Source organism: Malus domestica, chromosome 10 (assembly GCF_042453785.1).
Source record: "Malus domestica chromosome 10, GDT2T_hap1".
NCBI classification, from domain to species: Eukaryota; Viridiplantae; Streptophyta; class Magnoliopsida; order Rosales; family Rosaceae; genus Malus; species Malus domestica.
The window spans coordinates 10,610,205-10,682,293 of record NC_091670.1 but is presented as its reverse complement, the minus strand read 5'-3'; the positions used below and the strand labels follow the sequence as shown (position 1 = coordinate 10,682,293).

General features: G+C 39.6%; 2 protein-coding genes and 1 long non-coding RNA gene across 4 annotated transcripts; 1 reads left to right on the top strand and 2 right to left on the bottom strand.

Annotated features, from left to right (window-relative positions):
- The first annotated feature begins 37,122 nt into the window (after positions 1-37,122).
- LOC103454251 (SWI/SNF complex subunit SWI3D) lies at positions 37,123-42,611 on the top strand. The gene is made up of 7 exons (XM_008393842.4): positions 37,123-37,720; positions 38,118-38,644; positions 39,215-39,874; positions 40,368-40,534; positions 40,612-41,273; positions 41,490-41,680; positions 41,767-42,611. Exons 1-7 carry the CDS (start codon positions 37,279-37,281, stop codon positions 42,115-42,117), a joined length of 3,000 nt encoding a protein of 999 aa, XP_008392064.2. The 5' UTR covers positions 37,123-37,278; the 3' UTR covers positions 42,118-42,611.
- Positions 42,612-43,417: 806 nt separating this feature from the next.
- LOC103454250 (ras-related protein Rab7) lies at positions 43,418-46,725 on the bottom strand. The gene is made up of 7 exons (XM_008393841.4): positions 46,478-46,725; positions 46,164-46,190; positions 45,932-46,031; positions 44,766-44,912; positions 44,529-44,609; positions 44,250-44,395; positions 43,418-43,774 (listed from the first exon to the last, which is right to left on the bottom strand). The coding sequence occupies exons 1-7, from the start codon at positions 46,528-46,530 to the stop codon at positions 43,708-43,710; spliced, it is 621 nt and encodes a 206-aa protein (XP_008392063.2). The 5' UTR covers positions 46,531-46,725; the 3' UTR covers positions 43,418-43,707.
- Positions 46,726-67,930: 21,205 nt separating this feature from the next.
- On the bottom strand, positions 67,931-69,269 carry LOC139188858 (uncharacterized). Of its 2 annotated transcripts, none has more exons than XR_011572219.1 (3): positions 69,047-69,269; positions 68,486-68,601; positions 67,931-68,158 (listed from the first exon to the last, which is right to left on the bottom strand). It is a non-coding gene; the product is annotated as an uncharacterized lncRNA (long non-coding RNA). The 2 variants fall into 2 exon arrangements; XR_011572218.1 differs by having other exon boundaries at positions 68,486-68,604; positions 69,047-69,169.
- Between the last annotated feature and the right edge of the window lie 2,820 nt (positions 69,270-72,089).

Genomic DNA, 72,089 nt, shown 5'->3' with positions numbered 1-72,089 from the left:
ACTAGGAAACATTACAACAGAATTCGACACTAAAATTTGAAATAGTGATAATAAGCTTGGCTAAATTTATGATACATTTCTACACCTGAACTTCAGACAAATAACCTCATTGCTCAAAACGCCACTTGACAGTCCTTTAAATGCAAACACATTACACGTTGAGATTCCTTTAAATGCAAATTCCTTACACTGATTATAGGAAGCAAAACAATCAGAAACTATACTTTCCAGCAGAGACATATCGATCCGCGTAATCAGTTGGGAACGGCAGATCCTCATCATCCCTTTCAATTTTCCTGCATTCTTTCAAGGGCTCTTTCTCCTTAGCCTTGGCAAGTTGGTGCAGCGATTGGTCATGAATGGTCACATTCTTGGCGTCCACATGCTTAACAATGCCAAGAGTCGTACACCTAGTTCCACCTCTAATATCCACCACCACCATATTCTTATCGTAAAGTTCAGCGGGCTTGGTCCAATGCTCAGGGTTTATAACATGATCATACACTATAGACAAAAACCTATAGAACCAGAAAGCCTCCTGCTTGTGCTGTATGAACCTAGGCTGGGAAGCAGGCCTTGAGGATGACACACTTCATATCGGTACCACTAAAGTTCTGGTCTTTCAACTCCTACTACCATAGCTCACTAAACCCTTCTGGGAAAAACCTCATAAGGGTAATTTTTCCCATCAGAACCTAACCCACTTGGTGTTACTGCTATTATTCCATTGACAAGTTTGAGATTCTGAGCTCCGTAAAGCATAGAAATCGCCATTATACGGTAATAGAACGAAAACCCACAAATTTAAACAGGTAAATTTACACTTTTTCTCACTGATTACTGGAAACTAAGGTGAAAAATGGCAATGAGGATTGAAATTGATAGTGAAATGGGAACGCAAGCAGCAAACAGTATGAATTCCTGGTAATTGGAATAGTGAGAATTCATATATGTCAAATTTGAGAAAGGAAATGATTGGGAAATTGGAAGGGCTTACCAACCCACATATGTGTGTTGTGCGGAGACGAAGATTACAGGCAAAGAGTGTACTTGTGTCAGTGTGTGACTTGGTTGAATGCGCACCACACGTTGCGGCTCTACTGGTGGTGCACATCCCTCTCAGGTAAAACGGCCAAAACGCCGACAGAGGGTGGAGCAGAAGAGAAACAGATGGGTAGGTAGTGGCTGCTGTCTTCCTTCATCTTTGTAATTCGTCTAACGGAGTGGGAGAGAAGAGCGAGACAGAGTGAGAGAGAGGGCGAGATGAGTGAGAGGGAAGAGAAAGACCGAGTGAGAGCAATTATAAGTAATTTGGGAAAAATTTTAAAAAGCGCCTATATCCAAAATTTCAACAACTTGCGCGACGCATTGGTTGGTGCCTCGTGCAAAGATTGTTTGCGCGAGGCATCAAACAATGCGTCGCGCAAAGTGTTTTTGTGCGATGCACTAGCTAATGTGTAGTGCAAATGATGTTTGCGCCACGTATTGGTTGATGCGTCACACAAGTTATTTTTACAAAAAAAAAATTATTATAAAATTTATTGAAAATTTGACTTTATTCCCTTCAAATTCAATTTTTGTTTACATAACCCACAATAATATATTTTTCTAAACAAATTTGATCCAAACTACAATAATAAATTTAAAACTACTTAATATATATATATATATATATATCATTCAATTTCTTAAGTGTTATACGTACAAAATAAAAAAATTTAAAGCTACTTAATAAATATATATATCATTCAACTTGATGGGATGCGCATTCTAAGAAACTAGTTTCAAAGATCCAATCGTCAAACTTGTTTGTATATATTTCAAGATCGCATAAGCCAAAAATCGACAAAAATCGACAAAAAACAAACTTTCAGAGTTCAAGTTACAGGAACTTTTCGATGGTTATAAACGAAAATCACAATTTAATGATAATTTTAACTCCAATTTTGATGATTTTTTATAGCTACACTTGTTGATCCTATATGAATACAATGAACTAATTCGATCGTCATTTTAAAATATTTACACAAGTGGACACCACAAAATCTTATGTTCTACTTAATGAAAGTAAAAATAAACTTCAAGTCTTTAGGAATGTATTGAAATTGATGGGATACGCATTATACGAAACTACTTTCAACGATCCAACCTTCAAACTCGTTTGTATATACTTCGAGATCGCATATGCCAAAAATCGCAAAAAACAAACATTCAGAGATCAAGTAACGAGACAAAACTTTTCGACGGTTATACACGAAAAATCATGATTTAACGGTTATTTTAACTCTGATTTTGATGATTTTTTTACAGCTACACTTCTTGACCCTATATGAATACAACCAACTAATTTGATCGTCAATTTAAAATATTTACACAAGTGGATACCACAAATTCTTATGTTATATTTAATGAAATTATAAATAAATTCTAAGTGTTAGTGAATCTATCAATTTGATGGGAAACGCATTGTACGAAACTAGTTTCAACGATCCAATCATCAAATTTGTTTGTATATGCTTCGAGATCGCATACGCCAAAAATAAAAAAAAACAAACATTCAAAGATTATGTAACCAGTCAAACCTTTTTTACGGCTATAAATGAAAAATCACGATTTAACGGTTATTTTAACTCTGATTTTGATGATTTTTTACGGCTATACTCCTTAAACCTATATGAATAGAATGAACTAATTTGATCGTCAATTTAAAACATTTACACAAGTGGATACTACAAAAGAAAAAAGCAATGCAAGAACCCCTAAAAAAAAAAAACTTTGCAAGACGCAGTTGCACCTGCATCGTGCAAAGTTTTTTTTTTTTTTTTTAACGATCCAACTGTCAAACTTGTTTGTATATACTTCGAGATCGCATACGCCAAAAATCGCAAAAAACAAACATTCAGAGATCAAGAAACGGGACAAAACTTTTCGATGGTTATAAACGAAAAATCACAATTTAACGGTAGTTTTAACTCCGATTTTGATGATTTTTTATAGCTACACTCCTTGATCCTATATGAATACAATGAACTAATTCGATCGTCATTTTAAAATATTTACACAATTGGATAGCACAAAAACATTTGTTCTACTTAATGAAAGTATAAATAAACTTCAAGTCTTTAGGAATGTATTGAAATTGATGGGATACGCATTATACGAAACTACTGACAACGATCAAACCTTCAAACTCGTTTGTATATACTTCAAGATCGCATACGCCAAAAATCGTAAAAAACAAACATTCAGAGATCAAGTAACAGGACAAAACTTTTCAACGGTTATAAACGAAAAATTATGATTTAATGGTTATTTTAACTCCGATTTTGATGATTTTTTACAGCTACACTTCTTGACCCTATGAATACAACAAACTGATTCGATCGTCAATTTAAAATATTTACAGAAGTGGATACCACAAAATCTTATGTTATACTTAATGAAAGTATAAATAAACTCTAAGTGTTAGTGAATTTATCGATTTGATGGGAAACGCATTGTACGAAACTAGTTTCAACGATCCAACCGTCAAATTTGTTTGTATATGCTTCGAGATCGCATATGCCAAAAATTAAAAAAAAAAAAAAACATTCAAAGATTATGTAACTGGTCAAACATTTTTTACGGCTATAAACGAAAAATCATGATTTAACGGTTATTTTAACTTTAATTTTGATGATTTTTTACAGCTACATTGTTTAAACCTATATGAATACAATGAACTAATTCGATCGTCAATTTAAACATTTACACAAGTGGATACCACAAAAGAAAAAAGCAATGCAAGAACCCCTATAAAAAAAAAAAACTTTGCATGACGCAGGTGAAAATGCATTGCACAAAACAGCTTTGCGCGACGCAATTGCACCTGCGTCGTGCAAAGTTTTTTTTTTGTTTTTGTTTTTTTTTTAACGATTCAACCGTCAAACTTGTTTGTATATACTTCGAGATCGTATACGCAAAAAATCACAAAAAACAAACATTCAAAGATCAAGTAGTGAGACAAAACTTTTCGATGGTTATAAACGAAAAATAACAATTTAACGGTAGTTTTAACTCCAATTTTGATAATTTTTTATAGCTACACTGCTTGATCCTATATGAATACAATGAACTAATTCGATCGTCATTTTAAAATATTTACACAAGTGGATACCACAAAATCTTATGTCTACTTAATGAAAGTATAAATAAACTTCAAGTCTTTATGAATGTCAACGATCCAACCGTCAAACTCGTTTGTATATACTTTGAGATCGCATACGCCAAAAATCACAAAAAAAAAAACATTTGGAGATCAAGTAACGGGACAAAACTTTTCAACGGTTATAAACAAAAAATCACGATTTAACGATTATTTTAACTCTGATTTTGATGATTTTTTACAACTACACTCTTTAAACCTATATGAATACAATGAACTAATTCGATCATCAATCTAAAACATTTACACAAGTGGATACCACAAAAGAAAAAAGCAATGCAAGAACCCAAAAAAAAAAAAAAAAAAAAAAAAAAACCTTTGCACTACAAAGTAAATAAATTAAAACCTACTTAGTAAATATATATATATACACACACCATTGAACTTCATGGGAAACACATTGTACGAAATTAGTTTTAACGATCTAACCGTCAAACTTGTTTGTATATACTTCGAGATCGCATACGTTAAAATTTGCAAAAAACAAACATTCAGAGATCAAGTAATAGGACAAAATTTTTCGATGGTTATAAACGAAAAATCACGATTTAACGGTAGTTTTAACTCCGATTTTGATGATTTTTTATAGCTACACCCGTTGATCCTATATGAATACAATGAACTAATTCGATCATCATTTTAAAATATTACACAAGTAGATACCACAAAATCTTATGTTCTACTTAATGAAAGTATAAATAACTTCAAGTCTTTATGAATGTATCGAAATTGATGGGATAAGCATTGTACGAAACTACTTTCAACGATTCAACCGTCAAACTCGTTTGTATATACTTCGAGATCGCATGCGCCAAAAATCGCAAAAAAATAAACATTCATAGATCAAGTAACGAGACAAAACTTTTCAACGGTTATAAACAAAAAATCACGATTTAACGATTATTTTAAAGGAAAACTAATGAAAATGACTTGAAAACTTTGAGTTTTAACGATAATGACAAAATAAAGGGTAAAGTGAATAGTATCATATTTGACTTTTTAGTGTAAAAATGTCGTTTTTCGTTAAAGTGAACAGTACCGCGAGCTTTTCGTTAAAACCCTCTTATTTTAACTCTGATTTTGATGATTTTTTACAGCTATACTCCTTGACCCTATATGAATACAATAAACTGAATTTAAAATATTTACACAAGTAGATACTACGAAATCTTATGTTATACTTAATGAAATTATAAATAAACTTTAAATGTTAGTGAATCTATCGTTTTGATGGGAAGCGCATTGTACGAAATCCAACCATCATACTTGTTTGTATATGCTTCGAGATCGCATACGCCAAAAATCGAAAAAAACAAACATTCAGAGATTATGTAATGGGACAAACATTTTCGACAGCTATAAACGAAACATCACAATTTAACGGTTATTTTAACTCTGATTTTGATGATTTTTTTACAGCTACACTTTTTAAACCTATATGAATACAATGAACTAATTCGATCATCAATTTAAAATATTTACACAAGTGGATACCACAAAAGAAAAAGGCAATGCAAGAACCCCAAAAGAAAAGCAAAAGGGCAAAAAAAAAAAAAACATGTTTGCGCGACGTAGGTACAACTACATCACGCAAAACAGCTTTGCGCGACGCAGTTACACCTACGTTGCGCAATGTGTTTTTTTTTTTTTTTTTTTTTTTTTGCCCTTTTGCGTATGAATACAAAATAAATAAATTAAAATTAAAATCTACTTAGTAAATATATATACCATTGAACTTGATGGGAAAGGCATTGTACAAAATTAGTTTCAATGATCCAACCGTCAAACTTATTTATATATACTTCAAGATCGCATACGTCAAAAATCGTAAAAAACAAACATTCAGAGAACAAGTAACGGGACAATTTTTCAACGGTTATAAACTAAAAATCACGATTTAATGGTTATTTTAACTCCAATTTTGATGAGGTGCCCCTATGTCGCTCAAAGTTAGGAAAAAGCTGTTTGCGCGATGTCAACCTTCATTGCGCAAAGTGTCGTCGCGCAAAGTCCGTTTACGCGACATTTTATGTTTTGTGTCATGCAAACATACTTTGCGCAACGAAATTTACTCCGTCGCGCAAGCATGTTTTTCTACTAGTGAGGGCCCCTAGTTACGTCCACCGTTAAGTGTGAAAATCATTTATCTCGTGGGAATTACCATGATATTTTATTCAGAATCATTGTCATCACCAACCTCAACAGAAAATTACCATGTTCTGCGTCGAGACATTACTCTCATCCCATATTATCTATAAGTAGTCTAAGTTTTCATAACATTAAATGTACGACTACAAGCATTTCTTTTGAATACAATTCAAACATGAAGTCCCTTTGTGTCTGATGCTGTGAAAGTTAAGCACTCAAACTAAACCCTCTTGTTGTCAAATTGTAGTAATAATGCAAGTAGGGATTGTTCTAAACCAGGGATTATGAGGGCTTGCTAAAACCTCTAAACTAACTAAAAAATATAAAAACAAAGTTAAAAACGTTTGAATAGACTTAAAGAACTCAAAACAAGTTCACAAGACTCAAAATAACTTAAAGACACTCAAAACTGCCTAAAAACACAAACTACGCAGTTTCTGACTCTAACACAACTTTGGACGAAATTTGGGTTTTGACTTGACTCAAAACACTCTAAAACACAAACAAAACAGATTTTAAACACTTTGAAACAAGAAAGTAAAAGGGGGATTTTAGTTTTGATGAATTTGAAACAAACAAACAAGTTATAAAACTAGGCAGATTGTAAAACGAATTTAAGAAATAAGATGATGGATGAATTAGTTAGAGGTTTGTTCTTCACACATAACACACTTGTATATGAATTGATTTCCAATTGCTTTTCAATAAACTATGATGCTCAACACCCCAGATTAACCGTGATGCACAAATTAACCCTTAGATTTTCCTTTACTCATTGAATTGGATGAATGCATGCGACAACCCAAATCATTCTCTAAAAGTCCCTTATATGAATGCATAATAGAGATACAATCAGAGATCATTACGTTCAATGAAAATCATAAGTGTTGACGAGGCAATTATAACTATGAATGCATGATACAATTGCCAATAATTCAATTAACACGATTGTGATAAACAACCTTCACTACTCATGAATATAAACTTGTAACGATTAGGTGAAACTCATTTATATTCTAGCATCTAATTTATGCATGAAAACTAAGTATGCATCCTTAATAAACATACAAGAATCAGTTATGAATAAAATAGATAATTGAATTGCAATCACAACTTATCAAATCACAATTGGAAGAAATCAATTCAAATCTCAAGCATGTTCATGGCTTCAAACTTCCCCCTAACTAAATAGGGGTTTAGCCACTCATAATTGCAACAAAATTAAAAAATAACAAAGTAGACATTGAAAGCAAGAATGAAGTACACCTAAAACGCTCCAAAGTTCCAAGCTTGAAACGCCAAGGACCTTTGTTTTCACCACCTTGTTGTAGCACAAGTGTCTAGGATGTGTATGGATATATGGATGGAATGGATTTGCACGGCTAAGAGATGAAAGTGTATGGATTGGTGAGATGTAGTATGGCTAGATGAATGGATGGAGGTCACTACAAGGAAATTGTGTTTGTGAATGAAGCTCTTTTGATGGATCAAGATTGTTCTTAGGAAGGGGAATGGTGGATGTATTTATAGGCTAAGGAGAGGACCACTTCAATTCCTTGCATGTGCAGTTTGTATGGGTGTGTGATGTCCATGTTTCCCTTTACATTTGCACACACATGACCTCCATCATTTCAGCCACAAATCAACCCATTTTCTGCCCATGTGTGTGTGTTTCCTTTGCCCATGTGTGTGTGTTTTTCCTTTGCATTTGCACACACATATTCTTCATTATTTCAGCCAACAATCCACCCATTTTCTGCCCATGTCAAACTGTCCATGCCATGCCTTTCTCTTTGTGTGTGTGCTGTCCATGTTTCTTCCATGTGCCTTGTTGATTATCTAGCTGTGCATTTCCACTTGCTCCAAAGCCAAATGAGTGCAATCATAACCCCATTTGCTGCTGAGTGTTGATGACAAAGCAAAACACAAAACAAGTGCCTTTACTTTCTCACTTTATTAGCCAAATCTGCTTAGCCCTTTTCTAAACCTTTCAGTGTTACAATGCCCATAACTTCTTCTAGAAAAATGATATTAACAATCTGTAAATTGCTCTAGAAAATAGACATCCGTAGCTTTCCAAGAATATAAGGCTCATTCTCTCATTCATTCTGAGCTGTTCGTAACATGCTTCCAAAGTCAGCTAATCTGCACAGGCAGTTTTGACGAATTTGTTACTTAATAACTCACTTGTGCTACTTTTCTTTTCTTTGCTTGATAAATCACACAAAACACAAAAACATAGTAAATAGCTCAAAAATATAAGGAACTAACTAAGAAAAGACAAGTGAATTTTATGTAAAATATATATAAATATGAGCTTATTAGTGCCACCTTATCTCTTTTCTCTCTTCTTTTGGTAAGCAGTTGTACTATCCTTAATGTTGTTGCTTAAACTATGTTACGTACCAAATTTTTTAAGCCAAGAACTTGATAGATGGGAATGATAGACTGAACTCTCCTATCATATTTACGTTGAAAATGCTCTTTTACTACAAAATAATGTAATGTCTTCTTGCCAACTTATATTGTTTAACAGTGAATCCATACGACAGATTCTAATAAGAATCGAACTAATCAATAGTCATAATTTGAGAACATACGCATGTTATATACGATATAATTTCCCAACAAAAGTACCAAATATTTCTCCATTAAATTTATATTTATCTGAAGATTTGAATCAACTTTATAGTGCTCATAACATCTTTCCTACTCCAAGGGCTGGTTTGGTATTGCGGTGCTTTGAAAAAAAAACTGCTTCTGATGTACTATAAGAATAAGCTCATTTTTGCTGTTTCACGTTTTCAGCTTTTTTTCACCCAAAAGTGTGAAAATAAACTGTTTTTAAGTGTCCAGACTGATCGCTTGCATTATGCAGATGACTCATACACTATTCGCCAGAAGCCGGACGAGTCACTACGAGAGTATACCGGTCGTTTCAGCCATGAGTATTCTCGCTGCGCTGAGGCAGATGACAAGACCGCCCTCAAGGCCTTCACGGCAGGCCTACGTGATTGTTTCTTTAAGTACATAATCAATGCCAACACTTGGAAGACTTACTCTGAGGTGATGGCACATGCTTACAACCATGCCTCCGCCGAGACAATGACATATCAAGGGAAACCCCCCACAGCCACCCCTTATCAGTAAGTAGGGAGTGGAAGCCAGATCCAACCAAATGAGAAGACCTCAACCTTCCAAACGGTAGCGGTGCCTCCCCCTGCCTTACTTAATACTTTGCCAAGTCAACAGACATATCAATCTCAGGGCAAAATGAAAGATGTTCATCCTCACCAGTCTCATTTTAGTAAAAGCAGTAAGGGACACTACCGTGATAACCAAAGGTATCGCCATGATAATCCTCGACCTCAGGCAATCAACACAGTAGGTCAAGCACGTGTCAGGACAGCCCCTACCCCGAGGTATGAGGTATACACACCTTTGAACGCCATATGTGTGGCCATTTACCCCAACATAGCACACCTGATACTGAAGCCAAAGCCGAGGCACCCGGATTACAAGCCGACGAAGAACACGGGCACGTTTTGCTGCTACCACGAGCATAACGGCGAGAAGTGTATCACCTTTCGTGATCATATTAAAGCTTTGGCACGTGAAGGAAAAATTGATCAATTCCTCCCTCACCCTCGAAGGGGTAACCGTAACCAACGCCAGGTGAATGTGATATATTCCATAAGTGGTGGCACACCCATATCTAAATCTTCCAACAGGACCATGAAAAATAGTGAACGAGCTTTAAGGTCTGGCCACCAAGTGTTTCACGTGGAAGACATCAGGGGAGGTAAGTATCAAAAGCCTAACTGGGATCCAATATGTTTCTACCCTGAGGAAGAAAGAGGTATCATCTACCCTCACAACGACCCACTGATTGTGGAAGCTCACATAGCCAACTTTGAAGTACGACGAATCCTGTTAGACACGGGGGCTTCGGTCAATATCATGTTTGCTGAAGCTTTCAGAGCACTTAATGTAGCTGAACACTTACTGGATCGCTCAATTTCCCCTCTGATAAGCTTCGCCGGTGATATCGTGCAACCTTTGAGGAGCATACACTTACCATTCACCATTGGTACAGGCCCTTACACAGCTACCATTACCACTAACTTCCTGGTGGTTGATTGCCCAACGTCATACAATGTCATCTTCGGACGCACAGGCATCAATGATCTCAAGGCCATGGTATCCACACATATGTTGTGGATGAAATTTCCAACCCCCTATGGCAATGTTTACATCAGAGGAGATCAACTTAGTGCACGATCATGTTACAACGCTTTGGTCAAGCAACAACACCTGCCTGTGCCCAAGAAAACCCTTTCTATACATGACCAAGTCATAAAGACCAGCCCAGACGAAGCCAACTTGGATCTTCACGGTGGCAACAGTCAACTCGACGATCCTCGAGATGACTTTTTCACCCAGCAAGCACAACCCGCTGAAGAGTTGGAGAAGGTCTCTATCTCAAAAGATTATCTGGATCGCATGGTGAAGATTGGCACCACCTTGTAAACACCTATTCAATTGGCATTGATCTCCTTTTTGCAAGAGAACACTGAGGTCTTCGCCTGGTCATATGAGGACATGCCAGGCATCTCTCCCAATATCATATGTCATCGCTTAAGTATTGACCCCAAAACCAAGCCAGTGAGATAGAAGCGAAGATTTTATGACGCTGAACAGTACGAGGTAATGAAGGCAGAAGTTGAAAAACTCAAAGGCATAGGCTTCGACCACGAAGTCAATTATCCAACGTGGGTAGCAAATGTTATCTTTGTTAAGAAAAATTTGACCAAGGAAAGTCTCTTGCTTCAAAAGGTCTTGTGGAGAATGTGTGTCGATTACACCGACCTAAACAAATGATGCCCAAATGATAGCTTTCCTCTTCCTCTCATAGACAGACTTATAGACTCTACGGCAGGGTGTGAACTTCTGAGCTTCATGGATGCTTACTCAGGATACAACCAAATCCTCATGAACCCTTTGGACTAAGAACACACAACCTTCACTACTAACAGGGGACTATATTGCTATAAAATCATGCCCTTCTGCCTAAAGAATGCAGGAGCAACTTATCCGAGACTGGTCAATTCAATGTTTGCTGAACAGATTGGGAAGAGCATGAAAGTTTACGTTTATGATATGCTAGTTAAGAGCAAACATGATGACCAACACATCAACCTATGTGAAAGTTTCACCATTCTGAAGAGGTATCGGATGAGGTTGAACCCCAATAAATGTGCCTTAGGCGTAAGTTCTGGCAAATTCTTAGGCTTCATGATAAGCCAATGAGGCTTTGAGGCTAATCCCAAGAATATCAAAGCAATCCTCAACATGAAGGAACCGGTAACTTCAAAAGACATCCGGAGCCTTACTGGCAAGGTGGCAGCCTTAACTAGGTTCATCTCTAAGGCCATAGACAGATGTGCTCATTTCTTTAAAGCACTTAAGGGAAGTAAGAAGTACATTACATGGACTGATGAATGTGCTGAGGCATTTAAGAACCTCAAAGACTACATGAGTAAAGCCCATCTCCTCTCCAAACCAAAGGTTGGTGACACTCTCATTATATATCTGTCGGTATCGGCTTCAGCAGTAAGTTCCGTTCTTATTCGAAATGATGGTGATGTCGAACAACCTGTCTACTACGCTAGCAAGGCCTTACAAGATGCAGAGACATGATACTCCAACATTGAGAAATTGGCTCTAACATTGGTCATGTCTGCTCGAAAACTTCACCCTTGCTTCCAAGCACACTCCATCATCGTGCTTACCAATCATCCTCTTCGACAAATACTCCAAAGTCCTGACGCTTCAGGGGGAATGATCAAATGGGCGATAGCATTGGGTGAGTTTGACATCTCCTACCAACCAAAGCCAGCTGAGAAGGGCCAAGCATTGGCAGACTTCATCGCCGACTTCACATATCATGTTGACAATGTTTCTACGCCTAAAGAAATGGTTTCATTACCCTCGAAAGCTCAGAAAATAGAGCCAACAGCCCCAGCATGAAGTCTATGTGTTGATGGCTCGTCCAACCAATAGGGTTGTGGAGCAGGACTAGTCCTTACAACCCCTGACAAAGTGGCGATGGAGTATGCTCTTTGTTTCAAATTCAAGGCGTCGAACAATGAAGTCGAATATGAAGCCCTCCTAGCAGGCTTACGTTTGGCCAAACACCTTGGGGTTAAACGAATTGATATCTTCAGTGACTCCCAATTAATGGTTAACCAGGTCACCAACAACTTTGACGCTAAGGATAGCTCCATGGCAGCATATCTGGCACAAACACAATTGTTGCTCCAGCACTTTCACTACTAGATCACCCAAATTCCTCGAGAAGCAAACAGTCATGCAGATTCTTTGGCTCGCCTAGCCTTAGTGGTGGAAGACAAGATTGGGAGAAAAATTCAAGTCGAATTGTTGGCAGCACCAAGCACCATGGCTGCGGAAGTGTGCAACTTACAATAGAGGGATAGTTGGATTACCCCGATTTATAGATTTCTTACTCATGGCACCCTTCCAAATGACAAAGTCCAAGCTAAGCAAATTCAATACAAGGCTACCCGTTACTTGATCATTAATGACCAACTCTACAAACGGGGTTTTAATCTACCATACCTAAGATGCTTTACGCCCATAGAGGCGAAAACTGTCTTTCGGGAAATACATGAAGGAGTCTGTAGAGATCATACTGGATCTCGATCCCTAGCACACAAGGCTTTTCGCCAAGGATATTACTGGCTAACAGGAGAAACCCCATTCTTACTTGCCTTTGGTAAAGAGGCAGTTGTCCCAGTTGAGCTTGAGTAACGTTCCGAGTCCAGAACTACGTGCAAAGCGAAAATAACAAACAACTTACCCTCAACTTAGATCTAGTCGAGAAACACAAAAACTAGGCTCACTTGAGGAATGTTGCCTACAAGCATCGCATCTCCAACTACTATGACTTAAGGGTCAAACCTCGTTCTTTCAAAGTGTGGGACTGGTATTGAAGAAAAGATTACTCTGCGACAGAGTCCCGAGTGAAGGAACACTTAGTCCAAACTGGGATGGACCATTTGAAGTTGTTGGCATCAGTCACCCTGGCTCTTACAAGCTTAGAAGCTCTGATGGCAAGACCCTTGGCCATCCATGGAACACAGATCACTTGAAGTACTATTACAAGTAAACTCACATTGTACAAGTGTTAAGCTTCAGTCGTTCGGCATCCTATGTAATGAAGACTATTTGGCATGAATTTAATAAAGAGGTGATTTAGACAACTCGGTCCTAATCCTCTTACATTCCTAGCAATGAAACACTCGAGTTCAAAGCTTCAACATGAATGCTTCCAACATGAAACAAAGTCTATGTCAACAAGACTATACAAATAAACGAATAGTTTCACAGTATATTCGTTCAATCATACATTCCAATTCATTCATACATAAGCTAACTGTGCCTAGACACCTTGCCCTTATTCTCACCAACCAGGTGATGAAATGTGAAGAAAGAACTCATCTTCATGCCACCAACCAGGTGATGAAATGTACAACCCGTACTCTAATATCATTTGGTAACTTGCCATTCATGCCACCAACCAGGTGATGAAATGTATAACCTGTACTCTAATGTCATTTGGCAACTTGCCACTCATGCAACTAACCAGGTGATGAAATGTACAACCCGTACTCTCCTTCATGCCACCAACTAGGTGATGAAATGTACAATCCGTACTCTAATATCATTTGGCAACTTGCCATTCATGCCACCAACCAGGTGAAGAAGGAACTCATCCTCGTGCCACCAATCAGGTGATGAAATGTGATGAAAGGAACTCACCTTCGTACCACCAACCAAGTGATGAAAGCAACTCACCATTCATTCCACCTACCAGAAGATGAGTGGTACAACTTGTACATTTGAACTCCTAGCATTCACAAATAATTAAAAACCCTCAAGCTTGACAACTCAACTAGGGGAGCACTTATGCCCAGCAAGAGTTATAGTCACCAACAAAGTCTTATTGCAAGCGAACAACAACTTCAGTGCATGGCATATGAAGATCAAGCTACTCAGCCTTCTTGCATCTGCTTCAGACATTTCCCCTCTGTAACAATGCAAATACTACAACTCGTAGAAAGCTTCACACACTCTTAATCAAGACAGTGTGAAGCAAAACCAATTTATGGTGCCAACAAGAGCTTCATTAATGAAGGGCAACCACAATTCTCAAAAGCTTCACACACTCTTGATCAAGACAGTGGGAAGCAAAACCAATTCATGGTGCCAACAAGAGCTTCATCAATGGAGGGCAACCATAATTCTCAAAAGCTTCACACACTCTTGATCAATACAGTGTGAAGCAAAACCAATTTATGGTGCCAACAAGAGCTTCATCAATGAAGGGCAACCACAATTCTCAAAAGCATCACACACTCTTGATCAAGACAGTGTGAAGCAAAACCAATTTATGATGCCAACAAGAGCTTCATCAAAGGAGTTCAACCATAATTCTCAAAAACTTCACACACTCTTGATCAAGGCAGTGTGAAGCAAAACCAATGAATGGTGCCAACAAGAGCTTCATCAATGGAGGGCAACCACAATTCTCCAAAGCTTCACACACTCTTGATTAAGACAATGTGAAGCAAAACTTATGGTGCCAACAAAAGCTTCATCAATGGAGGGCAACTACAATTCTCAAACCTTCGAAGTAAATTCAAGACTGTTTGAAGCATATTCAATTTATATGGTTCATCCAAACCTTCGACTACTACAAGGTGTGGCTTGCATCACAATCTCTTGCTCAACAGTGTGAAAACAAAATTTGTATATGTTGTCTCTCCCACATTTTCAAATTTCTAGTTTCCCAAAAAAAAAAAAGGGAAATTCAACAAAGCTTCATCAATGGAAGACAACTACAAATTCTCAAAAGCTTCACACTATCTTGATCAAGATACTGTGAAGCAAAATCAATTCGTGGTACCCAACAAAGCTTCACCACAAAAGCTTCATCAATGGAGGACAACTACAAATTCTCAAAACTTCACATTATCTTGAAAAAAGATAGTGTGAAGCAAAATCAATTCATGGTACCCAACAAAAGCTTCAACTCCAAAGCTTCATCTACAAAGCTTCACCTACAAAAGCTTCACCTACAAAAGCTTCACCCACAATAGCTTCACCTAGAAAAGCTTCACCAATAAAAGCTTCACCAACAAAAGCTTCACCCACAAAAGCTTTACCCACCACAAAAGCTTCACCCATAAAAACTTCACCAACAAAAGCTTCACCCACCACAAAAGTTTCACCCATAAAAACTTTACCAACAAAAGCTTCACCCACAAAAGCTTCACCCACCACAAAAGCTTCACCCATAAAAGCTTCACCAACAAAATCTTCACCCACCACAAAAGCTTCACCTACAAAGCTTCAACACAAAAGCTTCACCTATAAAAGCTTCACACTATCTTGATCAAGATAGTGTGAAGCAAGATCAATTCATGGTACCCAACAAAGCTTCAACCTCAAAGCTTCACCTACAAAGCTTCACCTATAAAGCTTAAAAAAAAAATATATATATATATATATATATATATATATATATATATATTTTCGAAAATTCAAAAATTCAAAAATTCAAAAATTCAAAAATTCAAAAATTCAAAAATTCAAAAATTCAAAAATTCAAAAATTCAAAAATTCGAAAATTCGAAAATTTAAAAAAAAAATTGCCTAGGCCTCATCTTCTTTGGGCCTAACAACTTTCATAACAAATATATATGAATGAGGAGTTTTGGGCTACCACTTAGAAAGGAAAATGGTGAAGTTTTGTTACTTTGGAAACTTGGCTACTGGCAAGACACCTCCTTCGTCAACTCCCTCAACCGGAGACTTGGGGGACTCCTACCATATGCTACTGCACCTTGATACTCGGAAGTCTCACGACCACTCAGTGACTTGGATTTTTTCAAGTCTCCAACCGAGAAGTTTGCCTCACTCGGGAAATTAAAGGAGCACTACCTCAACCTACATGCTTCACTCACAAAGCTTCAACAAAAAGAAAAATTCAAAAAACTTAGTGAAGAAGGCCTTGGTGTATTTAACACAATACGTTGAAATGAAGCAAAGCTTGTTTATTGATATCTCCAATAAGTTACAAATATGTACATATACATGAATCAAAATAAACAAACAAGAGAGAGCATTCACAAAGGTTACTTAGAAGAAGTCTCAGCAGTCAGCAGAGCCCCAGAAAGAGGAGGCACCAGAGGGTGATTATTCGGAGCCTCAGTACTAGAGAGAACCCCAGAAGGATAAGGCACCAAAGGTTGATCATTTGGAGCTTCATTACGCGGTACAGCCCCAGAAGACGAAGGTAATAAATGCCTTTGGAACAAACCCACAAACCTCTGATGATCAAGTAAAATTTAACCATCAGATTCCTGCAGCTGGTCGAGCTTCCTCTTAATGTTTGTAGCATAGTCATGTGCGAGCCTGTGCAACTGTTTATTCTCATGCTTGAGCCATCTGATTTCCTGTTTGAGACTTATCACTTCAGCTGCCAATGATTCAACTTGGCGGGTTCGAGCAAATAGGGGTTGGGCCATATTAGACACAGAACCTGCACACTGAACACTGAGAGCCAGAGAATCCTTAACAGCCAACTCATCAGATCGTTTGGAAAGTAGTCTGTTATCTTTGGGAATGAGAAGGTTCCTGGCCACCACCGTAGCAGTCATATCATTGGGCCATATTAGACACAGAACCTGCACACTGAACACTGAGAGCCAGAGAATCCTTAACATCCAACTCATTAGACCGTTTGGAAAGTAGTCTGTTATCTTTGGGAGTGAGAATGTTCCTGGCCACCACCGCAGCGGTCATATCATTCTTTATCACAGAGTCTCCAACGGTAAGATGACCAGTAGGGGATAAGAAGGATGGGCACCATATGTTGTCTTAAGAAGGCATGGCTACCTCTTCACCAAAGTTCAAGTCAAAACGATGGTCGGATGGGCCAGACATTCTCAAAAATGATAAAGGAGAAATGAGATGCAATAAATCTCTAAAGTAAGGGGAAAATTCCTACAAGCAATAACTCTCTGAATGTACTTCTTGCACACAATTGGTGCCCTTATAAAAGAAGGGGCAATAGGACCGTTGGTTCAAAAATCGAAGAGGCACCACTCTCCGGATTCCGAAGAGGCACCACTTTCCACACGCAACGTCAGCTCCTCAGGTACCACAGATAACTTTGCCAAAGATCTCTGATAAAGTTTAAACACATAAATTTTGAAGGTCCAGCTACCCTACTATTACCCACAAGGGTAAAGGAACAGCACCACTGCTTGATAACTAGAAAGTCCCAATGTGTGTCAACCTCCGTGCTTCGTGGCAAGGCAGATTGGCAAAAATGCCCAACCTTTACTCACATTCGAGAAAACACTCCCAACAAGATTGCTTGCTTAAAAATCAAAGAGACACAACTCTCCGAATCTTGAGAGCCAGACTCCCAACATGATTACTTGCTCAAAAATCGAAGAGGCACCGCCCTCCGAATCTCGAGAGCCAGACTCTCAACAGGATTACTTGCTCAAAAATCGAAGAGGCACATCTCTCCGAATCTCGAGAGCCAGACTCCCAACAGGATTACTTGCTCAAAAATCAAAGAGGCACCGCTCTCCGAATCTCAAAAGCCAGACTCCCAACATGATTGCTTTCTTAAAAATCGAAGAGGCACCATTCTCCGAATCTCGAGAGCCAGATCCCTGACAGGATTGCTTGTTCGAAAACCAAAGAGGCACCGCTCTCTGAACTTCGAGAGCTAAATTTCCTTGGATAAAGCTTGTCTGCAATATTCACACGCAACATCAGCTTTCCAGATACCACAGACCACTTTTTCAAAGTGCTCTAACAAAGTTAAAACACGTAAATCTTGCAGCTCCCACTACATTACTATGACCGAGAAGGGTAAAAGAATAGCGTTACCACTCGCTATTGGGACAATTCCTATATATGTCGACCTTCATCCTCCACAGCCAGGCAGACCTACAAATAAAAAAATGCTCAACTTTTCTTCACATCCGAGAGGGCACTCTCAGCAGAGTCTCTCGAAATACTTAGCTTATTTTCCCCTTAATAATATCTTTACAAATAAGCCACACCAGAGCAAAAGTATCTCATATCATCAGGGTTAAAAGCAAGAGTATCCCATATCATGCTTTTTTTCCTATCTTTTCCTTTGGCCTTGTTCTTACCTGCAAGACAAGGAGAAAGAAAGCAATCAGTCAGCACTTAGAATCAAGCTTCCAGTCAGGAACTGACTGCCTAGAACCCCTTGCCTAATTACTTACCTGGTATTGCTCTCGAGTACTCATTTTTAACATCTTATGCTGCTAGAGAAGATACCACATCTGCCTAAGGAACAGATAGGGCAAGTGAGAAGGATACAAGGAAGCATGTGGAAACAAGCATAAGAGGACACATGCCGATGGATCCACTACTTTGTCAACATAAAAAGTATCTCATATCATCAGGGTCGAACGTACTCTAGATTTGATGGACTTGTTTTAACCCTCAAATTCTTAAGTCGGCCTTATACTCTAGAGGAAACCAGAAAACCCTCCAGCCCAGTTCAAGAATAAGCCTGTGGAAAGTTACTTCTTCAAAAGCAAAAGTATCTTATATCATCTATTCTTCATTTGCTTCTCCTTATCCTTGTTGTTGTTTACGACACAAGGAGAATGAGAACAATCAACTGAAATCCGAAGTCGAACCTCCGATCCAGGTTGCTTACTTGGAAGTTTGATTGCTTACCTTGTCTGTTACCTCCTTCGGCAAATCTCCTAGCTCGACGACTTGGGGGACTCCTACTAAAGGGTTTGTATCGCACTTGACCAAGCCCGAAACTACAAGTAAGCTTCAAGTGAAATTGATATTGTTGATGCACAAAATCGGTGAGGACTTTGGTACAACAAAAAGTGTTAAGTTTGTGACCTTCACTAGATTGCTCCGGTCACTAGTGTGGATAAGTATGTAAATGGATAAGGACAGGGAAGCAAATACAAGATGTACGTGGTTCACCCAGATTGACACGGAGTAGAGGAGTTCTCATTAATTGTGAAGGGTTTACACAAGTACATAGGTTCAAGCTCTCCTTTAGTGAGTACTAATGAATGATTTAGTACAAATGACATTAAGAAATATTGTGAGAAAATGATCTCTATTTATAGAAGAGAGTTTCTAGTTTCATTCTGACATTGACACGTGTCGTGTTGTGATTGGCTTCTGATGTTGACACGTGTCGTGCTATGATTGGATTCTGATGTCGACACGTGTCGTGCTGTAATTAGCCTCCTGGTTTGAGGGAAACTCTTCTGGGTCCTTGACGGTATAACGTTGATCGGTGCTCAGTAGTTTCGGGATTGGTCAAGTATGGTACAAACAGTGTTCCCCTAAGTTCCTGAGTGAGGGAAGCTCCTCGGTTAGGGACTTGCAAGATCCAAGCCATTGAGTAATCACGAAACTTCTAAGTACCGAAGTGTGGTATCATTTTCACTTGCCTTATCTGTCTCATACGTAGCTGTGGCATCTTCTCTGGAAGTATTTTTCCTCCATCCAGGCGTGGTATCTTTAACCGAAAAAGATGCACAAGGTAATATATCAATTTCACTTGAAGCTTACTTGTAGTTTCGGGCTTGGTCAAGTGCGATACAAAACCCTATAGTAGGAGTCCCCCAAGTTGCCGAGCTAGGAGATTTGCCGAAAAAGGTAACAGACAAGGTAAGCAATCAGACTTCCAAGCAAGCAACCTGGATCGGAGGTTCGACTTCGGCTTCCGGTTGATTGTTCTCCTTCTCCTTGTGTTATAAACAGCAACAAGGATAAGGAGAAGCAAATGGAGAAGAGATGACATGAGATACTTTTGCTTTTGAAGAAGTAACTTTCCACAGGCTTATTCTTGAACTGGGATGGAGGGTTTTCTGGTTTCCTCTAGAGCATAAGGCCGACTCAAGAATTTAAGGGTCAAAACAAGTCCATCAAATTAAGAGTGCGTTCGACCTTGATGATATGGGATACTTTTGTTGTTGACGAAGTAATAGATGAATTAGCACGTGTTCCGTTGCGCTTGTCTCCACATGTTTCCTTGTATCCTTCTCACTTGCCCTATCTGTTCCTCAGGCAGATGTGGTATCTTTTCTGGAAGCATAAGATGTTGAAGATGAGTACTCGAGAGCAATGCCAGGTAAGTAATCAGGCAAGGGGTTCTAGGCAGTCAGTTCCTGACTAGAAGCTTAATTCCAAGTGCTGACTGATTGCTCTCTTTATCCTTGTCTTGCAGGTAAGAACAAGTGCAAAGGAAAAGACAAGGAAAAAGCATGATATGGGATACTCTTGCTTTTGACCCTGATGATATGAGATACTCTTGCTCTGGTGTGGCTGGTTTGCATAGCTATTATTGGGGGGGGAAGAAAGCTGAGTATTTCGAGAGGCTTCATTGGGAGTGCCCTCTCAGATATGAGGAAGGGTTAAGCATTTTTGCAGGTCTGCCTGTTCGTGGGGGATGGATGTCAACATATATAGGAGTCTCCCTAACAACAAGTAATAATGCTATTCCTTTACCCTTCTTGGTCGTAGCAAAGTAGTGGGAGCTGCAAACTTCACGTGTTTTAACTTTGTCAGAGCACTTTGAAAAAGTGGTATGTGGTATCTGGAAAGCTGATGTTGCGTGTGAAGATTGCAGACAAGCTTTATCCAAGGAAATCTGGCTCTCGAAGTTCAAAGAGCGTTGCCTCTTTGGTTTTCGAACAAGCAATCCTGTCGGGGATCTGGCTCTCGAGATTTGGAGAATGGTGCCTCTTCGATTTTTGAGAAAGCAATCATGTTGGGAGTCTGGCTCTCGAGATTTGGAGGGCGGTACCTCTTCGATTTTTGAGCAAGTAATAATGATATTCTTTTACCCTTCTTGGTCATAGCAATGTAGTAGGAGCTACAAGCTTTACATGTTTTAACTTTATCAGAGCGCTTTGAAAAAGTGGTCTATGGTATCTGGAAAGCTGATATTGCGTGTGATGATTGCAGACAAGCTTTATCCAAGGAAATCTGGCTCTCGAAGTTCGGAAAGCGGTGCCTCTTTGATTTTCAAACAAGCAATCCTGTCGGGGATCTGGCTTTCGAGTGTTGGAAATATGCCCTGAAAGTCAATCTTTGGAAGAAACCTTTCAGGACAAATAAATGGATGTATAGATGACTATTATACATCAAATGGCAAATATACTAATTAGGACTATCTCAATGAACGATATATGTCCTAAATAGTGAATCCATGGACAGTGGATCGATTGAAGAAGTAATCTAATGATGTTAGACTACAGAGACCTTCTTCACATAACCGTCATGTCCAAAAGGTTCCTGGTCATAGGATTGTCGGAGGGAAACTGACAATGCATAGACCGGTACATACTATGTCCGCTTCAATTGGAAGGATGGAAAGTCTCATCCCATTCGTGTAGTGACACTAAGACAAGTATGTAGGTGCTCATTAAGGGAATGAGTTCACTGAACACAATCGAACGAGAGTACTTGCATGGAGGTCTACTCACATGTCAAGCATGTAACTCTTATGGTTGGAATAATGTAAGTAGTCTTTTAACCTGAGGCATCGTCGTTGTCTTGTGGTTAAGTACTTGAACTTTGATTATGTTAAAGTCACCCCATTCGCGGGTGTCCACGGCATAGTTAGGGTTAAGCCACTTAGTCATGAAGGCAAGTGAATGCGCAACAAGGAATCTCTAATCTTCGTTAAGAGAGGAAGAATACTCTAAGATATGATTCGAGAATCTTCGGCCGAAGTATCGAGCGTAATAAAGGAAAGCGTTCCTGTACGACTCAATTGAATCATATAAGAAGGAATAATCACATTAGGGGTTTGACATAATATATCCATACCCTAGTGATGTGATTGAGAGTATTGTTTTAGAGAATGATCAAATTACATTGTAATTCCAACTGAATAGGTTCTCCGAACAAATTCTACATTAGCTTGGGTAGCCATGATATATGGTTAGATGTCACTCATGTCTTGTGAGTTCTTCTAGATGATTAAATGTAGTAGTCAAAGAAGAAGGTGAATTAAAAGTAAGTTTTAATTCACTAAGTGATTGGATTAAATATAATCAATTTGATTGATGCCAATCACCTCACTGCATTGCTAATTAGAACCTAAAACGATTGTTCACCAATACACTCTTGTAGTGAGTAATTAATGGATGATGGAAATAATTAATTGGATTAATTAAGTGTTGTGATTAATTAGAAAGTCTAAAGAAATCATAAAAGCGATATAAGATCGTTTTGGGCTTAAAGAAACGTTCGGGTTTAATTGGGCCCATTGGGCCTAAACCCATTGGGCTTTTATTCAAGCATTGGATGACTTGAAATAAATAAAAGCCCAAAGCCCAAACAACACTAAGGGGGCCAGCCATATAGAGTGAAAGAGGGAGAGAAAGGTCAAATGTTGACTTGTTTCTTTTTGGCTATATAAGGAACTTTATAGCATATATTTTCATTAGGGTTTTTGAAGTGTTGAAAGAACAAAAGGAGAAAAGAAAAATTATCTCTCTAACACTTACAAAGGCCGGCCACTATAAGGTGATTTTAACTAATCATCTTCTCACCCTTTTGGTTATTCCTTCATCCTTCTCACTACACTAGTGGGTGAGGATCTTTAGAGGTTTTCAACTTTGGAAACTTGAAGAGAACCTAGGAGCACTCATTCTAACAAAGTGGAGGAGGCAAGGAAGGAGGCTAGGCTCAAGGACTTCAAGGAGCAAAGGTCTTGGAGGTGGTCCATCCTTGGTCTAAGATCTAGATCAAGAGGTATAATACTACTCCTAAACTTTGTCCTTAAGTAAATTTGTTTTTGATGCATCTTACATAAACCTATGAACCTTGAAGGGGATTTACATGACTAGAGTTTTGATATTATTTGTTAAAATGCTTCCGTTGCTTTCGTATATAAATTTTGAATTGTATATGCATGCTAGTCACTAGAAATCCCAATATGAAATCTCATAAATTTCCCTTCATCGAGATCCAGAGAACGGTGTCTCTTCAATTTTTGAGAAAGCAATCCTGTTGGGAGTCTGACTCATGAGATTCGAAGAGCAGTGTCTCTTCGATTTTTGAGAAAGTAATCATGTTGGGAGTCTGGCTCGAGAGATTCGGAGAGTGGTACCTCTTCGATTTTTTAGCAAGCAATCCTGTTGGGAGTGTTTTCTCGAATGTGAGTAAAGGTTAGGCATTTTTGCCAGTCCGCCTTGCCACGGAGCATGGAGGTTGACACACATTGGGACTTTCTAGTTATCAAGCAGTGGTGTTGTTCCTTTACCCTTATGGGTAATAGTAGGGTAGCTGGATCTTCAAAATTTATGTGTCTAAACTTTGTCAGAAATCTTTGGCAAAGTTATCTGTGGTACCCGATGAGCTGATATTGCTTGTGGAAAGTGGTGCCTCTTCGAAATCCGGAGAATGGTGCCTCTTCGATTTTTGAACCAATGGCCATGTTGCCTTGTCTTTTATAAGGGCACCAATTGTGTGCAAGAAGTACATTCAGAAAGTTATTACTTGTATGAATTTTCCCCATACTTCAGAGATTTATTGCACCTCATTTCTCCTTCACATTTCTGAGAATGTCTGGCCCATCCGACCGTCGTTTTGACTTGAACTTTGGTGAAAAGGCAGCCATGCCTTCTCAAGACAACATATGGCACGCATCCTTCTTATCTCCTACTGGTCCTCTTACCGTTAGGGACTCTGTGATGAAAAATGATATGACCGCTGCGGTGGTGGCTAGGAACTTTCTCACTCTGAAAGATAGCAGACTACTTTCCAAACGGTCTGATGAGTTGGCTGTTAAGGATTCTCTGGCTCTTAATGTTCAGTGTGCAGGTTCTGTGTCTAATATGGCCCAACACCTAATTGCTCGAACCCGCCAAGTTGAATCATTGGCGGCTGAAGTGATAAGTCTCAAACAGGGGATCAGAGGGCTCAAGCATAAGAATAAACAATTGCACAGGCTCGCACATAACTATGCTACAAACATGAAGATGAAGCTCAACCAGCTGCAGGAATCTGATGGTCAAATTTTACTTGATCATCAGAGGTTTGTGGGTTTGTTCCAAAGGCATTTATTGCCTTCGTCTTCTAGGGCTGTACTGCGTAATGAAGCTCCAAATGATCAACCTTCGGTGCCTCCTCCTTCTGGGGTTCTACCTAGTACTGAAGCTCCGAATAATCACACTCTGGTGCCTCCTCTTTCTGGGGCTCTGCCGACTGCTGAGACTTCTCCTGAGCAACCTTTGTGAATGCTCCCTTTTGTTTGTTATTTTTTATTCATGTATATGTACATATTTGTAACTTATCAGAGATATCAATAAACAAGCTTTGCTTCATTTCAACGCATTGTGTTAAATACACCAAGGCCTTCTTCACTAAGTTCTTTAAATTTTTTCTTTTGTTGAAGCTTGTATGTTGAAGCTTTGTGAGTGAAGCATGTAGGTTGAGGTAGTGCTTCCTTAATTTCCCAAGTGAGGAAAACTTCTCGTTTGGAGACTTGAAAAATCCAAGTCACTGAGTAGTCGTGAGACTTCCGAGTATCAAGGTGCAGTAGCATATGGTAGGAGTCCTCCAAGTCTCTGGTCGAGGGAGTTGACGAATGAGGCATTTCCTTTCTAAATGGTAGCCCAAAACTCCTTCTTCATATATATTTGTTATGAAAGTTGTTAGGCCTAAAGAAGAGAAGGCCTAGGCAATTTTTTTTTTTTTCAAAATTTTTTTTTTCGATTTTTTTTTTTTTGAATTTTCGAATTTTTGAATTTCCAAATTTTTGAATTTTCGAATTTTCGAATTTTTGAATCTTCGAATTTTAGAAAAAAAAATTAAATAAATAAATATATATATATATATATATATATATATATATTTTTAAGCTTTGATGTTGAAGCTTTGTAGGTGAAGCTTTGAGGTTGAAGCTTTGTTGGGCACCATGAATTGATTTTGCTTCACACTATCTTGATCAAGATAGTGTGAAGGTTTTGTGTTGAAGTTTTGTAGGTGAAGCTTTTATGGGTCAAGCTTTTGTAGGTGCAGCTTTTGTGGGTCAAGCTTTTGTAGGTGAAGCTTTTGTGGGTCAAGCTTTTATGGGTCAAGCTTTTGTGGATGAAGCTTTTATGGGTGAAGCTTTTGTAGGTCAAGCTTTGTTGGGCACCATGAATTGATTTTGCTTCACACTATCTTGATCAAGATAGTGTGAAGCTTTTGTAGGTGAAGCTTTTGTGTTGAAGTTTTGTAGGTGAAGCTTTTATGGGGTGAAGTTTTGTGGGTCAAGCTTTTGTGGGTCAAGCTTTTGTAGGTGAAGCTTTGGAGTTGAAGCTTTGTAAGTGAAGCTTTGGAGTTGAAGCTTTTGTTGGGTACCATGAATTGATTTTGCTTCACACTATCTTGATCAAGATAGTGTGAAGCTTTTAAGAATTTGTAGTTGTCCTCCATTGATGAAGCTTTTATTGGTGAAGCTTTTGTTTTGAAACTTTTGTGTTCAAGCTTTTGTAGGTGAAGCTTTGGAGTTGAAGGTTTGTAGGTGAATCTTTAGAGTTGAAGCTTTTGTTGGGTAACATGAATTGATTTTGCTTCAACTATCTTGATCAAGATAGTGTGAAGCTTTTGAGAATTTGTAGTTATCCTCCATTGATGAAGCTTTTGTTGGTGAAGCTTTTGTGTTGAAGTTTTGTAGGTGAAGCTATGGAGTTGAAGCTTTTTTCTGGGTACCATGAATTGATTTTACTTCATACTATCTTGATCAAGATAGTGTGAAGCTTTTGAGAATTTGTAGTTGTCCTCCATTGATGAAGCTTTGTTGAATTTCCCTTTTTTTTTTTTTTTTTGGGAAACTAGAAATTTGAAAATGTGGGAGAGACAACATATACAAATTTTGCTTCCACACTATTGAGCAAGAGATTGTGATGCAAGCCACACCTTGTAGTAGTCGAAGGTTTGGATGAACCATATAAATTGAATTTGTTTTGAACAGTTTTGAATTTGCTTCGAAGATTTGAGAATTGTGGTTGCTCTTAATTAATGAAGCTTTTGTTGGCACCATAAATTGGTTTTGCTTCACACTATCTTGATCAAGAGTGTGTGAAGCTTTTGAGAATTGTGGTTGCCCTTCATTGATGAAGCTCTTGTTGGCACCATTCATTAGTTTTGCTTCACATTGTCTTGATCAAGAGTGTGAAGCTTTTGAGAATTGTGGTTGAACTCCTTTGATGAAGCTCTTGTTGGCACCATAAATTGGTTTTGCTTCACACTGTCTTGATCAAGAATGTGTGATGCTTTTGAAAATTGTGGTTGCCCTCCATTGATAAAGCTCTTGTTGGCACCATGAATTGGTTTTGCTTCACACTGTCTTGATCAAGAGTGTGTGAAGCGTTTAAGAATTGTGGTTGAACTCCTTTGATGAAGCTCTTATTGGCACCATAAATTGGTTTTGCTTCACACTGTCTTGATCAAGAGTGTGTGAAGCTTTTGAGAATTGTGGTTGAACTCCTTTGATGAAGCTTTTGTTGGCACCATAAATTGGTTCTGCTTTACACTGTCTTGATCAAGAGTGTGTGAAGCTTTTGAGAATTGTGGTTGCCCTCCATTGATGAAGCTCTTGTTGGCACCATAAATTGGTTTTGCTTCACACTGTCTTGATCAAGAGTGTGTGAAGTTTTTGAGAATTGTGGTTGAACTCCTTTGATGAAGCTCTTGTTGGCACTATAAATTGGTTTTGCTTCACATTGTCTTGATCAAGAGTGTGTGAAGCTTTTGAGAATTGTGGTTGCCCTCCATTGATGAAGCTCTTGTTGGTACAATATCAAAAGTGTGTGAAGCTTTTGAGAATTGTGGTTGAACTCCTTTGATGAAGCTCTTGTTGGCACCATAAATTGTTTTTGCTTCACATTATCTTGATTAAGAGTATGTGAAGCTTTCTACGAGTTGTAGTGTTTGCATTGTTACAGAGGGGAAATGTTTGAAGCAGATGCAAGAGGGCTGAATAGCTTGATCTTCGTATGCCATGCACTGAAGTTGTTGTTGGCTTGCAATAAGACTTTGTTGGTGACTATAACTCTTGTTGGGCATAAGTGCTCCCCTAGTTGAGTTGTCAAGCTTGAGGGTTTTTTATTATTCGTGAATGCTAGGAGTTCACATGTACAAGTTGTACCACTCGTCTTCTGGTAGGTATAATGAATGGTGAGTTGCTTTCATCACTTGGTTGGTGGTACGAAGGTGAGTTCCTTCATCACCTTTCATCACATTTCATCACCTGGTTGGTGGCATGAAGATGAGTTCCTTCTTCACCTGGTTGGTGGCATGAATGGCAAGTTGTCAAATGATATTAGAGTACGGGTTGTACATTTCATCACCTAGTTGGTGGCATGAAGGAGAGTACGGGTTGTACATTTCATCACCTAGTTTGTGGCATGAAAATGAGTTTCTTCTTCACTTGGTTGGTGGCATGAGTGGCAAGTTACCAAATGATATTAGAGTACGAGTTGTACATTTCATCACCTGGTTGGTGGCATGAAGGAGAGTACGGGTTGTACATTTCATCACCTGGTTAGTGGCATGAATGGCAAGTTACCAAATGATATTAGAGTATGGGTTGTACATTTCATCACCTGGTTGGTGGCATGAAAATGAGTTCCTTCTTTACATTTCATCACCTGGTTGGTGAAAATAAGGGCAAGGTGTTTAGGCACATTGTCGCAAGTGTCAAATGACACAAAGTATGTTGAACCCTTTCAAAGCACAACTGACTTATTTATGAATCTGTTGGAATGTATGATTGAACGAATATACTGTGAAGCTGTTGGTTTATTTGTATAGTCTTGTTGACATATACTTAGACTTTCTTTCATGTTGGAAGCATTCATGTTGAAGCTTTGAACCCGAGTGTTTCATTGCTAGGAATGTAAGAGGATTAGGACCGAGTTGTCTAAATCACCTCTTTATTGAATTCATGCCAAATAGTCTTCGTTACATAGGATGCCGAACGACTGAAGCTTAACACTTGTACAATGTGAGTTTACTTGTAATAGTACTTCAAGTGATCAGCGTTCCATGGATGGCCAAGGCTCTTGCCATTAGAGCTTCTAAGCTTATAGGAGCCAGAGCGACTGATGCCAACAACTTCAAACGGTCCATCCCAGTTTGGACTAAGTGTTCCTTCACTCGGGACTCTATTGCAAAGTAATCTTCTCTTCAATACCAGTCCCCCACTTTGAAAGAATGAGGTTTGACCCTGAAGTCATAGTAGTTGGAGATGCGCTGCTTGTAGGCGACATTCCTCAAGTGAGCCTGGTTTATGTGTTCCTCGACTAGATCTAAATTGAGGGTAAGTTGTTTGTCATTTTCGCTTTGTACATAGTTCTGGACTAGGAACGTTGCTTGCTCAAGCTCAACTAGGGCAACTGCCTCTGTACCAAAGGTAACTGAGAATGGGGTTTCTCCTATTGATGTCCAATATGAAGTGCGGTATGACCAAAGAACTTGGGGTACAAATTCTGGCCAACAACCTTTAGCTTTGTCCAAGCTGGTTTTCAAAGTTCGCTTGATTATTTTGTTGATGACTTCAACTTGTCCATTAGAATGGGGATGAGCTGGGGAGGCAAAACATAAGTTGATGTTGAACTAAGAGCAGAACATCCTAAACTTATTGTTGTCGAACTATTGCCCATTGTGAATGACTATTTCATTGGGAATGCCGAATCTGCAAAGGATGTTCTTCCATACGAAGTCTTCTATTTTTGCCACAGTAATGGTTGTTAAGGGTTCTACTTGGCCCATTTTGTGAAGTAATTAACTGCAACGATTGCATAGCGGACATTGCCCTTCCTTGCAGGCATTGAGCCGATCAAATCAAGTCTTCATTGGGCGAAAGGCCAAGGGCTGATCATAGGAGTGAGCGGCTCGGGAGGGTAGTGAGAAATAGTTACGTAGCGTTGACACTTATCACATAAACGGGATATTCTGATGGCATCTTAGTGGAGTGATGGCCAGTAATATCCTTGGCTAAAAGCTTTGTGTGCTAGGGATCGAGATCCAGCATGATCTCCGCATACTTCTTCATGTACTTCCCGAATGACAGTTTCCGCCTCTGCGGGCGTAAGGCATCTTAGGTATGGTAGGTTAAAACCCTGCTTATAGAGTTGGTCATTAATGATCAAGTAACGGGTAGCCTTGTATCGAATCTGCTTAGCTTAGACTTTGTCATTTGGAAGGGTGCCATGAGCAAGAAATCTATAAATCAGGGTAATCCAACTATCTCCTTATTGTAAGTTGCACACTTCCGCAGCCATAGTGCTTGGTGCTGCTAACAATTCGACCTGAATTTTTCTCCCAATCTTATCTTCCACCGCTGAGGCGAGGCGAGCCAAAGCATCTGCATGACTGTTTGCCGCTCGAGGAATTTGGGTGATCTGGTAGTGGAAGTGCTTGAGCAACAATTATGTTTGTGCCAGATATGCTGCCATGGAGCTATCCTTAGCGTCAAAGTTGTTGGTGACCTGGTTAACCATCAATTGGGAGTCATTGAAGATATCAATTCGTTTAACCCCAAGATGTTTGGCCAAACGTAAGCCTGCTATGAGGGTTTCATATTCGACCTCATTGTTCGACGTCTTGAATTTGAAACGAAGAGCATACTCCATCGCCATTTTGTCAGGGGTTATAAGGACTAGTCCTGCTCCACAACCTTGTTGGTTAGACGAGCCATCAACATATAGACTCCATGCTGGGGCTGTTGGTTCTAGTTTCTGAGCTTCCGAGGGTAATGAAACCACTTCATTAGGCGTAGAAACAATGTCAACAGGATATGTGAAGTCGACGATGAAGTCTGCCACTGCTTGGCCCTTCTCAGCTGGCTTTGGTTGGTAGGAGATGTCAAACTTACGTAATGTTATCGCTCATTTGATCATTCGCCTGGAAGTGTCAGCACTTTTGAGTATTTGTCGAAGAGGATGATTGGTAAGCATGATGATGGAGTGTGCTTGGAAGTAAGGGCGAAGTTTTCAAGCAAACATGACCAATGCTAGAGCTAATTTCTCAATGTTGGAGTATCGTGTCTTCGCATCTTGTAAGGCCTTGCTAGCGTAGAAGACAGGCCGTTCAACATTACCATCTTTTCGAATGAGAACGGAACTTACTGCTGAAGCCGATACCGACAGATAGATAATGAGAGTGTCACCAACCTCAGGTTTGGAGAGCAAAGGGGCTTTACTCATGTAGTCTTTGAGGTTCTTGAATGCCTCAGCACATTCATCAGTCCATGTAATGTACTTCTTACTTCCCTTAAGTTCTTTAAAGAAAAGAGCACATCTGTTTGTGGCCTTAGAGATGAACCTAGTTAAGGCTGCCACCTTGCTAGTAAGGCTCTAGATGTCTTTTGAAGTTACCGGTTCCTTTAAGTCAAGGATTGCTTTGATCTTTTCGGGATTAGCCTCAATGCCTCTTTGGCTTATCATGAAGCCTAAGAATTTGCCAGAGCGTACACTGAAGGCACATTTGTTGGGGTTCAACCTCATTCGATACCTCTTCAGAATGGTGAAAGTATTAAATAGGTTGGTGATGTATTGGTCAGCATGTTTGCTCTTGACTAGCATATCATCAACGTAAATTTTCATGCTCTTCCAAATCTGTTCTGCGAACATTGAATTGACCAGTCTCTGATAAGTCGCTCCTGCATTCTTTAGGCCGAAAGGCATGACTTTATAGCAATATAGTCCTCTGTCAGTAATGAAGGCTATGTGTTCTTGGTCCGAAGGGTTCATGAGGATTTGGTTGTATCTTGAGTAAGCATCCATGAAGTTCAGAAGTTCACACCCTGCCGTAGAGTCTATAAGTCTGTCTATGAGAGGAAGAGGAAAGCTATCCTTTGGGCATCATTTGTTTAGGTCGATGTAATCGACACACATTCTCCACAAGACCTTTTGGAGCAAGAGACTTTCCTTGGTCGGATTCTTCTTAACAATGACAACATTTGCTACCCACGTTAGATAATTGACTTCGCGGACGAAGCCTATGCCTTTGAGTTTTTCAACTTCTGCCTTCATTGCCTCGTATCGTTCAGCGTCATAAGATCTTCGCTTCTGTCTCACTAGCTTGGTAATACTTAAGCGATGACAGATGATATCGGGAAAGATGCCTGGCATGTCCTCGTATGACCAGGCGAAGACCTCAGTGTTCTCTTGCAAAAAAGAGATCAATGCCAACCGAATGGGTGGTGACAAGGTGGTGCCAATCTTCACCATGCGATCCAGATAATTTTTTGAGATAGAGACCTTCTCCAACTCTTCAGCGGGTTGTGCTTACTAGGTGAAAGAGTCATCTCGAGGATCGTCGGGTTGACTGTTACCATTGTGAAGATCCAAGTTGGCTTCGTCTGGGCTGGTCTTTATGACTTGGTCGTGTATAGAAAGGGTTTCCTTGGGCACAGGCAGGTGTTGTTGCTTAACTGAAGTGTTGTAACATGATCGTGCACTAAGTTGATCTCCTATGATGTAACCATTGCCATAAGGGGTTGGAAATTTCATCAACAACATATGTGTGGATACCATGGCCTTGAGATTATTGATGCATGTGCGTCCGAAGATGACATTGTATATCGTTGGGCAATCAACCACCAGGAAGTTAGTGGTAAGGGTAGCTCTGTAAGGGCCTGTACCAATGGTGAAAGGTAAGTGTATGATCCCCAAAGGTTGCACGATATCACCGGAGAAGCTTATCAAAAGGGAAATTGAGCGATCGAGCAAGTGTTCAGCTACATTAAGTGCCTTGCAAGCTTCAGCAAACATGATATTGACCGAAGCCCCAGTGTCTACCAGGATTCGTCGTACTTCAAAGTTAGCTATGTGAGCTTCCACAATCAGTGGGTCGTTGTGAGGGTAGATGATACCTTTTTCTTCCTCAGGGTAGAAACATATTGAATCCCAGTTAGGCTTTTGATACTTACCTTCCCTGATGTCTTCCACGTGAAACACTTGGTGGCCAGACCTTAAAACTCGTTCACCATTTTTCATGGCCCTGTTGGAAGATTTGAATATGGGTGTGCCACCACTTATGGAATATATCACATTCACCTGGCGTTGGTTACGGTTACCCTTTGGAGGGTGAAAGAGGAATTGATCAATTTTTCCTTCACATGCCAAAGCTTCAATATGATCACGAAGGGTGATACATTTCTTGCCGTCATAGCCGTTATGCTCGTGGTAGCAACAAAACGTGCCCGTGTTCTTCGTGGGCTTGTAATCCGGGTGCCTCGACTTTGGCTTCGATATCAGATGTGCTATGTTGGGGTAAATGGCCACGCATGTGGCGTTCAAAGGTGTGTATGCCTCATACCTCGGGGTAGGGGTTGTCCTGACATGTGTTTGACCCACTATGTTGACTGTCTGGGATCGGGGATTATCATGGCGATACTCTTGGTTATCGCGGTAGTGTCCCTTACTCCTTTTACTAAAATAAGACTGGTGAGGATGGAAATCTTTCCTTTTGCCCTAAGATTGATATGTCTGTTGACTTGTCAAAGTATTAAGTAAGGCAGGGGAAGGCACCGCTGCCGTTTGAAAGGTCGAGGTCTTTTCATTTGGTTGGATCTGGCTTCCACTCCCTACTTGCTAATAAGGGGTGGTTGTGGGGGGTTTCCCTTGATATGTCATTGCCTCAGCGAAGGCATGGTTGTAAGCATGTGCCATCACCTCAAAGTAAGTCTTCCAAGTATTGGCACTTATCATGTACTTGAAGAAACAATCATGTAGGCCTGCCGTGAAGGCCTTGAGGGCGGTCTTGTCATCTGCCTCAGCGCAGCAAGAATACTCATGGCTAAAATGACCGACATACTCTCGTAGTGACTCGTCTGGCTTCTGGCGAATAGTGTACATGTCATCTACAGAATGCAAGCGATTGGTTTGGAAGATGTGTTGAGAGACAAACAGTTTCCTCAATTCCTCAAATGAGTCTACTGTCTCAGGTGGAAGACGGCAATACTTGTTTAGAGCTCCGCCAGAGAGGGTGGAGTGGAAAAGAAAACATCGTTCTTCGTCAGTGTGCATCTGTTATGCCATGGTGGACTCAAAGAGGTTAAGGTGTTCAATTGGGTCTTCCCTTCCAGTATAGAGTTGTAAACCAAGCTTTTGTTTTGTCTTTGCTTGAAGAGGGGTGTCGAAGATCCTCCTTGTGAGAGGGTCAGGCCTGGGTTGGTTCCAGTTAGGTATCTCGGCCTGACGTTCGGCCTTCAACTTGTTTACTTCCTCAAAGAGCTGTAGGATAAGGGGGTCCTGAGTGGAGTCATGTACCATTGGGATTTTCTTTCCTAAGTTTCCATCGCCTCTTGAAAGTAGGAAAGTTTGAGCAAAGGCATGTGATTTTTCCTTAGACTCGCCGTACTGACTTCTAGGGCGAGTCTGTCGGAATACCTCAGAGTCTCATGTACCTTCATGTTCCTCTGGGACCTGTCGTTCCTTCCCTAGATTGGCAGCTGGCCTGGGTCGTGGGAGGGGACCGAGTATTTCAGAAACCCTTGGGTCATTGATCTTCGAGCATATGTAGAGGGGATTCTCTCGATGTTACTTTAAGAAGTCTCGGCAGTCACGATAAACGGCTTTCGATCCCTTCAACCTTTTTGCAAGGAGGTGTCTTCCTCCACTTCTCTTGCTTCGAGTCGAAGCAGCTGGGTTGAGAGATGTCTTATGCTGATCAATGTTTTGATGATTAGCTCACTCTTCATCAGGGATACCTATGTCGAAGAAAAGTGACCCTCCGTGTTAGAAGGCACCCAGATGATGGTTGATGTCCATAGGGGCAACGAGCTCGCGTGCCTAGTTTCGTGGAGCGTCTCAAATAGCTTCTCATACTGCTCCTGGAAGACCTCATTCTTCATTGGTATCTTGTTGTTCTGAGCTTCTAGCTCATCGACTTTAGCTTGAAGAGCAACCCTATTTCCTTCTTTCTTTCGTTGTTTCGCACTAGGTGCAAAAGGGGTGTCATTCTGTGTGCTGTGGCTTCCTTCGCTCCCCATGTTGGAGAGGGATGCCTGGTTAAAAAAAAGTGCATGAATGGTGGAAACCAGCTTGACAAAGCTGAAGAGAATGGGAATAAGTGTCGTTCCCATAGACGGAGGCAAATGTTGCACAAAATCGATGAGGACTTTGGTACAACAGAAAATGTTAAGTTTGTGACCTTCGCTAGATTGCTCCGATCACTAGTGTGGATAAGTATGTAAATGGATAGGGACAATGAAGCAAACACAAGATTTACGTGGTTCACCCAGATTGGCTACGTCCACGGAGTAGAGGAGTTCTCATTAATTGTGAAGAGTTTACACAAGTACATAGGTTCAAGCTCTCCTTTAGTGAGTACTAATGAATAATTTAGTACAAATGACATTAAGAAATATTGTGAGAGAATGATCTCTATTTATAGAAGAGAGTTTCTAGTTTCATTCTGACATTGACATGTGTCGTGTTGTGATTGGCTTCTGATGCTGACACGTGTCGCGCTATGATTAGCTTCTGATGTCGACACGTGTCGCGCTGTAATTGGCCTCCTGGTTGGAAGGAAACTCTTTTGGGTCCTTGACGGTATAACGTTGATCGGTGCTCAGTAGTTTCAGGATTGGTCAAGTATGGTACAAACAGATACATTACCTTGTGCATCTTCATCGGTTAAAAATACCACCTTTAGATGAAGGAAAATTACTTCCAGAGAAGATGCCACATCTACATATGAGACAGATAAGGAAAGTGAAAATGATACCACACTTCGGTACTTAGAAGTTTAGTGATTACTCAATGGCTTGGATCTTGCAAGTCCCCAACCGAAGAGCTTCCCTCACTTGGGAACTTAGGGGAGCACTGTTTGTACCATACTTGACCAATCCCGAAACTATTGAGCATCGGTCAACGTTATACCGTCAAGGACCTAGAAGAGTTTCCCTCCAACCAGGAGGCCAATCACAGCGCGACACGTGTCGACATTAGAAGCCAATTATAGCGCGACACGTGTCAACATCAAAAGCTAATCACAACACAACACGTGTCAATGTCAAAATGAAACTAGAAACTCTCTTCTATAAATAGAGATCATTCTCCCACAATGTTTCCTAATGTCATTTGTACTAAATCATTCACTAGTACTCATTAAAGGAGAGCTTAAACCTATGTACTTATGTAAACCCTTCACAATTAATGAGAACTCCTCTACTCCGTGGACGTAGCCAATCTGGGTGAACCACGTATATCTTGTGTTTGTTTTCCTGTCCCTATCATTTACATACTTATCCACACTAATGACCGGAGCAATCTAGCGAAGGTCACAAACTTAACATTTTCTGTTGTACCAAAGTCCCCACTGATTTTGTGCATCAACAACACAAATATGTGAATCCATTCCTTATCACAAACACACATACACTTCTTCTACCATCAACAAATCTTGACATCGGCCTTAATCATACACAGAGGAGAACCAGATACAAACAACCAAATAAAACACCTAAAATCGCCATAACTCTTCATTGATGCAAAAACACAAATAGTTGGTGTACAGAAAATAAGAAAGAAAGGAATCGACCTGATATCCAATTCAGCAACCCAAGAATTGAAGAAATCCGATCAGTAAGTCTCCAAGAACTGCATCGAACTCGTTAGCAGAAGAGATAACACCAAGGATCGTCCGAGCGATTGATATCATCTTAACAATATTGAATTAAAATACCAAAAGAACAAAAGTAAAGAGAAACAAAAAGAATTCAGAGAGAAATAGAGATTGAGAGAGAAGAAATGAAAGATTGTATTGATAGAGATTGTAGTCGATCAGTACAATGTGTTGCTCACAGCCTTTTTATACACACCTCACTCATTTCATTTCTTTGTCTAACTCTATTTTACAATCAGCTTTCTCATAACATTTCTAACTAACTATTAACTGTTTTCTTGCTAACATGGCATATGATGTGGCATCTTCATAGTAGATATGAGTCAACATATAGCTTGAGAATCATCTCTTATAGTCAAGTCTAACTCAGGTAATGGAAAGCCTTTGGCTCACACCACAACTAAGGTTTTGTCTGTCTTTTCTTTCTTAGTTGCACGATACCAAAGTAATTCTATACTTGTATGAAATTCGTAATTTATAATCTTCATTTGAAGATCACTCCTAAAAAATCATTCGAATTGGAGATTGTTTAATCATCCAAGCATATCAAATAAATGAATGGTTCATTGTGAATATAACACTTGGTAGTTACACCGTCAATTTGTTTTATACATTTTTTTTTTTGTCAAATTTTGTTTTATACATTTGAATAACTAAATAATTTCATATTAAAATAATTTTTTGCAGGATGTTATTTTCAAATAAAGATTAAAAAAATTCAACGGTTCCAATTATGAAATTTATACGGTCAAAATACATTATTCACGTGAGGAATGCAAATATTATCCTTTCCTAATACAATAATTGACGAAAGAATTACTACTATTGGTAAAAGCATTTTCACTTGAAATGCGAGATAAACTATCTATTTAAACCTTATTTTATAAACTATATGACATGATTGTTGATTAACGTGCTTATTTAATCATATCAATAATAACACATCACATAATTTACAAATTTTATGTGAAAAAATGATCTATCAAACGTTACTCTCTTCCTTAATCCAAACTATCTTTTCTCGAGTTGGAAGGATGACGTTTAAGAGTGGCAGTATCAATCAACAGCAACAGTGCGAATCTGTGTACATCTTAGAGTGCCGCGCAGGAGCGCACAAAAAAGCCCAAATTGGCATACCAAACCCTCCCAATCAACACAAACAATAATCCATGGAAGAAAAACGCCGTGACGCCGCCGGAACTCAGCCGGCGTCAAATGCCGACTCTCCGGCCACCGAGCCGTCTTCTACCCGGCGCCGCGGCGGAGCACAAAAGCGAAAGGCAAGCAGCCTCGGCGGCTCAACCTCTTCATCCACGCCGTCCAAACGTTTCGCTCGCGAGAAGCCTTTGCTTTCTCACACTCCGATCCACAACGGCCCGTTGACCCGGGCCCGTCAGGGCCCTAGCAGCCTCGCTTCGGCTTCGGCTTCAGCAGCTGGGGCTGCTGCGAAGCCGGCGGCGCAAGCCAAGCGGCCTGACCCGGTGGGGGAGGCTGTGGCTGAGCTGGTGAAACGGGAGAGCGAGTTGGAGGCTCTGGAGGCTTCTATGGAGGCTGAGTTTGAAGCCATTAGATCTCGCGGTGCCAATGCTCATGTTGTTCCTAGTCATTGCGGTGAGACTCTTTGGCTATTGTGAAAAATCTTCCTTTTTATGCACATTTTGATTAGAATTGAGTGAAAGTTTGAATCTTTTGTGTCGGTTTTGGTTGCGATTCGATGTAGTGTGTAGTTTTTGTTTAGTGAAAGTGAGAGGCTGAGCTAAATTTCCATTTGCTCAACTTGTTTGAAGCTTCACATTGAAATGTTGCTTAAATGAAAGTACTTAGGGAAAATACATTGGGCGAAAGTCGTTAAGATGAATTTAGTCTGCAGGCATTATTTGATGGAGCTAAGAAAACATTAGTGTTGATACTATGTGTTCTTAAAATCATTGTTTTCAATCTGTGGAGCGGAGGCCTTTTATGTGTTTTTAAACTTGCATCTTGATTGGATTATTGTTCTGGCTTCTAGGTTGGTTTTCATGGACAAAGGTTCACTCCATTGAGGAGCAAATGTTGGCGTCTTTCTTTAATGGGAAGTCTGAGACTCGGACGCCTGATGTATACTTGGAGATCCGTAATTGCATCATGAAGAAATTCCATGCAAATCCGGGCACATTTATTGAATTAAAGGATTTGTTGGAGCTTGAAGTTGGAGAATTTGATGCTAGACAAGAAGTACTGGAATTTTTGGACCACTGGGGTTTGATTAACTTCAACCCATTCCCACCAACAGGTTCTGCTGTGGCCAGTGCCAATAGTGATGGGGTGGCAGAAAAGGATTCTTTGGTTGATAAGTTGTATCACTTTGAAGAATTACAATCACGTTCATCAGTTGTTCCCAAGACTAATATAACAACCCCAACATTACCATCTGGGTTGTTTCCTGAGTCTGCAATTGCTGAAGAGTTGGTGTGGCCTGAGGGACCATCTGTTGAGTACCATTGCAACTCTTGTTCAGCTGATTGCTCACGTAAGCGATACCATTGCCAGAAGCAGGTTTGTTCTTTTAGAACTATTGTTGATTTTATAATGAATTTTGTAGTGGTGCTTGCTTATGGAAGGATACACCTTGCTGACCATTTTTTCTGACTGTTACTCTATTTAATTTTTAATTGTGCAATATTCATGTTGGTCCTAAACATGAAGATTATTGTTTAGTTAGAAAAGCAAGTCATTTTGCCTAACCTTTCAATGATTTGTATTTGTTATGCCCGTAGTGTGTGGTTAGTATGCAGTCAAACTATCGTTTATTATGAAGCTATATCTGTCCACATCAGAGTTGTTAGGTCTATGATTATTTTCATCTCGGGGAGGTTTGCAGCTATCACCTGCTGACATTAGATTGTTAATACTCCCTGGTGAATTCTCTTTGCTATTGTTTTAAAGTAACTTTCTGTTATTTATAAGGCGTTCCACCTCGAGAAGCCTATCTAGCATAGTTTTCATGTCAGGGTGATGGAAGTTTCTGTTTGATGAAGTGGATGTCATCATTATATATAAATTATCTTCTTATTTCCATTCCCTATTTACTTTTATTGCATTTGCTGATTACGTTCATTTTAACAGGCAGATTTTGATCTATGCACTGATTGCTTTAATAATGGGAAATTCGACTCTGGCATGTCTTCATCAGATTTCATTCTTATGGAGCCTGCTGAAGCTCCTGGGGTTAGTGGTGGGAACTGGACAGATCAGGAGACTCTTCTTCTCCTTGAAGCATTAGAACTTTATAAAGAAAACTGGAATGAGATTGCTGAACATGTTGCAACAAAAACAAAAGCTCAATGTATACTGCACTTTGTTCAAATGCCAATTGAGGACACTTTTCTTGATTATGAGGATGGTTTGGAGGGTAGTGCCAAAGAGACTGCAGATCCAACTTCAACTGGAAATGATTTTTCGGCCCCCAAAGATGTCCCTGAAACAACAGAGAATAAGACTGCTGTTAATGAGAGTGACCCCCAAACTTCCCTGATGGAAACTTCAAAACAAGGGACAGAAGTAAATGTTGGAGAGGATACTTCAAAGCCAGAAGATTTGAATGAAGTTAAAGACGGTCAGGAAACTTCAACATTGGAAGATACCGGTGAATTGAAAGTTGATCAGGAAACAGATGAGAACTTTGCACTGAAGGCGCTTAAAGAAGCATTTGAAGTTGTTGGTTATCCTCCAACATCTGAAGGCCACCTTTCATTTACAGAAGTTGGCAACCCTGCCATGGCATTGGTAAGTTCATTGCTTATGTGAGGATATATGGTGCATATGTGGGTAGTTAGTGACACAAGTAAGTGTGTTGAACTTGTCCCACAAAGAAAGAAATAAATTAATTAATAAGTAACTTGAGAGTGCCTAGTGATTTGGCAATTGCTTTCCATATTATATTTCAGATTAGCGACTTCATGTACATTGAGAATTTTTTGCATATTGACAAAAGTTATATGACTGAAATGTAATTTGTAACTGCTCACCCCTTTCTGTAGAAGCATTTGACTTGATCTGCTATTGTATTATTCCTTTTCATCCAGGCATATTTAATTGGATGTATAATGTATGTGTGCATGTATGAGTGCATGCATGCATGTGATGTCTTTTACGGTTTACCAAACCTGCTCTCATATCTTGGGGTTGAATCACCTTGCAATAAGCAAAAATATAACTAATACTTTGGCATTCAGGTATTGCTAATGTGTCACTACTTATAGGTTCCACTCTTTTACAGGCAGCATTCTTTGCACGTTTGGTGGGACCTGATGCTGCTATTGCTTCAGCACATAATTCTTTGAAATCTATATCTGCCAGTTCTCCTGGAACTGAGCTGGCTGCAAGGCATTGCTTTATTTTGGAAGATCCACCGAATGACAGTAAGGAACAGGCTGGTCCTGATAGGTATGCGCTTTGGTGTGGAGAATTTATCCTCTACCAGTCTTTGTATATTCTATCTGATGTCCGTGATGGAATTGCAGTGTTTCTGCTGAAGGGGAGACGCAAAAAGACAAAGTTCATGAAGACAAAAGCCAGAAAGCGGATAACTCCACCTCAGGTTTGGAAGATAAAGATTTATCAAATGATAACAGTGACAAGAAACTTGAAAAACCTTCTACTGAAGAAAAGTCGCAGTCTGCAAAAGAACAAGATGACATAGTTTCTCATGAGGAAGTAGGAAATGATAATTTGAAGAAATCGGACAATTTAGAGTTAACAAGGGATGAATCGCCAACTACTGCGGGGGAGTCAACTGACTCAAAAGTGGAGACAGGGCATCAAACAAGTTCTGAGAAGGAATCAGCAGAAGGAGCAGGAAAGCCTTCTGAACCTACAGAGACAGGAAGGGATGTGGATATGTCTGATGCAGTTCCCTCTACAAAAAATGAGACTCAACAACCAGTTACATCAAGTTCAGTCGAGGAACCTCTTCAATCTGAAGAAGCAAAAGATGTAGATGTATCTAATTCTCTTGCTACAGAAATAAATGAGCCTCAGCCACTGGTTACTGCCAAATCACAAGAACCCCCTGAACGTACAGTGGTACTAAAGGATGTAGATATGGTGTGTGATTCTCAGACCCCACAAAGGGACGAGCCTCAGCAACCAGTTGCATCAAATTCAGTAGTTGAAAAGGGAGCAAGTACGTTTCTGTCTCTCTTCTCTCGTATCCTGAATTATTTATTATTATTTTTGTAACTGGGAATGGTTTTTTTGCATGCCAGTTATGGTTGGATAATTAATACTGTGTAACACATGAGCTGAAAAAAGGAAACAGTTTGTTCAACAAGTTGAGTTTCATGAATTCCAAGTTCAATGCCCATGATATAATGATCTCCGGTTTGTTTATACTTTACAGGTGAGGATCAAACTAAAGATGGTAAAATAGAAAAACATGACAGTACGGAGACAAAAGTGGGTCAGAAAATTGATAAATTAAAGCTTGCTGCAGTTTCCGCGGTGTCAGCGGCTGCAGTGAAGGCAAAGCTTCTAGCAGAACAGGAAGAAGATCAAATCCGACAACTTGCAGCAATGTTGGTGGAGAAGCAGGTCGTCTAAAATGCCAAACCTACCTATTGTTTGTTTGCTATTAATTATAGAAGTTTAACTTTTTGAAGGTTTCTGTTTAACTGCAGTTGCATAAGTTGGAAGCCAAATTAGGTTTCTTCAACGAGATGGAACATGTTGTAATGAGGGTAAGAGAGCAATTGGACAGGTCAAGACAGAAGCTCTACCATGAGCGAGCCCAGATAATTGCATCCCGCCTTGGCTTACCAGGTTCATCTAGAGGCATGCCATCATCAATGCCTGCCAATAGAATGGCCATGAATATGGCAAACCCAAGTCCAAGGCCCCCGCTAGGCATAACTTCCCACAGGCCACCTATGTCAAGACCCATGGGGGCAGCAGCCCCGACTTCGAACCAATTTTCAGCCACAACATTGGCAGGAAGTTCACTACGGCCTCCTAGCCAGGACAAACTTTAGTCAGATGGGTCCAATTAAACACCTGAGGGCATATGAATAGATATTAATTATTCTCCTGCAACCGTCATCAATTATCTTTTGTACCAAGAGTGAGTTAGAGATGGGCGGATCTGTGGTTGCTCTGCTGCTACACTGAGACAGCCTTTGCCCATGCTGCTGACATTGCTATTTAGAAAACAGACGAGGGCTTTTCGGGGCGATTTTCAACAATCCACTTTGCTCTGTTTTGGATATTTCATCTCTAACCATGTAAACCTTATGAGGTGACAAGCTAAGCAAAGAAAAAAAGAAGGGTTAAGTTGGGGAGGAAAAGTATCTCATTTTTTATGTATGTCCACTGACCATCCTAATTTGCTTTAGGTATCAGTGAGCCTTGTGTAATTGAGTTCCTAATGATTTAGGGAATGTGTTGCAAGGTTTTTCTCTTTATGGCTTGGCACCATTGACTTGTTTATTGTAATATGGAGACCAAAATATGCATTTAGAGTTTGTTATCTACCCTATGTAAGCTTCCATTCAAGTTAAATGCTGTTCATGGATTTCTTCTTGACTTCTACGGGCTTTCAGTGCCAACACAATTGACGGTCGGATTTGATCCAATGGGTCCTTGGCCACTTAGTTTAAGCCATTGGACCAAATCCGGTTAATTATGCGCCTCAGTGCATGTAGGTACTCAAAGCCTGTAGGTACTCAAGAAAAATCATTGCTGCAATTGACTATTGACTTTACGCATAGCAGTGTTGCATTCTTGTCATTCAGTAAAGTTGGTATGGCTACTAGTTTGCCCCAAAGCGCCCTTAAGTAACCTGTAGGGGATACCATAGTTACTTGGCTTTGGAGCGGTTTCTACGTGTACAATACTCAAAATATGACTTATCGGATTCCATTGCGGAAGACAATTTTTTTGGAACCTCTAGAGCCGTGCTTGAATTTCCTCAAAGTGGTTAGAATCCCAAAGCTCTGTTTGGAACCTTTGGATGATGAATTTCCATAGTTTCAAGAGATTAAGATCAAGCTAGTATTGAATGGGTCACAAAACGTTGAAGGTGGATTGGAAACTAGGCTCCATTCACGCTATCATGAGTCATGACCGAAAAATAAGCCATTCCACATGCGAGAATTAGTTTGGGCAGGGAGATGGATGTTGCAGACTCGCCGGAAATTTTTTCAAATTCCGGCCAGAGTTCATATCATAACCCCGGAATTTTTCATTAAGAGGATCCGACAGTCATTCAGTATTTCTTGGAATAGAGAAGCCTGTCATCAACTGATTAAGATTATAGGCATCAAACCAGAAACGTGTAATCAATCCACGAAACTCATTACGATTTAATGAAAACTGCGTTATTCTCCTGAAAATACATGTTGCAACACCGTACCAGTTCTATAACAATAATTGGATATCAATGGGATGAAATCAAACATAACTTGGAAGGAAAGGCACCATACAACCTAGCTGAAAGAGCACTGATGAGGAGACCAATTCGTTTCCCACACAAACACAAATGTACAGTGTCACCCCATGCATACCAATAAATATACTTCCAAAGATGACTTATTTTTTACTGGAAAAGAATTCGGGTTCAATATTTAACATTCGCATCCGCTTGACCTTGGCTGATTGCTGCTTCCAACATCAATCGTATCCGGCAAGTATCTAAATGAAGCAAAATAAAAGAATATCAACTTATGAGCACTGGAAAAATTATAACTCTCAAGGGTCGAATTAATCAGAATATCTACCGTCACACTTGCTAATACCAATATTTAGCGAATGAAGTAAATTATTATACACACTAACCATAAGTTTCCTAGAATATAGCACTCACAGAACTATAAGATGAAACGAAAGGACATCATGCACCACCAATTTTGATTATTTGAAACGTTTTATATGTCAGTGGGACAGCTGTTATATTTGACAATGTTAAACTAAGTTTTAAGGAAACCCACCGAATCGAAAAGGTTATCTGTAAAAACCAACCGGCACATTGCCCCAATGTTTAATTCCGAGGGAAAATAATTGCCTAGTATTAGATGATTCAATTTGTGATGCAAGTAAATGAAATGAACTATCAAAACACACGGCGCATGTTCCGGTGCATTAGCATAGTGTTCCTAGTTCAACTTACATTTCTTCCTCTTCCCCACTCTTCAGAGCATCCGTTGCTATGCACTGGAAAGCTTCTTCCACATTAATGCCTTCCTTTGCAGAGGTTTCATAGTATGGAATATTTCCTTTCGATGCACACCAAGCTCGAGCCTTTTTCTCTGAAACCTGGAGAATAAACAAATGAATGACATGTAGACTTGAAGCACATGGGATAGCTAATCAGATGTTCATGAGAGCTACTTGTGTGTGTGAGAGAGAAAGAGAAGATGCACTTTCTTTTCCAATTAGGGATGCATACCACTCTACTATTTCCACCATCTACATCAATTTTGTTTCCAATAACGACAAATGGGAAGTTTTCTGGATCTGAAGGACTTGCCTGCAAAAGACGTCATCATCATAAGTTCCATTCCTCTTTTTTTTTTTATTAATAAATGGAAATGTAAGTTATCCAAAAAAATGAAATTAACAGGAAGAGTTTGAACGCAATGCAATTCTTAAGGAAGAAAAGGAAGAGTGAAAAAACCAAAGACACCTGAATGAGAAATTCTTCCCTCCAGTTGTTAAGGTTATCAAACGACTTCATTGAATTCACATCATACACAAGAACACAGCAATCAGCACCACGGTAAAAAGCTACACCAAGGCTTTGGAATCGTTCTTGGCCAGCTGTATCCCAGATCTGACAAAACACCAGAATATGGTCTGACTGTTAGGACGCAATTAGCCGCCAACTGATCCAAGAATATAAAAACATAAAAAAGAGTACTGGAGAACATAGTGGAAGAGGTGGTTAGCTAAAATATTTTCTACAGTACCTGAGGTTAAGGGCTTAACAAGCACTCCTGGGATAAATCATGATTAGGACAATCAACTAAGTGCCGAAAACATGTATTCTTTACATGAATTCTACTTGGTTATGCTAAAAACAAACTTAAATACCTAGATTACAATCTTCACCCAATAGCCATACAAGACCACTCGTTTCACAATGATTAATTTGAGATAACAAGAAATTAACAAACAATTCATCTCTCTGATAATCTGATTTCCATCAACGAACAGCTTGAAACCCTTATTTTAATGTTCAAATCAATGTACTAGAGGAAGAGAGCAAGCAGAAGGGAGGGAGGGAGGAGAAGACAGAGAGACGTATCAATTTACAATTAACCTGTCTATACATAAACTTAATTTGGTCAATAGATAAAAACCAAACCAGACTTCGTCTTTTGATATAAAAAAAAAAACCATAATATTGCCAAACTAAAACTGAAGTTAGGATATGCCAGCACATCTAAACGTGAAAAATTTATAGGAAAAGGAATAATTGAACAATACATGGCAGTCAACAATTGTCAGGAAGGCTAACACATTTTAATAAGTGTGAAAATCTTAACCATGGTAACAGTTAGAGGGGAGAGAATGAAGGCATGGTGACAGTTCAGCTTGCTATATTAAAAAAAGGGGTGAAAGTTCAGCTTCCTCAATAGTGAATGCAGATTAATAATTAATGCAATTTCTAGTCTTTAAGGACAGAAGAATAAAAAGCAGTTTTAGCGAATCCTTCTCTACAGTAGCAGTAGACAAAGTTGTAACAAATAGAGGGGCAAAAATGCTAGCACCCACACATGCAAATTAGCAAGTCATATTTTGCATTTTACTTTCCGATAGGCATCTAAAGGCATTAGAACTAAAGAAAACCTGTAAGGTGAAGAGCCTGTCTTCAAACTGCACTTCTTTGGTCAAAAAATCAGCTCCGATTGTCGCCTTGTACTGATTGCTAAACTTCTTGTTTACATATCTATACGAATCGTGTTAAAGGCAAACCCAAAAACCACTATGGCAAAATTACTTCAACTAAACAACAAAAGCACCATGTACAAAATTAAATAACCAAATACTCAAATTCAACATCCAAGCTGCCAAAGGATACTGATTCATCAAAGAAGTCTTCCCCACCCTGCAAATCACAAATCAAACCAACCCTTTTACTTTACCACAAAAACAAAAGGTAATTTTTATCCTAACAAGAATTCACAATTTCAATTTCACTACACACCATCCAATTTTCCAGTTAAAAAACAAGAAATTACTCAATTCCTAAATTATACTAAGAGGCCAAAATTAGGGTTTGAGATCACAGTGCATAAAGTAAGATCCAGAAAGATCCGCCCAATTTCAAAACATAAGACCCTAAAACGCACAAATAATTCAAGCAAAAAGAGAGGGGGACGGAGGGACACAGACCCGCTGTCGCCGAGGATGATGACCTTCAAGAGCGTTCTTCTCCGGGACGGCATCGTTTTGAGAAAAGAATTTTGAACGATCTGAGGAGTTGGGATGGTTCTAGATGTTTCTCTCTGTCACAGAAGAAGAGAGAAGATGGTCGGAGCGTGCAAGTCTTGTTAGACTTCCCTGGTCATACAAACCTGGAGCTGACCTGTACTTCTTTGTGAGCGATCTTTTATTTTCATATTTATTATTCTATTTTTCAGAATTTTGTTTTAGAGGTTTTAAACTTTTAGCCGACATAACTCCGTACCAATTATTGTGAATTCATAACTTATCATGTCTAATTCTGTTATCTCATATTTTGACACAACATATAAAATACTAGACTCAAGTTCATTTTAATTGCTCACAACATATCCCAACTAGCTCACCAGACAAGGCCTGAGTGTATTTTTTCTCACCATCTTAAAGTGAAAATGAGGCTCACCGCTCTATTAGTTACTGTTAGATTATTTAAGTTTCAAGATTTATATAATAGATAGATTAAATCAAATTCATCCAACAATTATCAATATGGTGGTTAGCAATATCATCGTTTTACTTTGTAAGCCGGTACAACTTTGTCAATTTTCAACTTAAAAGTATTACCTACTCTATTGTTCTATTTTCCCACCCATTTTTCATGAAATTTTTAATGACATATTTATCCTTCTAGAAAAAAGACTTTTAGACCTTGCTTTTCTTTTCACCCGTAACCAAACACCCTCCTCTCTCGCCAAATATCCATACATGATCCAACAACAAAAAGTGGCTGGTTTGGAAACGGCTTTAAAGTAGCTAAAAGTGTTTTTTTTTTTTTTAAGTGTTTCTAAATTTTAAAAGCATTTGAAGTGCTTCCTGCAAGAAGTACCGATTATGGATTTCTAGTACGAAACATTTCAGGTAATTTTCCTCGATTAACTTGTATTCTTATTAAATATTGATGCCAGAAATATTTTTACTAAAAATGCTTTCAAGAATTTTAAAAACATTTCTAAACGAACTTAAAAATCCCATAGACATGAGTCATGCCTAGAGACCAGCCATCAATCTAGGCTTTCCAAGTATAATTTTGATAAATGAATTTTTAGAAAATATGACATTTTGATATGTAATCTTTGAAACCCATGTGTATTGTTGCTTCTAGTTTATTTAAAAGGTCAGATTTGGTTGATTAGGTGAAATGATTGATCTGATTCCTCGAAGGAGTGGGGTCGACGACGAATCTGACGGAGGAGAAAGGAAGGAGGAGGGGGATGGAGGTTTTGGCGGAGGAGAGGTTCGAGTGAAGAGAGAGGTGGGTGAAAACATTCGTGCTAGAATAGACGAAAAGGTCAAAGGAAGGGATGAGTGCGTGATTGATGGAAGAGATGGCCCCCAAACTGAAAAATAGACTAGACTTCCCAATCCCGGATTAGGATTCTCTCCTTACCTCTTTCCATCCCCTTCCATCCCCTCTTCTCACATTCTCTTATTTTGTCTTTCTCTTACTATAAAAAATTAATATAAAATGTTGATGTGGCTTAACCGTGACCGTTCAATTAGAAGCGAAGGGAATGGGACGGAAAAAGAGAGCCCCCCCCCACCCCACATTGTTGCTCTCTTCGTCCCTGCTTCTCTCTCTTCCTCCCCTCCCGTTTCTCTCTTAGAGGTTATTTAAGAAGTAAAAGTGGGTAGGGAAATAGAATTTCAATTTGTTTCTTTTTATGGTTAGTGAAATTGTATGTGTGGAGAAAGAGGACAATAGGGTGAGTCTAGTTGTATTCTTTTTGGATCTGGCTCAATGCTACAAATGTTTTAACTGTTAGATTTGATTTTCACAATTATTAGATTTTTTATTTTCAAGTTTAACCGTTCACTTTCCTCATCATTCAATACTACCTGCCATTGAAGAATTTTTCTTATTTTTATTTACGTTTGACAAAGAAAAACTTGAACTGTTAGTTCAACCAATTTAAAGTTTTATAAATAAATTATCCCTCAGTTGTCGAGGGAAATAAGATTTTTCACCTTGTTAAAATTTATTGTTGCAAACTCAATTTAGTGTTTCACCCTGGTGAGCACTCATTTAACTATGGCAAAAATGACGTATTGTATTCTTATGTTGCTCACGAGATAAATATGAATAAAAAAAAATGGATAGAAACTTGAAATTGTGATGAGGGGAGAATTAGCAATTTATGAAAATTAACAAAGTTAATTGGTTAAAATAACAGTCTAGGGTGGAAATTGACAGTTGCTTACAAAACTCCAAAAGGTAAATCCCGCTTAAAATACTTTATTTTAATCACTATATTGGTGCATGTTTAATTGAGTGACAGTTTTTTAGTGCATCAACAGAACGTCACATAGTATCACTAATTCTTTTATAATATTAACACGTGAATGTGTTAAGTATTGTCATGCCTTATGCAATAGATTCATCGAAAACACTCAAGTCCAACGCATATGGTTTGACAAAAGGATTTCAAAGGTGTTTCCGACCCACATGCAAACGACCAAGTTCCTAACAAACTTATTAGTAAGATTCACTAGAGATGGACACACACAATTCAGACTGATAAAGAAGCCTCATCTTGGTGACACATTAGGAGTATTAAAATCCTCTGACTCGGAATGAGGTAAGGTGAAATAACAAATGGAAACAAAATTATGCTCAACTTTTCACACCAACACTTAGATTAATCTTTTCAAATTATGAACATAAGGATTTTGACAAAATATAACCTGATATGGATCTCATTCCTAAATTTTTACAAGGCATTCTATTTATAAAAAATGCAGCATGTGTACAAAACATTTGAGATAAATGTGCCTCTGACATTAAACTAAGAATTGTTTCAACCAAATGTTTATGTTTCCTTTTAGCAAGACCATTTTGCCGAGGAGAATGAGGACAAGAGATTTGATGTATAATGCATTTGCTATCCAAAAATTGACTAAATACTTTACTCATATATTCCCCTCCAACATCAGACTAAAAACATCTAATGGAAGCATTGAAATGATTTACAATAAATGCATAGAACTTGACAAAGATCTTAAAAACATTTGATTTATAAACCATTGAAAAATCCATACAAATCGAGAATGTTGATCTATAAAGCTCATGTAGTATCTATATCCCTCTATAGATTTCTAGAGAACAACCCCACACATTTGAATAGATCAACAAAAAAATTTACTTTTGTTGTCTTATACAAAATGGCATGTAGTCTACTCAGTTTTCCATGAATACAAGCAGAACAAATCGAAGGATAAGAATCTATACTAACTGGTAATTATGCAGTTTGCAACACTGCCTCCAACACTTCTTCAGATGGATGTCCCACCCTTTTGTGCCAAACTGAAGCTTTGACCTTCTTTCTAATAAAGGCAACACATCCACCCAAATTTGCAAAAAATGAATTGGAAAAGATATTAACTAGAATTTTGACCAGCTCCCCATCATCACTCATTCTTTGGTTCAAAATCACTCGAGTTGCCTTGTCCTGTATGAAAAACATCACATCATCATAAATAAACCAAAATCCATTATCTTTGCATAACGTCTTAACAAATAAGATATTCATATTGGTCTTTGGCACATGTAAAGCTTTGTGTAATAAAAGAAAGTGAAACCTTCCTTACTACCAATAGTTATTTTGACATCACCACTGTAAAGTGCAACTTAAATCAGGACATTAACGTTTGCTATCATATGGTCAGTTGCACTTGTGTCGACTACCCAAGCATCAGCAGTTGAAAAACCATGAATATTATGAATAAATTTAGAGACATTTTTAGCAGTATTAACACCATTAGAATTGTGAGCAGCCATTCCAACTAGAGATGTAGGTGGAGCAGAACCCCGTATGGGTAGTTATTTCTGTGATAACATTCTAGAATAATGTGACATTTCTTTCCAAATATTCTACAAACCACATAGCTACCAGGAGAATGACTACTGTTGATGCACAAAATCAGAGGTCTTGGAATAACGTAAATCCAACCGTGAATCTGCAAGTAATGTAAATTACACAAGATGTATCGTGGTTCACCCCAAGGTTTGGGCTACGTCCACACTGATTGTAATTCTCTGACTGTATGTATGGATTACAAGGGTGAGGGGGAGTCCCCTAGAGAAAGAGAGTGTTGTTGTATTTGTGAGGGTATTGCCCTATGTTGGGTTCACTGAGTCCGATTTGTGAGAGGGGGGAGGAGTCCCCTTTTATAGAATAAGGGCTCCTCCTTTTACATAATTATGGGCTGGGTAATGAGGCCCAAATGTTCAGGCCTAATGTGTTAAGGTTTGAGGCCCAATATGTGTGGTACCAACAGTAGTCCCCCAAGTCTTCAGTCAAGAGAGTCTTTGGGCTGGAGACTTCAAATCCAATCCATGTACGGGCCAAAGTGGCTAGATGTCTTGAACCAATACTCAACCCAAGGCAATGCTCAACATAAAGCAATACTTGGCTAGAGGTATCACACATTACGAGACTGCTCGACTGGAGGCAATGCTCGTTGCGAGGATGCTCGGCTAGAGGCTATGCTCGCGGCGAGGCGTTTGCTCGGCTGGAGGCGATGCTCGTTGCGAGGCGGCGAGGCTAGAGGCTATGCTAGCTGCAAGGCAGTTCGGCTCGTGGTATTCCTCATTGCAAGTATCTACTTTATGTCGACATGCACTCAGTATGAGTTGATTCTCGACATGACTCGGGTCCGCTTGTCGGGTTCGCATATTGGGCCTATGTGTCGGATCCACGGATCGGGTCCGCAAGTCGGGTCTTTGAGTCGGGGCCATACGTAAGGTCATCGAGTTGGGGCTATCTGTAGGGTCATCGAGTTGGGGCTATCTGTAGGGTCATCAAGTTGGGTCGGGGCACATAGGTGTCCCAATAAGCGAATGTCCGAGCAAGTGGGTGTCCGGTCAGACAAGAGATCACCATGAGCACGTGGCTCATCAGTCTATGAGTTGGTAGACTTCTTTAATCAGCAACAATGTTGATCAGTGGATCTAGTTACTCATTAATTCCTGCCAATAAATGACAGTATAAGTATGACCGTATAATGAATAAATCAAATTGACAAAGTTTGTCAATGCAAAATATTGTACCATGTGCCTACTACAAATAAATAATTTATTCAGGCGTGTGGTAAATCACATGTTGTATAAGTGACATAGTTTAAAGGCAATCACAATATCACTAGGCCATGAATAAATATTTGCACAAGTAAGTGAAATATGAGCCAGTACATGTGATAATTATGAGGTGAATACCACAAAATGAAAGGATGTGATGTCTGATTATGTCATATGGCATAGGAATAGTGATGTGCCGAAAGACTATCAGCATTATAATAAAATATTTAAACACACATGTCTGTATTGTGCAGTGTGCAGGAGCCAGTGATACATCACCATAACTTTAAATAATAAAACTTTGTGCGATGTGCTTGGGCACGTTGTTGATAGTGACCATGTGATAAATATCACAAAATAATAAAATAATAAATAAATAATTTGAGAGATGTTTCCTTTCAGCATGGCCGACAATTTCAGAGGTGAAAAATAAAGGCTTAACAATAAAATAATGATAGGAATGATTATGGTTTGAGACGTGATGTGCTTTTTGGTCAGCATAATTTTAAACAGTATACAATATAGCTGTAAAGGAAAAGATGCTTTTATCTTCTCCGATGGATTTTTTTTTTTTTCAGAGGGATAGTGATAGTGGGTATACAATATACCCTAATATACCATGTACCTTTTTTTTTGCCATGAATGATTAAAGACACAACAATAAAATATTGAAACCAGGAATGATTAAAGATATAATAATAAAATATTAAGTACTAATAATTAGGAGAAGACTTATCTTCTTCTTCGATCTAGTTCTGGGTTTTCCATGCTGAATGATGGGCGTTTTGGGAGGCAGCATCTATTGAGGAAGTAAAGGCAGTGGTCGGAAAAGGTGAGACTCCGACATTAGAGAGACTGCCCAACCACACTGTGTAGTCGCACTTGTTTTGCATTGTGAATGTCATTGAAACTACTCCGTAACTTCCTTGATTTTTTATGGGATTGACGGCTCCCTTGACTCTCCAATCCACAGATTCCGGCAACGTCTCACCGGTGCAAAAAGTGTACCTTAGGCTCGGGTTCTTGGCCTTCATGACCCTGCGCTTAGGGTCACTCCTGGTGCCTAAAAAATTAGCACGGTACTCCTGGTTGGTTAGGTCAGCGAAAGCATTCAGACCGACCTTGTATGGACGGTCCAGTGCGTTATGCTCTTCGATGAACTTTAAGTTGTCCTTGAAGATCTCGAACCTCTTCTCCTCTTCCCGAATGTCGTTGTATGTTTTCTGGTGCTTCACGAGTCATACTTGCTGCAAATGAGACCATGAACCCTTGGTTTCGTGCTAAGCTAGGAAGTTTGCTTTTAGTAGCTAGCAGATGTTGGAGAATGGACTCACTACAGGACCGGACCACTTCCTTCCACTTTCCTTCCACCCTCTTCCTTAGCTGAAACCCTTTTCCGTCGTCTTCTGCTGTCGATGGCCTTGAACTCCATTTTCCAGTTCTTCTGTGTGAGCTGAAATGACCTAATGCACACCACATCTTTGCCGACGGCTGTCCTGAAGCGGAGGCGCAATTTTGTAGCATGCAATCAACTCCCCAGGTCTTTCAGCATGAACTAGTGCGTTCGCCTTTATCACACCTGATGGAGGTGGAGACGTCGAGCACGACGGGACTACCAGGGACGACGAGGTCGCGGGACCGAGTCCAGTCCAACTCCCGCAAATTCCTATACATATAGATGTCACGGCCTGAAGCGAGCTGGCATTTGCAGAGGCCACACGTGCGAAGGAAATGAGCGGTCTCCACAACATCATGAGAAGCGAAGTTCCTCCTTGTGTGGTTGTTTCTGGGTGATAACATGGCCAAGAAACGGTGCTCTTCATGGTACCCTATGTTGTTTATGTTCATCTTTTCAATATCATCATAATTATTATTATTAATCACAGAAGCAGGTCATTGTGCTTCCACCACCGTCGCTGCAACTGCAACTGCATGCACGTCGTTCATGGGCGGGGGGGGTTTCAAAGTTCATCAGTCGGTTCTTGGCCTTCCACGTCGCTCATATCAACGGTAATCCCAGTTATGCTTGTTGTTCTCCTGATTGGAGGGCGTGGGCACTTCCCTAACAACATTTCTTAAATGATGTAATTTTCTTCCGAATGTTTCTTCAACTCAGAGAGAGAGAGGGAGGTTGTGATTGTGTTTCCATCGATGCCGCCGTGACCGGGAGCTGGAGCGGAAGACATGGGTCTTGCAGTGACTATGCAGGTGTTTAGTTCTTCGGTTTCTGCAGATTCACGGCGGAGGTAAAAAATGAAAGAGAACCGACATAACTTTTATCGTTTCCCACAGACGGCGCCAAATGTTGATGCACAAAACCGGAGGTCTTGGAATAACGTAAGTCCAACCGTGAATCTGCAAGTAATGTAAATGACACAAGATGTATCGTGGTTCACCCCAAGGTTTGGGCTACGTCCACACTAATTGTATTTCTCTGACTGTATGTATGGATTACAAGGGTGAAGAGGAGTCCCCTAGAGAAAGAGAGTGTTGTTGTATTTGTAAGGGTATTGCCCTCTGTTGGGTTCATTGAGTCTTATTTGTGAGGGGGGGACGAGTCCCCTTTTATAGAATAAGGGGCTCCTCCTTTTACATAATTATGGGTTGGGTAATGAGGCCCAAATGTTCAGGCCCAATGTGTCAAGGTTTGAGGCCCAATATGTGTGGTACCAACAAAGCACTATTTGTACCATACTTGACCAATCCCGAAACTACTGAGCATTGGTCAACGTTATACCGTCAAGAACCCAGAAGAGTTTCCCTCCAACCAATCACAGCGCGACACATGTCGACATCAGAAGCCAATCATAGCGCGACACATGTCAACATCAGAAGCTAATCACAACACGACACGTGTCAATGTCAAAATGAAACTAGAAATTCTCTTCTATAAATAGAGATCATTCTCTCACAATATTTCCGAATGTCATTTGTACTAAATCATTCACTTGTACTCACTAAAGGAGAGCTTGAACCTATGTACTTATGTAAACCCTTCACAATTAATGAGAACTCCTCTACTCCGTGGACGTAGCTAATCTGGGTGAACCACGTACATCTTGTGTTTGCTTCCCTATCTCTATCCATTTACATACTTATCCATACTAGTGATCAGAGCAATCTAGCGAAGGTCACAAACTTAACACTTTCTGTTGTACCAAAGTCCTCACTGATTTTATGCATCAACATTTGGCGCCGTCTGTGGGAACGACACTTATTCCCACTCTCTTCAGCTTTGTCAAGCTGGTTTTCACCATTCGTACACTCTATTTTGACCAAGCATACCTCTCCAACATGGGGAGCGAAGGAAGCCACAGCACACAGAATGACACCCCTCTTGCACCTAGTGCGAAGCAACGAAAGAATGAAGGAAAGAGGGTTGTTCTTCAAGCTAAAGTCGATGAGCTAGAAGCTCAAAATAACAAGATAGCAATGAAGAATGAGGTCCTCCAGGAGCAGTATGAGAAGCTCTTTGAGACATTCAACGAAACTATGCGTACTCAAACATGCGAGCTTGTTGCCCCTATGGACATCAACCATCATCTGGGTGCCCCCCAACACTGAGGGTCACCTTCCTTCGACATGGGTATCCCTAATTAGAAGCGAGCTAATCATCAAAACATTGATCAAAATGAGACTTCTCTCAACCCAGCTGCTTCGACCTAAAGAATGAGAAGTGGAGGAAGACACCTCCTTGCAGAAAGGTTGGAAGGATCGAAAGTCGTTTATCGTGACTGCCGAGACTTCCTAGAGCAACGTCGAGAGAATCCCCTCCACATAAGCTCGAAGATCAATGACCTAAGGGTTTCTGAAAGACTCAGTCCCTTCCCACATCCCAGGTCGGCTACCCATTTGGGGAAGAGGCAATAAGTCCTAGAAAAACACGAAGGTATAAGGGACTCAGAGATGTTTCGACAGACATACCTTGAAAGTCAGTACGGCGAGTCCAGGAAAAAATCACATGCTCTTAATCAAACCTTCATACTTCCAATAGGAGATGGAGATTTACGAAAGAAAGCTCAAGTGGTATATGACTCTACTCAGGACCCTCTTGTCCTACAGCTTCTTAAGGAAGTAAACAAGTTGAAGGTCGAACGACAAGCTGAGATACCTGATTGGAACCAACCTAGGCCTGGCCCCCTTACAAGGAGGATCCTCGACACCCCCTCCAAGCAAAGACAAAGCAGAAGCTTGGCTTGCAACTCTATACGGGAAAGGAGGACCTGATTGAACACCTTAACCTCTTTGAGTCCACCATGGCATATTGGATGCACACCGATGAAGAGCGATGTCTTCTCTTCCCCTCCACCCTCTCTGACGGAGCTCTAAACTAGTATTGCCGTCTTCCACCTTAGACGATAGACTCTTTTGAGGAATTAAGGAAACTGTTTGTTTCTCAACACATTTTCCAGACCGATCGCTTGCATTCTACAGATGACTTGTACATTAATCGCCAGAAGTCGGACGAGTCACTACGAGATTATACCGGTCGCTTTAGTTATGAGTATTCTGGCTGTGTTGAGACAAATGACAAAACCGCCCTCAAGGGCTTCACGGCAGGCCTACGTGATTGTTTCTTCAAGTACATGATCAATGCCAACACTTGGAAGACTTACTCTGAGGTGATGGCACATGCTTACAACCATGCCTCCGCCAAGGCAAAGACATATCAAGGGAAACCCCCCACAGCCACCCCTTATCAGTAAGCAGGGAGTGGAAGCCAAATCCAACCAAATGAGAATACCTCGACCTTCCAAACGGCAGCGGTGCATCCCCATGCCTTACTTAATACTTTGCTAAGTCAACAGACATATCAATCTCAGGGCAAAAGGAAAGATTTTCATCCTCACCAGTCTCATTTTAGTAAAATGAGTAAAGGACACTACCGCGATAACCAAGGGTATCACCACAATAATCCCCGACCCCAAGCAGTCAACACAGTGGGTCAAGCACGTGTCAGGACAGCCCCTACCCCTAGGTATGAGGCATACACACCTTTGAACGCCACATGCGTGGACATTTACCCCAGCATAGCATACCTGATACCAAAGCCAAAGCCGAGGCACCCGAATTACAAGTTTACGAAGAACACGGGCACGTTTTGCTGCTACCACGAGTATAACGGCCATGACAGCAAGAAGTGTATCACCCTTCGTGATCATATTAAAGCTTTGGCACGTGAAGGAAAACTTGATCAATTCCTCCTTCACCCTCCAAGGGGTAACCGTAACCAACATCATGTGAATGTGATATATTCCATAAGTGGTGGCACACCCATATCTAAATCTTCCAACAGGGCCATGAAAAATAGTGAACGAGCTTTAAGGTCTGGCCATCAAGTGTTTCACATGGAAGACATCAGGGGAGACAAGCATCAAAAGCCTAACTGGGATCCAATATGTTTCTACCCTGAGGAAGAAAGAGGTATCATCTACCCTCACAACGACCCACTGATCGTGGAAGCTCACATAGCCAACTTTGAAGTTGTTTGGACTCAAATTTACACTATCGGCCCGTGTAGTCGAGGCCGTTAGATGAGTACCATTTTTAAACCGTGGGATGATGAAGTGGTTGAGATAATTTTTAATTGAGTGATAATATTGTGATTTTTAATCATGATAATTATCTCTTAATAACTTTCTAAATTATCTTGCCATTATCGTATGTCAAATAAAAGGAGGTTGCAAGCAGCAATTCACTTACCAACAACCTTGGGACTCTTTTACCTGGTCTTTATCGTTAGCCAAATGATTCAAGCTAATGACGTCTTGGTATTTGGATAATTCCATACAATCCCATAATTAACGCGTGGCAGATGGGATATTGCATTTGATGAATAAGGATGAGATTCCAAGTAGGCAACGTGCAAAGTGTAAGTCAATGGGATAGTTGACAACTTCCAGTGTAACTATAATTCTAGCATATCTTTATCAGACTCGGAAAAGTAATAGAATCCTTCTACAAAGTCATCAAGTCGTGCCAAGCAGGAATATGCGTACTTGAAAGATAATGTTCATTATCTTGGAATTTACGATGGCAAGGCTACTGATGAACTATAAATACATAAGTAGTGGCATCATTCAAGGCCCCTGCAAATCAATACAAAACTGCCCTGCGCAAACTCAACAACTTGAGATTTTTTCTTTCTTTTTCGCTGACACATCTTCCGTTGGCATCAACAGCACTGTGAAAGCAACCGGTGATATCTTAAGTCGGCATAGATAGCTCTGTCACCGTAGAATCAGTCGACCTCGCAGTATCTTCCGTTGGCATCAACAGCACTGCGGCGAGAACGGTTGATTACCTATCCAAGTCTCGGTCAAGGAGGATTTCCGGATCCTTATTGATTGAGGTCATCTCATTAGCCTTCTCGACGAAGTGAGGTGTTACGGTATATCGAACTCGGCGCTTTGCTTGCCGAGTTATTTTATGATTGGATATTCCCAAGTGGGATTTAGAGTTTGGCATTTGGACGGCCGAACCACATTCACCATTAAAACTTATATTTGCTTTGAGTATTTGTGCCCTTACACTCTGATGTCGATTCGGCGTGAGTTTACTCTGACGAATAACATCACTGTGACTGAATCCGACGACGACGACTCGTGAACTTCGTAAGAATAGTAACCTTGTCTTCAGGTTCGAGAGCCCAAGAGGCCGAGACGTGTTCCTTTCTCGACCGCAATCGCAAGACGCAGAAGTCAGCCGTGCACCCAACGCAACATCAACAAAATTTACTCCTCGGCTGAGCTCGGCCGACGAGTTGGCACGCCCCGCATTCATCGAAGGACGTAGTTAGCTTATAGATTACTCGGCCTGCGCGCCACGTAGGCTTGGTAGTTTCTAGGGCCAACAGAAGTACAACGAATCCTGGTAGACACGGGGGCTTCGGTCATTATCATGTTTGCCGAAGCTTTCAGGGCACTTAATGTAGCTGAACACTTGCTCGATCGCTCGATTTCCCCTCTGATAAGCTTCTCCGATGATATCGTGCAACCTTTGGGGAGCATACACTTACCTTTCACCATTGGTACATGCCCTTACACAGCTACCATTACCACTAATTTCCTGGTGGTTGATTGCCCAATGGCATATAATGTCATCTTGGGACGCACAGGCATCAATGATCTCAAGGCCATGGTATCCACACATATGTTGTTGATGAAATTTCCAACCCCCTATGGCAATGTTTACATCAGAGGAGATCAACTTAGTGCACGATCATGTTACAACACTTCGGTCAAGCAACAGCACATGCCTATGCCCAAGGAAACCTTTTCTATGCATGACCAAGTCATAAAGACCAGCCCAGAAGAAGCCAACTTAGATCTTCACGGTGGCAACAGTCAACCCGACGATCCTTAAGATGACTCTTTCACCCAGCAAGCACAACCCGCTAAAGAGTTGGAGAAGGTCTTTATCTCAAAAGATTATCCGGATCGCATGGTGAAGATTGGCACCACCTTGTCACCACCCATTCGGTTGGCATTGATCTCTTTTTTACAAGAGAACACTGAGGTCTTCGCCTGGTCATACGAGGACATGCCAGGCATCTCTCCCGATATCATCTGTCATCGCTTAAGTATTGACCCCAAGACTAAGCCAGTGAGACAGAAGTGAAGATCCTATGACGCTGAATGGTACGAGGCAATGAAGGCAAAAGTTGAAAAACTCAAAGGCATAGGCTTCGTCCGCGAAGTCAATTATCCAACGTGGGTAGCAAATGTTGTCCTTGTTAAGAAGAATCCGACCAAGGAAAGTCTCCTGCTCCAAAAGGTCTTATGGAGAATGTGTGTCGATTACACCGACCTAAACAAAGGATGCCCGAATGATAGCTTTCCTCTTCCTCTCATAGACAGACTTATAGACTCTATAGCAGGGTGTGAACTCCTGAGCTTCATTGATGCTTGCTCAGGATACAACCAAATCCTCATGAACCCTGCGGACCAAGAACACATAACCTTCACTACTGACAGGGGACTATATTGCTGTAAAGTCATGCCCTTTCGGCCTAAAGAATGCAGGAGTGACTTATCAGAGACTGGTCAATTCAATGTTCGTCGAACAGATTGGGAAGAGCATGGAAGTTTACGTTGATGACATGCTAGTTAAGAGCAAACATGCTGACCAACACATCACCAACTTATCTGAAACTTTCACCATTCTGAAGAGGTATCGAATGAGGTTGAACCCCAACAAATGTGCCTTCGGCATAAGCTCTGGCAAATTCTTAGGCTTCATGATAAGCCAACGAGGCATTGAGGCTAATCCCGAGAAAATCAAAAAAACTCTCGACATGAAGGAACCGGTAACTTCAAAAGACATCCAAAGCCTTACTGGCAAGATTACTCTGTGACAGAGTCCCAAGTGAAGGAACACTTAGTCCAAACTGGGATGGACCGTTTGAAGTTGTTGGCATCAGTCGCCCTGGCTTCTACAAGCTTAGAAGCTCCGATGGCAAGACCCTTGGCCATCCATGGAACGCTGATCACTTGAAGTACTATTACAAGTAAACTCACATTGTACAAGTGTTAAGCTTCAGTTATTCGGCATCTTATGTAACGAAGATTATTTGGCATGAATTCAATAAAGAGGTGATTTATACAACTCGGTCCTAATCCTCTTACATTCCTAGCAATGAAACACTTGGGTTCAAAGATTCAACATGAATGTTTCCAACATGAAACAAAGTCTAAGTATATGTCAACAAGACTATACAAATAAACGAACAGCTTCACAGTATATTCGTTTAATCATACATTCCAACACATTCATACATAAGCCAACTGTGCTTTGAAAGGGTTCAACATACTTTGTGTCATTCGACACTTGCTACAATGTGCCTAAACACCTTGCCCTTATTCTCACCAACCAAGTGAAGAAGGAACTCATCTTCATGCCACCAACCAGGTGATGAAATGTACAACCCGTACTCTCCTTCATGCCACCAACCAGGTGATGAAATGTACAACCCGTACTCTAATATCATTTGGTAACTTGCCATTCATGTCACCAACCAGGGGAAGAAGAAACTCATCTTCATGCCACCAACCAGGTGATGAAATGTACAACCCGTACTCTAATATCATGTGGCAACTTGCCAATCATGCCACCAACCAGGTGATGAAATGTACAACCCGTACTCTTCTTCATGCCACCAACTAGGTGATGAAATGTACAACCCGTACTCTAATATCATTTGACAACTTGCCATTCATGCCACCAACCAGGTGAAGAATGAACAAATCTTCATGCCACCAACCAGGTGATGAAATGTACAACCCGTACTCTCCTTCATGCCACCAACCAGGTGATGAAATGTTCAACCCGTACTCTAATATCATTTGGCAACTTGCCATTCATGCCACCAACCAGGTGATGAAATGTACAACACGTACTCTAATATCATTTGGAAACTTGCCACTCATGCCACCAACCAGATGAAAAAGGAACTCATCTTCATACCACCAACCAGGTGATGAAATGTACAACCCGTACTTTCCTTCATGCCACCAACCAGGTGATGAAATGTATAACCCGTACTCTAATATCAATTGGCAACTTGCCATTCATGCCACCAACCAAGGGAAGAATGAACTCATCCTCGTGCTACCAACCAGGTGATGAAATGTGATGAAAGGTGATGAAGGAACTCACCTTCCTACCACCAACCAAGTGATGAAAGCAATTCACCATTCATTCCATCTACCAGAAGACGAGTGGTACAACTTGTACATATGAACTCCTAGCATTCACAAATAATAAAAAACCATCAAGCTTGACAACTCAACTAGGGGAGCACTTATGCCCAACAAGAGTTATAGTCACCAACAAAGTCTTATTACAAGCCAACAACAACTTCAGTGCATGGCATATGAAGATCAAGCTATTCAGCCCTCTTGCATCTGCTTCAAACATTCCCCTCTATAACAATGCAAACACCACAACTCGTAGAAAGCTTCACACACACTTGGTCAAGACAGTGTAAAGCAAAACCAATTTATGGTGCCAACAAGAGCTTCATCAATGGAAGGCAACCACAATTCTCAAAAGCTTCACACATTCTTGATCAAGACAATGTGAAGCAAAGCCAATTTATGGTACCAACAAGAGCTTCATCAAAGGAGTTCAACCCCAATTCCCAAAAGCTTCATACATTTTTTATCAAGACAGTGTGAAGCAAAACTAATTTATGGTGCTAACAACAAGAGCTTCATCAATGGAGGGCAACCACAATTCTCAAAAGCTTCACACACTCTTGATTAAGACAGTGTGAAGCAAAACCAATTTATGGTGCCAATAAGAACTTCATCAAAGGAGTTCAACCACAATTCTCAAAAATTTCACACACTCTTGATCAAGACAGTGTGAAGCAAAACCAATTTATGGTGCCAACAAGAGCTTCATCAATGGAGGGCAACCACAATTCTCAAAAGCTTCACACACTCTTAATCAAGATAGTGTGAAGCAAAACCAATTTATGGTGCCAACAAAAGCTTCACCAAAGGAGTTCAACCACAATTGTCAAAAGTTTCACACACTCTTGATCAAGACAGTGTGAAGCAAAACTAATTTATGGTGACAACAAGAGCTTCATCAATGGAGGGCAACCACAATTCTCAAAAGCTTCACACACTCTTGATCAAGACAGTGTGAAGCAAAACCAATTTATGGTGCCAACAAAAGCTTCATCAATTGAGGGCAACTACAATTCTCAGACCTTCAAAGCAAATTCAATTTATATGGTTCATCCAAACCTTCAACTACTACAAGGTGTGGCTTGCATCACAATCTCTTGCTCAACACTGTGGAAGCAAAATTTGTATATGTTGTCTCTCCCACACTTTCAAATTTCTAGTTTCCCAAAAAAAAAAAAAAAAAAAAAGGAAATTCAACAAAACTTCATCAATGGAGGACAACTACATATTCTCAAAAGCTTCACACTATCTTGATCAAGATAGTGTGAAGCAAAATCAATTCATGTTACCCAACAAAAGCTTCAACTCCAAAGCTTCACCTACAAAGCTTCAACTCCAAATCTTCACCTACAAAACTTCAACTCCAAAACTTCACCAACAAAAGCTTCATCAATAGAGGATAACTACAAATTCTCAAAAACTTCACACTATCTTGATCAAGATAGTGTGAAGCAAAATCAATTCATGGTACCTAACAAAAGCTTCAACTTCAAAGCTTCACCTACAAAGCTTTAACTCCAAAGCTTCACCTATAAAAGCTTCAACACAAAAGCTTCACCCACAAAAGCTTCAACACAAAAGCTTCACCCACAAAAGTTTCAACACAAAAGCTTCACCCACAAAACCTTCAACACAAAACCTTCACCTACAAAAGCTTGACCCACAAAAGCTTGACCTACAAAAGCTTCACCCACAAAAGCTTGACCTACAAAAGCTTCACCTACAAAAACTTGACTCACAAAAGCTTCACCTACAAAAGCTTCACACTATCTTGATCAAGATAGTGTGAAGCAAAATCAATTCATGGTGCCCAACAAAGCTTCAATCTCAAAGCTTCACCTACAAAGCTTCAACACCAAAGCTTCACCTACAAAGCTTTAAAATATATATATATATATATATATATATATATATATATATATATTTTCGAAAATTCGAAAATTCAAAAATTCGAAAATTCGAAAATTCAAAAATTTGGAAATTCAAAAATTCAAAATTTCTAAAATTCGAAAATTCAAAAATTCGGAAATTCAAAAAATCGAAAATTCGAAAAAAAATAAATCGAAAAAAGAAAATATTGTCTAAGCCTCATCTTCTTTGGGCCTAACAACTTTCATAACAAATATATATGAAGAAGGAGTTTTAGGCTACCACTTAGAAAGGAAATGCCTCATTCGTCAACTCCTTCGACCGGAGACTTGGGGACTCTTACCATATGCTACTGCACCTTGATACTTGGAAGTCTCACGATCACTCAGTGACTTGGATTTTTCAAGTCTCCAAATGAGAAGTTTTCCTCACTCGGGAAATTAAGGGAGCACTACCTCAACCTATATGCTTCACTCACAAAGCTTCAACATATAAGCTTCAACAAAATGAAAAATTCAAATAACTTAGTGAAGAAAGCCTTGGTGTATTTAACACAATACGTTGAAATGAAGCAAAGCTCGTTTATTGATATCTCCGATAAGTTACAAATATGTACATATACATGAATCAAAATAAACAAACAAGAGGGAGCCTTCACAAAGGTTGCTCAGGAGAAGTCTCAGCAGTCGGCAGAGCCCCAGAAAGAGGAGGCACCAGAGGGTGATTATTCGGAGCCTCAGTACTAGGCAGAACCCCAGAAGGAGAAAGCACCGAAGGTTGATCATTTGGAGCTTCATTACGCAGTACAGCCCCAGAAGACGAAGGCAATAAATGCCTTTGGAACAAACCCACAAACCTCTAATGATCAAGTAAAATCTGACCATCAGATTCTTGCAGCTGGTCGAGCTTCATCTTCATGTTTGTAGCATAGTTATGTGCGAGCATGTGCAACTGTTTATTCTCATGCTTGAGCCCTGTGATCTCCTGTTTGAAACTTATCACTTCAGTCGCCAATGATTCAACTTGGCGGGTTCGAGCAAATAGGCGTTGGGCCATATCAAACACAGAACCTGCACACTGAACACTGAGAGCCAGAGAATCCTTAACAGCCAACTCATCAGACAGTTTGGAAAGTAGTCTGTTATCTTTGGGAGTGAGAATGTTCCTGGCCACCACCGTACCGGTCATATCATTCTTCATCATAAAGTCCCCAATGGTAAGAAGACCAGTAGGGGATAAGAAGGATGGGTGCCATATGTTGTCTTGAGAAGGCATGGCTCCATCTTCACCAAAGTTCAAGTCAAAACGACGGTCGGATGGGCCAGACATTCTTAGAAATGATGAAGGAGAAATGAGGTGCAATAAATCTCTGAAGTAAGGGGAAAATTCCTACAAGCAATAACTCTTTGAATGTACTCTTTGTACACAATTGATGCCCTTATAAAAGAAAGGGCAACAGGGCTGTTGGTTCAAAAATCGAAGAGGCACCACTCTCCGGATTTCGAAGAAGCACCACTTTCCTCATGCAATATCAGCTCCTCGGGTACCATAGATAACTTTGCCAAAGATCTCTGACAAAGTTTAGACACATAAATTTTGAAGGTCCAGCTACCTTACTATTACCCACAAGGGTAAAGGAATAGCACCACTACTTGATAACTAGAAAGTCATAATGTGTGTCAACCTCCATGTTCCGTGGCAAGGCAGACTAGCAAAAATGCCCAACCTTTACTCACATTCTAGAAAACACTCCCAACAAAATTGTTTGCTCAAAAATCGAAGAGGAACCATTCTCCAAATCTCAAGAGTCAGACTCCCAACAGGATTGCTTTCTCAAAAATTAAAGAGCCACTGTTCTCTGAATCTCGAGAGCCAGATCCTTGACAGGATTGCTTGTTCGAACACTGAAGATACACCTCTCTCCGAACTTCGAGAGCCAGATTTCCTTGGATAAAGCTTATCTGCAATCTTCACACGTAACATCAGCTTTCCAGATACCACAGACCACTTTTTCAAAGCGCTCTGACAAAGTTAAAACATGTGAAGCTTGCAGCTCCTACTACATTGCTATGACCAAAAAGGGTAAAGGAATAGCATTATTACTTGCTCAAAAATCGAAGAGGCACCTCCCTTCGAATCTCGAGAGCCAGACTCCCAACAGGATTACTTTCTCAAAAATCGAAGAGGCACCGCTCTTCGAATCTCAAGAGCCAGACTCCCAACAGGATTGCTTTCTCAAAAATCAAGGAGGCACCGCTCTCCGAATCTCGAGAGCCAGATCCCCAACAGGATTGCTTGTTCGAAAATCGAAGAAGCATCGCTCTCCAAACTTCAAGAGCCAGATTTCCTTGGATAAAGCTTGTCTGCAATCTTCACACGCAACATCAGCTTTCCAGATACCACATACCACTTTTTCAAAGTGCTCTGACAAAGTTAAAACACGTGAAGCTTGCAGCTCCCACTACATTGCTACGACCAAGAAGGGTAAATAGCATTACTACTTGTTGTTAGGGAGACTCTTATATATGTCGACCTTCATCCTCCACGGACAGGCAGACTTGCAAAAATGCTCAACCCTTCCACATATCTGAGAGGGCACTCCCAACGAAGCCTCTCGAAATACTCAGCTTTCTTCCCCCCCCCCAATAATACTATGCAAACCAGCCACACTAGAGCAAAAGTATCTCATATCATCAGGGTTAAAAGAAAGAGTATCCCATATCATGCTTTTTCCCTGTCTTTTACTTTGGTCTTGTTCTTACCTGCAAGACAAGGAGAAAGAGAGCAATCAGTCAGCATTTGGAATCAAGCTTCCAGTCAGGAACTGACTGCCTGGAACCCCTTGCATGATTACTTACCTAGCATTGCTCTCGAGTTCTCATCTTCAACATCTTATGCTTCCAGAGAAGATACCACATCTGTATGAGGAACAGATAGGGCAAGTGAGAAGGATACAAGGAAACATGTGGAGACAAGCGTAACAGAACACGTGCCGATACATCTACTACTTTGTCAAAAGTAAAAGTATCTCATATCATCAGGGTCGAACGTACTCTAGATTTGATGGACTTGTTTTGACCCTCAAATTCTTGAGGTGGCCTTATACTTTGGAGGAAACCAAAAAACCATTCAGCCCAGTTCAAGAATAAGCCTGTGGAAAGTTACTTCTTCAAAAGAAAAAGTATCTCATATCATCTTTTCTCCATTTGCTTCTCCTTATCCTTGTTGTTGTTTACGACACAAGGAAAATGAGAACAATCAACCGGAAGCCGAAGTTAAACCTCTGATCTAGGTTGCTTGCTTGGAAGTCTGATTGCTTACCTTGTCCGTTACATCTTTCGGCAAATCTCCTAGCTCAGCGACTTGGGGGACTCCTACTATAGGATTTTGTATCGCACTTGACCAAGCCTGAAACTACAAGTAAGCTTCAAGTGAAATTGATACATTACCTTGTGCATCTTCATCGGTTAAAGATACCACCCCTAGATGGAGGAAAAGTACTTCCAGAGAAGATGCCACATCTAGGTATGAGACAGATAAGGCAAGTGAAAATGATACCACATTTCGGTACTTAGAAGTTTCGTGATTACTCAATGGCTTGGATCTTGCAAGTCCTCAACCGAGGAGCTTCTCTCACTCGGGAACTTAGGAGAGCACTGTTTATATCATACTTGACCAATCCCGAAACTACTGAGCACCGGAAAACGTTATACCGTCAAGGACCCAGAAGAGTTTCCCTCAAACTAGGAGGCCAATCACAGCGCGACACGTGTCGACATCAGAAGCCAATCATAACACGACACGTGTCAATGTCAGAATGAAACTAGAAACTCTCTTCTATAAATAGAGATCATTCTCTCACAATATTTCCGAATGTCATTTGTACTAAATCATTCACTTGTACTCACTAAAGGAGAGCTTGAACCTATGTACTTGTGTAAACCCTTCACAATTAATGAGAACTCCTCTACTCCGTGGACGTAGCCAATCTGGGTGAACCATGTACATCTTGTGTTTGCTTCCCTATCTCTATCCATTTACATACTTATCCATACTAGTGACCGGAGCAATCTAGTGAAGGTCACAAACTTAACACTTTCTGTTGTACCAAAGTCCTCACTGATTTTGTGCATCAACAACTACCATTTTCGTAAAAACAATTTGGTGTTATATGGCCCCTTTTGGAACATGTTTGACATTCAGGAGACATTGGAGATTTATAGTTGATAAAGGAAATTATGCCTATGCGTTGCTGCAGGATTGAAAATTATATCAAAAAATTTGTTTAAAATATATAAAAATTGTGTTGCAAAAGATTAATGATATTTACATTGAAAACGTTGAGTAGATTGTTATATCAAAATTTGACCACATGTAGACTATGTGGCTTTGGATCGATATTAGTACACTTACATACAAAAATTTATGAAATATTGTGTTATTTCCCACTATTCAAATCGGTACATAATAGTTATCGATACCAGAGTTCAAATAACGTTTGATTATTCAATGTTTCACCCATAAAATGCCAAATCTATAGACACAAAAACGCAAAACAAAGAAAAATTAGCCATAAAACCGGTGTGTGGGGCCATGCTTCTCTGGCATCTTTTATCAAACAAGTGGTGGGCACTAAAGCTTTCAATTCGACATAATCGAGCTCATCTACACTTGTTTATCCACTGAACAAAGGATTGAATGTAAATGTTGTTTTTACATTCAACAAATTACATTCTTAACATGTTTCGGAAATTTTATTTCATTAAGTGATTTCCAAATTCAACAAATTGAACAAATAAGAATAGAAAAAAAAATATGAAAAATTACATTTGGAAGAACTGGAAGACAAATTTACGTTTTTAGGTGTTTGTGTTGCCCAAATGAAGGAATAAACATACCATCCCAGGAAACTCGTGCATCCTGTCTACAAAGCTTGCTGGCTCTCTGTTTTCCTCACCTGCAATTAATAGTCTAGACCCACTACCTTATCAGTAAACAAATAAACGTAGTGAAAAACCCAAAATTACCCAATTAGAATAATGACAACAATTGGACAAACAGAAGAAACCGTAGAGATTCAACAGTTCAGAGTCCACAACCTGAAACTTTTACTGAGTTCATATAGCTAAAGAAGCAATCAAATTACTAAATTGTAAAGAAAAATTTTCACAAAAAAGTATCTACTTTTAGAAAAAATTTATCTAATAGCACATCAGAGAGTAAACTTGGAATTAACTAATGGATTCTGCAAGGTGGCATTAAGATAGATGTGTAAACAATATGGAATCAAATCCCCACCTAAATGGGTTTTTGGAGAACCTGCAATCCTTGAAAATTGTTGTAATTCAAGTCCAAGTAGTTAAGATGCTTCAAATGGAGTAAAATTGCAGGTGCAAGCCCCTCGATTTTTGGCACTGCTGAAACACGGACAAATCTCAGTACAATTGAATTATGAACCAAATGTAAAAATCGCTGGAGAAGAAAATGAACATGTTTTATCACAGGACTCAACACAACAATCTCAAACTACACTCAAATGTTGCTCCTCAGCGTCATAGACGCAAAGAAGCCTTCCAAATAGACCCAAATCCCAGACTCAGACACAGAAAAAGAGACAAATATTTGAAAATTTTTTAGACGACAACTCTCTCACAGAAATACAACAACGTTTTGTTTGAAAGTGGGAGAGCACAAAGCAAAACGAAAATGAAAACGGAAGTTAAAACGAAGGAAGATGCAGTCGAAAACGTTTGAGAAAGAGAAAGAGAAAAGAACTTGTCTACTAAATCAGCTTCTTTATGAGCAGTGCGAAATTAAGTCTTTAGTTGATTTAGTTGAACTATTGACATAGATACAAACCTCTCTCGTAAACAGTTCCAAGCTTCTTAAGAAGTCTTGCACCCAATGACACGATCCATTGCTTCATTCGAGAGTGTATCGATCAACAAACTCTACAATGCTAAGTATTTTTTTACTCATACTTTATAAGCAGCAATGATCTCTCTAGTTATTCCAGAATCGAGACTAATGTACTACTTTGGGGGACTTTGTGACTCACCATTAAAAAAATAAAAATGATTATAGCCTCTAAGCGCGGATTGGAACTGATAATTCTATTTAACTGGAAGCTCTTGCCAAGGTATGTTTTCAACTTTTTTTATTTTTTATTTTGAATGTATTTCTTGGAATTTATTCTATTTCTTGTATTTTTTGTATGGACGATATTGTCTCCTACATAACTATGTAAATACTCTTATGGCCTGTTTACCAAACGGGTTAGGAATGGGGAGAAATAGAATTGCACGCTTTCCCAAGTATTCTGGTGTTTACTAACATTTTGGGAATAGAAAATATGTGGGGTTCGCCTAATATCAGGAATCGAATTCTGGAATTATCCGGAATTGGATTACCTAAGGAGGGTGTATTCTATTGAGATTTTGCGGGATTTTACTGGATTCATAAATCCACGGAATTTTGATAGAGTTTAATTGATTTGTAGAGATTCCATGTAAAATTTTGATTCAATTCTCTCGAAATTTCATAGGAAAAGGCAAGATTTATGGATGTTTAAAATACACTACGAAATTTCTCCAATTCCCTCAAATTCCTCAACTTTTTAAAGTTCTCTAAAACAAATTCCAAATTGAATGCACCTAGAATGTTATAAACTTCTCTATAATTCTAATTGAATACATCCGAATTTCTAGAATTTTAATAAATTATCTTAAAATCCTTATTGTATACAGGTTAAATTTCAGATCATTTAGAATCTCAATTGAATACCCCAGATTCATTAAAAGAATTAAAATTCCTCAAAATCCCAATTGAATACATCCTCTTGAATGAATGAGGTATTTCGATTCCGGGGAGAACGCTCCATCTGGAATCAAACTTTTCTTCCCAAAATGCCCTCACCTTCTCGTTGGCTCTGCCATTCTCTCCAGCAGCTATCTATTCCTCTTGTTCTCATCATCTAACATAGACCCGGCAGTTTCTGACACGACATGAAAATAACGGGTTTCGGATTAACACGATAACTTATCAGGTCATTATCAGGTGACCCATTAATAATGGGTTCTTAACGGGTATACACGCGGGTAACACGTGGCTAACCCGTTTCGACCCGTTAAGAAAAAAGTTATTTTGATAATTTTAAAGTTTAATTTATTATAAAATACAATAGTCATATTAATATATACAATATATTCTATATTAAATATATAGTTTTGTATTATTATTCTATATAAGTTTAAAAAAAAAAGTTTTAGTCATTATTTATTTTTATTATGAGAGTTCCTTATTATCATTACTAGGATAAATTTTACTTAACATGTTGTTGTCCAAAATTAAAATAAACTAATATAGTATTTGTATAGGCAAGAACTAAGAAGACATACATACAAGTATGAAAAATGTGAAAGAATATATAAACACTCGTGATTCATCATTATTCCTCCACGAGTAGATAATGGTTACACTTACATTATCGTTTAGATTTTTAAAATTCTCCAAACCTTCATGAATAATGTTTTTTATTTGAGGGTAAAATTAATAATAATTATTGTAGAAGTGTAAAAAATGTAAAAAAAAATATACAATCACTCATAGTGACAAACTTTACAACTTTCATGAAGGGGTCAGCTTCGAAATCCAACACTATAATTCATAAACCTTAAATTTATATTTAACCGTCGATTGCCATTTATGCTTTATTCTTCTTACTAAATTTCATTTTTTAAATTTTCTTTTTTGAAAACATGATCATCTGGCGGATGTAAGAAGATGAATGATTCAGATCTTTGATATCATGTTTCAATATTTATGGTTAACTAAAATATGTGTTGATGTCATATAGCTTATAGAAACTTTATAAACATCAAGCAATATTTTCATTAACTGTAAAACTCTGAATATAATATCAACGATCCAAACCATTCATCTTCCTGCATCCTCTAATAGATCAAGTTTTCAAAAAAGAAAATCTAAAGAAAAAAAACAAAATTTGATGAGAACAATGAAGCGTAAATGTAAACAACAATCCACAAGTTTTCAAAAAAGAAAATCTGAAGAAAAAAAAACAAAATTTGATGAGAACAATGAAGCGTAAATGTAAACAACAATCAACGGTTAAATTTTGATCTATGATTTATATGATTATAGTGGCGAATTTCGAAGTTAAGCTCTTCATGAAAGTTGTAAACTTGTCATTACGAGCGTTTCTATGTTTTTTCTATATTTTTTTACACTTCTACAGTCACATCCCGACCTGGGGTGGACCACTTCCCTAGCCCGTTCCATCACCGTAGCACGATATTGTCTGCTTTGGGCTTACAATTCCCTCACGGTTTTGTTTTTGGGAACTCACGAGCAACTTCCCAGTGGGTCACCCATCCTAGGAGTGCTCTGGACTCCTTCTCGCTTAACTTCAGAGTTCCTACGGAACCTGAAGCCAGTGAGCTCCCAAAAGGCATCGTGCTAGGTAGGGATGGGAATACACATTTAAGGATCACTCCCCTGGGCGATGTAGGATGTTACAACCCACCCCCTTATGGGCCAGACGTTCTCGTCGGCACACTTCCGGCCAGGGATTGGCTCTGATACCATTTGTCACATCCCGACCTGGGGCGGACCACTTCCCGGGCCCGCTCCACCACCGTAGCACGATATTGTCCGCTTTGGGCTTACCATTCCCTCACGGTTTTGTTTTTGGGAACTCACGAGCAACTTCCTAGTGGGTCACCCATCCTGGGAGTGCTCTGGCCTCCTTCTCGCTTAACTTCGGAGTTCCTACGGAACCCGAAGCCAGTGAGCTCCCAAAAGGCCTCGTGCTAGGTAGGGATGGGAATACACATTTAAGGATCACTCCCCTAGGCAATGTGGGATGTTTCATCTACAATAATTA

What these genes read in the sequence shown, in the direction of transcription:
- LOC103454251 (XM_008393842.4), top strand. Translation starts at nt 37,279, where the DNA reads ATGGAAGAAAAACGCCGTGACGCCGCCGGAACTCAGCCGGCGTCAAAT. An exon ending in GATACCATTGCCAGAAGCAG is followed by an intron (nt 38,645 to 39,214) that starts GTTTGTTCTTTT and finishes TCATTTTAACAG; the next exon opens with GCAGATTTTGATCTATGCAC. An exon ending in GCAACCCTGCCATGGCATTG is followed by an intron (nt 39,875 to 40,367) that starts GTAAGTTCATTG and finishes ACTCTTTTACAG; the next exon opens with GCAGCATTCTTTGCACGTTT.
- LOC103454250 (XM_008393841.4), bottom strand. Translation starts at nt 46,530, where the DNA reads ATGCCGTCCCGGAGAAGAACGCTCTTGAAGGTCATCATCCTCGGCGAC. An exon ending in AAGACTTCTTTGATGAATCA is followed by an intron (nt 46,032 to 46,163) that starts GTATCCTTTGGC and finishes CGATTCGTATAG; the next exon opens with ATATGTAAACAAGAAGTTTA. An exon ending in GGGAAGAATTTCTCATTCAG is followed by an intron (nt 44,610 to 44,765) that starts GTGTCTTTGGTT and finishes CGTCTTTTGCAG; the next exon opens with GCAAGTCCTTCAGATCCAGA.